At 42.2% G+C, this 72,089-nt stretch overlaps 2 protein-coding genes and 1 non-coding gene across 3 annotated transcripts in view; 1 reads left to right on the top strand and 2 right to left on the bottom strand.

Moving 5' to 3' along the window:
• The window catches only part of LOC133540819 (insulin-like growth factor-binding protein 3), an 80,477-nt gene extending 42,488 nt beyond the window's left edge, over positions 1–37,989 (top strand). Inside the window, exon 4 of the mRNA XM_061883770.1 lies at positions 32,405–37,989. Coding sequence (XP_061739754.1) covers positions 32,405–32,530 — 126 coding nt within the window. The 3' untranslated portion in view covers positions 32,531–37,989. The remainder of the gene's footprint in view (positions 1–32,404) is intronic.
• A 4,838-nt stretch (positions 37,990–42,827) lies between these two features.
• trnap-cgg (transfer RNA proline (anticodon CGG)) lies at positions 42,828–42,899 on the bottom strand. Its single transcript has one exon. It is a non-coding gene; the product is annotated as a tRNA-Pro (tRNA).
• Positions 42,900–51,393: 8,494 nt separating this feature from the next.
• LOC133540818 (insulin-like growth factor-binding protein 1) lies at positions 51,394–64,661 on the bottom strand. The gene is made up of 4 exons (XM_061883769.1): positions 64,141–64,661; positions 63,867–64,018; positions 54,356–54,484; positions 51,394–53,155 (listed from the first exon to the last, which is right to left on the bottom strand). The coding sequence occupies exons 1-4, from the start codon at positions 64,658–64,660 to the stop codon at positions 53,045–53,047; spliced, it is 912 nt and encodes a 303-aa protein (XP_061739753.1). The 5' UTR covers position 64,661; the 3' UTR covers positions 51,394–53,044.
• Positions 64,662–72,089: the final 7,428 nt, after the last annotated feature.

Below are 72,089 nucleotides of genomic sequence, written 5' to 3'. Positions count from 1 at the left end.
AATATTAACCAGACAATCATTATCATGTTTCACCCAAGTAAGGATGAGTACCTTTGAACTGATAGGGTACCAACTGCCGATACCTCGGAATCAATACTAATTAAAGATGTCCGATAATATCGGACTGCCGTTATCATCGGCCGATAAATTCTTTAAAATGTAATATCGGAAATTATCGGTTTCAAAATTATCGGCATCGGTTTCAAAAATTAAAATGTATGACTTTTTAAAACGCTGCTGTGTACACGGACGTAAGGAGGAGTACGGAGCGCCAATAAACCTTAAAGGCACTGCCTTTGCGTGCCGGCCCAATCCCATAATCTCTACAGCTTTTCACACACACAAGTGAATGCAAGCATACTTGGTCGACAGCCATACAGGTCACACTGAGGGTGGCCGTATAAACAACTTAAACACTGTTACAAATATGCGCCCCACTGTGAACCCGCACCAAACAAGAATGACATCTCGGGAGAACATCCGCACTGTAACACAACATAAACACAACAGAACAAACCTCTTCATGTTCTCTCAGAGAGAGCATGTCCCAAATTCCAATTGTCATAACATGGGGGTTTACGCAGCTTGCTGCAGAGTTTGTTCTCCCGGGATCCAAACGGACTACTCTGAACCAGGCGTGAATGTAGGAACATATTTAATTATTCACTATCAAAATAGAAACAAACATAAACCTCGGCGAGGAAAAAACAGAAAACACAAAACTGTGGCATGAAACAAACAACATAAACTATGGCTTGGAACGAACAAGACTTACTGTAGTGTGGCATGAAAACAAGCAGCATGAACTTGAAGGCGCAATGTCGCAAGGACGACTAACTGGCAAAACAGGCTTAAATAAAAAGTCTCTTGATTGGAAACAGGTGCACGTCCCCAACACCAGAGGCAGGTGAACATCATAAGTCGCCATGGTAACTAAAACAAACAAGGGTGCACAAAAACAGGAACTAATGGAGTCTAAAACTAACAGAACATAACAAAATCTCAATCCGGACCACGGATAATAACACCAAGCTGCTGTTTTGAGGCATGTTAAAAAAAAATTATGCACTTTATGACATGACAGTGCCATGTTGGCATTTTTTTCCATAACTAGAGTTGATTTATTTTGAAAAACCTTGTTACATTGTTTAATGCATCCAGCGGGGCATCACAACAAAATTAGGCATATTAATATGTTAATTCCACGACTGTATATATCGGTATCGGTTGATATCGGAATCGGTAATTAAGAATTGGACTATATCGTAATATCGGCAAAAAAGCCATTATCAGACATCGCAAATACTAATAGTCAACTTTATCACTTTTTGGTAATTTGGTGGTGTGTGTTCATGTGTTACTAAATGTTAATTTGTTTAGCAATGTGATCTAATTTCTCAATTGGTCTTTAACAGTGAGATGATGATGTTTAGTTGTTATTAGGAATCTATACCGAGTCCTGGGAATTTTCGTTACCGGCTCCTAATTGGGTCGGTACAGAAGGACCGTTAAAATTCTGTACAAATGATTTGGCTATCAGTATTTTTTTTTAAATCCAGCTGACGGTCCTGATTGTATCACGCTGTCAAATTAATTTTAGGTGCCGGTGCTGTGCATAAAACAAGACACGGGTACGATCTGATTATCGGTTTGGAATAATGAATCACAAATAAGGACGCAACACCACGCAAAAGTTTGTGTCGCAACAAATCCACATCCTAACGTGCTTCACCATTTGCCCTTCTAGCGATCCGGTAATCCCCAAACCCAAAATAATCCACTCAAAAAGTAAAAAAAATTAAGGAATATGTTCATTAATAAAGTTGCTCCGACGCAAGAGAGGCTCTCTTGGCTCGCTTGGCATTAGAACACAACTTGCTCACTCACTGAACATGCTTATGGATTGTATTGATAATATTATGTATTCTGTATACTCTAATATGTAAAATATCTGTCTCTGCACATCAATGCCATACAAAAATTTTAACTCCAGCTGAGTGTAATTGTAAAGATCCTACAGATCCGTCCCGATACATCTATTCATTATAAATACACTCAGTTGGAAATACTGTATATGGAATTCATGTGCAAAGCATAGGCTTTCTACATAAAAAAATATGATATAAATCAGTGGTGTGCCGTCAGGGCCAGCAAGGCCTTCTCTGCGGGCCTGACATAACCAGAAATCAATAATCATGATTAAAAATAAAATTATTTGTTTTAAATGTACTTTCCATAAATATCTTAAATTATTCATATTCTCTTCATGTCATATTATGCTCGTTCCAGTGCTGTTGTTGTCAATTTTAGTTTGTATCCAATCAGAATTCAGCTAGCTTATGTTGCCATGCTGTATGAAATCTGCCACTATGCCTTCGGAATCAACAATGTGGGCGTCCGTGCACTGTAAGTGAACGGGGACATACAGGTGATAAATCAGGGGTGTCAAACTCAAATACAGAGTGGGCCAAAATTTCAAATTGAACAAAGCCGCGGGCCAAGGTTGATCAAATTAACCTTTTAATAGGGACCCAAACAAGTTTTGCATTGAATATTAAACAAGCAAGGCTTATGTAGCTTTATAGTCACATACAAAATCGAGTTTCAAATTGTAATAATTAATTAAAAAAATATCAATGGCATATCAAATAAAATGTAAATTAAAATTGATGGAGCGGGGTGTGGTGGTAGTGGGGGTGTATATTGTAGCGTCCCGGAAGAGTTAGTGCTGCAAGGGTTTCTGGGAATTTCTTCTGTTGAGTTTATGTTGTGCTACGGTGCGGATGTTCTCCCCAAATGTGTTTGTCATTCTTGTTTGGTGTGGCGCATATTTGTAAAAGTGTTAAAGTTGTTTATACGGCCACCCTTATGGCTGTTGATCAAGTATGCCTTGCATGCACTTGTGTGTGTTAAAGCAGCATATATTATGTGACTGGACCGGCACATTGTTTGTATGGCGGAAAAGCGGACGTGGCGACAGGCTGTAGAGGACGCTAAAGGCAGTGCCTTCAAGGCACGCCCCCAATATTGTTGTCCGGGTGGAAATCGGGAGAAATTCGGAAGAATGGTTGCCCCAGGAGATTTTCGGGAGGGACACTGAACTTTGGGAGTCTCCCGGGAAAATCGTGAGAGTTGGCAAGTATGAGTAACAGCGGTGAATGCAGTGTTACAGAGGCATCGCCGCTGTATAATACCGACGGGCCAGCTCTAATCTTAATTTGATATTACCTCAAGGGCCAAATTTGGCCCGCGGGCCAGAGTTGGACACCCATGTAATAGACAATCGCGATAGCCAATCATATCACGGGTTGTAATCAGTAAGGCATTCTAGATGACCTCACGTTGAACGTGACTGTGACAGTAGCTCGCTGTCGTGCGAGTTCAATGGACCACCAAACAGGGACATCTTGAACAGGTTTGACTCTTTTTAGTTTTTTTTCAAAATAAACCTAAGTGTAGGTCGGGTCGCTTTTCAGCTCCTTCCTCCACTGCTCGCTCTTCGGTTGCTTTTCAGCCGCCGTCGTCTGCTCTCTGTCTCCTCCGCTCTCCATACACTGCTGCGGGCTCTCCTCCTCCTTCTGCCCCATTTTCTCCTCCTTCTCCCTTTTTATACAGCGTGAGGAGAAATGTTAATTGTGTACTGGTGTGCGATCCACGCAACTGCACTTGACTGCGGCGTCGCTCCCGGCACGCTTGTTCGCATTCTCCGCCTCCTTGCCGCCATCTTGGGCGTGCCCTGCCCCGCTGCTCGTTTGCTGGCTCTGCCTCTCCACAGTGACATTTACGCGTCCTGTGATTGGATGCTCACCAGGACCCTTAGCGGATGAATTTGAGAATACATAGATCATGAGTTGTTGACAGTATCCTATCTAAGTAGCCTGATGTTAACGAGACGTGGCAGAATTATATTTGCAAGGCCATTTTCAAGAAGGATATTTAAAGATAAACTATATCTTGTGAGACCAACTCCGAAAGCTAGCTCAGCTGTTCTGGCGATGAAACGGGAAATTGTTCGCCATTTCCACTCGAATACCTCGACGAAGAGGGGTACCACTGGCTAATACGGCCTCGAATAGGTGCTACAAATTGTGATTTCAAATATATAGTTTTTTCCAAAGTGCTCCAAGTCTGATCTTTTCGCATACCATTTGGGCCACATCAAGAGGTAGCCCGAATCTGATCTTTTAAAATTTAATCTCAGTGTAAACGGTAATGCGACCTGAATGTGGCTTTTACGTCATCTTTGGTCAAGCTACAGCATTTGTGTGCGCAGGACGATCACTTTCTTTCTTGCAGTTCTCTTCTTCCTTAGTTGTTTTACGTCATCTGACTACAAAACCCAAAACCAGATGCTTGCTTTTGAGCTTTGTACCTATAACAATCCGGATAGTTTGTTTCCTATTTGTTCTGGAGGACACGACATCCACAGTTTCCTGAAACGATTTGAAATTTGGACCCATCAGACCACAGAACACTTTTCCACTTTGCATCAGTCCATCTTTGATGAGCTCGGGCCCAGCAAAGCCAGGGGCGTTTCTGGGTGTTGTTGATAAATGACTTTCGCTTTGCATAATAGAGTTTTATCTTGCACTTACAGATGTAGTGACAAACTGAAGTTAATGACAGTGGTTTTCTGAAGTGTTCCCTTGCCCATGAGGTGACATCCTTTACACACTGATGTCCCTTTTTGATGATGAAACTTTTGATATTACGGACCGTTGATGGTGAAATCCCTAAATTCCTTGCAATAGCTGGTTGAGAAATGTTGGTCTTAAAACTGTTCGACGGTTTGCTCACGCATTTGTTCACAAAGTGGTGACCCTCGCCCCATACTTGTTTGTGAATGACTGAGAATTTCATGGAAGCTGCTTTTATACCCAATCATGGCACCCACCTGTTCCTAATTGCTCATCAAATAATTTGATGAGCATTCCTCAACTATCTAAGTCGATTTTGCCACTTTTTTGAAACATGTTGCAGGCATCAAATTCCAAATGAGCTAATATCTGGAAAAAACAACAAAGTTTACCAGTTTAAACTTTAAGTATCTTGTCTTTGCAGTCTATTCAATTGAATATAAGTTGAAAAGGATATGCAAATCATGTTATTCTGTTTTTATTTATTTTATTTATGTATTTACAACATGCCAACTTCACTAGTTTTGGGTTTTGTAAGTTGAGAGGTCAAGGGAACCTGTTTAAAGGTTTTTCAAGATGTAACTTACCAATTGGACTGTACTCGGCTATCTCCATTTATTATTCTTAAATGATAACAGGATAACACAACATGGTGTCAGTGTGGGATCAGGGAATTAAAAAAGCGGACCTAAACCTGAAAATAGAAAAGGAGAATGAGAGAAATATGGACGAAGCCTCCTCAGACAAATTTTACAGAATATAATGAATGGCCAGGTCGGATTAAATGTTTTGAACGCTATAGAATTGCACAAGGACTGGATAAACGGACGGATGAGTTTCAAATGAACACTTTTATGGATTCTGCTGGTGACGCCGCAGAGGATTTTTTTGAACGTTTTACCGTACCTTCGAACTTCTGGTCTGAAGTTCAGATGAGAAACCGACCACAAGCTCTTATTTCCGATATTCAGTACTGAGACACTAAATGATAGGGTGTGAGAAAAAAATCGATTCGAATACGTTGTGCGATTCAGAATCAATTTTCTTTTATTTTTAAATAGATTTTTTTTTAAATATTTTTTTCAGCAATCCAACAAACTACTACTCAGCAATACCATAACAATGCTATCAAATTCCAAAACCAAACCTGACCCAACAACACTCAGAACAGCAATAAACAGAGCAATTGAGACACGACACAGAACAAACCAAAAGTAGGGAACAAAAATTAATATTATCAACAACAGTATCAATATTAGTTATAATGTCAGCATAGCAGTGATTAAAAATCACTCATTAATATCATCATTACATTTATAAAAAAATAAAAACTAAAAACAACAGTGTCACAGTGGCTTACACTTGCATCGCATCTCATAAGCTTGACAACACACAGTGTCCAATGTTTTCCCAACGATAAAATAAGTCATGTTTTTGGTTCGTTTAATAGTTCAAACAAATTTACATTATTGCAATCAGTTGATAAAACATTGTCCTATGTATTGAATGAATACAGAATCGTTTTGAATCGGAAAAATATCGTTTTTGAATCGAAAATCGCATTGAATCGAAAAAATCGATATAATATCGAATCGCGACCCCAAGAATCGAATCGTGGGACACCCAAAGATTCGCAGCCCCACTAGATGAGCTCCCACTGAGGGTGATGAGGTTCCAACTAAGACTGCTTAGATTCATCTTTGACGTGGTACATGTGCCGGGGGAAAACTTGATAACATATCTGCTGTTATCAAGTATCTGTGAAAGGAAGAACAAGAGAATGAGGCAGAAGTTAAAGTGTTTGTGGATGCCGTCATTTACAGTTTTGCTGCTTAAGAAGCCTGACTGACAGAGATACAGCGAGAAAAAAAACCTGACCCAGTTTGTGTGAAGATCAACGGTTACTGCAAAACAGGCTGGCCAGAATAACGGTCCCTCCTGCCAGAACTGGAAACATATTGGCCAGAAGAAGAAAATCTCACCTTGGCGGGATTACTACTACTCAGAGGAAAGAGGATTGTGATTCCCCAGAGCATGAGACAGTGGACACCAATGTATTATAAATTGCGGAGCAAGAGCCCACCAATCAGTTTGATGGCCAGGGCTGTCTACACACATCAGTCAGATAGTAGAAAACTGCAGCACAGAACAGAGCACAGAGCAGAGTCCTTGCTGATGACACCAGTACAAGGGAGGCCCAAGCAAAAAAACGAAATAGACTAAAGCCAGCATCTGTGATGGTATGAGGGTGCATTTGTGCCTAAGGCATGGGTAACTTACACATCTGTGAAGGCACCATTAATGCTGAAAGGTACATACAGGTTTTGGAAGAACATATGCTGCCATCTAAGTGCCGTCTTTCTCATGGACGCCCCTGCTTATTTCAGCAAGACAATGCTAAGCCACCTTCAGCACGTGTGACAACAGCGTGGCTTCGTAAAAAAAGAGTGCGAGTACTTTGCTGGCCCGCCTGCAGTCCAGACCTGTCTCCCATTAAAAATGTGTGGCGCATTATGAAGCTTAAAATACGACAGCGGACTGTTGAACGACTGAAGCTCTACATAAAACAAGAATGGGAAAAAATTCCACTTTCAAAGCTTCAACAATTAGTTTCCTTAGTTCCCAAACATTTATTGAGTGTTGCTAAATAAAAAGGTGATGTAACACAGTGGTGAACATGCCCTTTCCCAACTACTTTGGCACGTGTTACAGCCATGAAATTCTGAGTTAATTATTATTTGCCCAAAAAAAAAAAAATACAGTTTATGAGTTTGAACATCAAATATATTGTCTTTGTAGCATATTCAATTGAATATGGGTTGAAAAGGATTGGCAAATCATTGTATTCCGTTTATATTTACATCTAACACAATTTCCCAACTCATATTGAAACAGGGTTTGTATTTGATGATTATTCTTCCACTTTCTCAGTCTTTTTGTACCACTTTAGACAGCTTTTTTGAAACATGTTGCATGCATGAAATTCCAAATTAGCTAATGTATGAAAAAAACAACTTTGTTTTCCAGGTCGAACGTTAATTATATGGTCTTTGCAGTCTATTCAATTGAATATAGTTTGAAAAGGATTTGCAAATCATTGTATTCTGTTTTTATTCACACAACCTGCCATTTCACTGGTTTTTGGTTTAGTATATTTTTATAAGTATGCACAGATGTTTGTGTAAATATGTGTGTTTTCAAGCATGTATGTATGATTAAGTATTTGTATGTGTGTGTGTCTGTGTATGTATTAGAGGTGGGAGTGATAATAGATTTTTAGATGCATCGCAATTCGGACAGGAACGATTATAAAATCGATTAGTAAACATCAATAATTAATAACCGATACATTTATTGTAAATAAAGTAATTCAGACAGTTCTAAATTTGGCGAGCCACCTCAGCGAGAGATCCGAGCAGCTCCATTATTTTAGAGCAGTGTTCCAGTTATGCACACATTTTTATTAATTCAATAATAATAATAATGTGAATTAATTTAAGTGTTTCTTATTGCAAATGCACTGCGTATAAAAGTTGCGGTTGATAAATGCTTATTTAGTCAAACGGAAATAAAAGTAAAAATTCATATATATCAGTTTTGGGACTAACATGTTACGAAGTAACTGTAACAGCGTTATTTTTGGCGGTAACTAGTACTCTCATGCGTTATTTTTTATATTCAGTAACTCAGTTACAGTTACTACACGATGCATTACTGCGTTATTTTACGAAATGTTTTATGTAGTATCAGCTAGAAACTGAGAAGATCTGAGTGTGTTTTATTGGAGAGCTGCAGAAGAGCCCCGCTTTTTTTGTGTGTATGTGTGGGGTGGGGGTGGGGGGGGGGGGTTGTTGGCATGTCTGTGTTTACTAACAAGACATCATAGCGGAGCCAAAGTCAAGTTTCTGAACATGGAGATATTCTCACTACTATTCTTTTGTCGAGCACAAAGAAAAGAACGTTTTAGTTCAATGTAAGTTGTCTTGGATCAACGATCCAAGATAGCAATTCAAATCTACTAAAAAAAGCTACAAAAGCAACATGCTTCACCTCCACCACTACCACCACCCAAGGATTTTAACGGAGGGACTGCTAGCCAGGACAACATTGATAGAGCCATTGCAGTGTATGTACTTGAAGACATGCAGGCTATTTCTACAGTGGAGTCACCCGCTTTCAGGCAGCTAATTAGCATGGCATCAAACAGCAAATGGCACGGAAAACAATTTCCACGTATCTGGACACAGTGGACAGTGAGCACATACAAATGGAAAGCGAGCTAAAGACACTCCAAACTCTGCCTCTGCTCATCATTCAGCACTGAAGGTACACACACTCTGTCAATTCTTTTTTATACTCTTTCATTCTAGACTTCACGAGTGTTGGATTATCACATCACTCTAAATGTATAGACAATATCTGGGGAAATGCGTTGAGCAGGGGTGCCCATTACGTCGATCGCAAGCTACCAGTCGACCGCGGGGGGTGTGTCAGTCGATCTCCAGCCAGGCTTTTAAAAAAATAGACCTAACAATTAGTGATCATCAATCTTCACCAAGACGTCACTTAAATGACATTCACGGTACCGGAGGGTCTTGTGAGATGACGCTGGCTGCTGCAAGATCATTATTATTAAAATATGACCGAGAGGAAGGCGAGAAACACTTTTTATTTCAACAGACTCTCACGCCGTACCTTCCGTCAAAACTCTAAAGGCCGACTGCACATTTCCTATCTTCACAATAAAAGCCCTGCTTCATGCTGCCTGCGCTAACTAAATACAGAGTCTCGGAAAACTGGCGTGCACAAGCGATCCCTCAGAAAGCTGGCGTGCACATCACTTGTGCACGCCAGCTTTCTGAGACTCTTATTTTGTTAGCGCAGGCAGCATGAAGCAGGGCTTTTATTGTGAAGATAGGAAATGTGCAGTCGGCCTTTAGAGTTTTGACGGAAGGGACGGCGCGAAAGTCTGTTGCAATAAAAAGTGTTTCTCGCCTTCCTCTCTGTCATTTTTTCATAATAATGAACTGGCAGCAGCCAGCGTCATCTCACAAGACCCTCGGGTGCCGTGAATGTCAATCAAGCAAGCTACGGAATTTGCCGCCAATGTTTTTCTTGTAAAGTGTATGGAAGCTGGATGAATTAGATGCCAAAAACCAACCACTTTCATGTGGTATTGTACAGAAAGGACAACTTTTTTTCTCCTCCATTTGAAAATGTGGGCGTTATCATCATTACTGTCTGATTCCAATCAATGCAAGTCATCAGAATCAGGTAATACACCAACTTATATTCTTGTCTTCGTGAAAGAAAGACATCTATATGTGTTACACATGCTTGTATTATCATTAAACACATTTAACTTGTTTACAAAAATGTATCTTTCATAAATAAATAAATATAAATGATATATATAAATGAGTTAGATCCCCTCGAGTTGGTCAATTGAAAAGTAGCTCGCCTGCAGAAAAAGTGTGGGCACCCCTGGCGTAGAGTGTTCTGGGTTTCAGACATGATTTTATTTCACAATTCCCTCAGAGAAAAAAAACGCCTGGTTAGGCTTTGTGTATGTAGTGTGTGCCTTCCTTGGTTTAAGGCTACGTTGTTATTATGCTGTCTGTTACTTTATGTTGCAGCTATTTAACATTTTTTTGTCAGTTTGTTCTGGTCTGAAACAAATTGGCCCCTTGAAACATACCTTTGTCTTTGTGTGTTGTATGTAGACCAAATTGCTTAGCAGAGTTCAGTGATGCAAATGCATGTCAAGTTGATCAACAGATTGTATTATTCTCCAGTGCAATAAAAGTACTGAAATGAAGGCTAAAAGAGCATTATAGGGGGGTTTAAAAAAATAAAAATTAAATAGAAGTAACTAAATACTTGGAGAAGGCATTCGACTGTGTCCCTCGGGAAGTCCTGTGGGGAGTGCTCAGAGAGTATGGGATACCGGACTGTCTTATTGTGGCGGTCCGCTCCCTGTATGATCAGTGCCAGAGCTTGGTCCGCATTGCCGGCAGTAAGTCGGACACGTTTCCAGTGAGGGTTGGACTCCGCCAAGGCTATCCTTTGTCACCGATTCTGTTCATAACTTTTATGGACAGAATTTCTAATCGCAGTCAAGGCGTTGAGGGGTTCCGGTTTGGTGGCCGCGGGATTAGGTCTCTGCTTTTTGCAGATGACGTGGTCCTGATGGCTTCATCTGGCCGGGATCTCCAGCTCTCACTGGATCGGTTCGCAGCTGAGTGTGAAGCGACCGGAATGAGAATCAGCACCTCCAAGTCCGAGTTCATGGTTCTCGCCCGGAAAAGGGTGGAGTGCCATCTCCGGGTTGGGGAGGAGACCCTGCCCCAAGTGGAGGAGTTCAAGTACCTAGGAGTCTTGTTCACGAGTGGGGGAAGAGTTGATCGTGAGATCGACAGGCGGATCGGTGCGGCGTCTTCAGTAATGCGGACGTTTATCGATCCGTTGTGGTGAAGAAGGAGCTGAGCCGGAAGGCAAAGCTCTCAATTTACCGGTCGATCTATGTTCCCATCCTCACCTATGGTCATGAGCTTTGGGTTGTGACAGAAAGGATAAGATCACGGGTACAAGCGGCCGAAATGAGTTTCCTCCGCCAGGTGGCGGGGCTCTCCCTTAAAGATAGGGTGAGAAGCTCGGCCATCCGGGAGGAACTCAAAGTAAAGCCGCTGCTCCTTCACATCGAGAGGAGCCAGATGAGGTGGCTCGGGCATCTGGTCAGGATGCCAGCCGAACGCCTCCCTAGGGAGGTGTTTAGGGCACGTCCAACCTGTAGGAGGCCACGGGGAAGACCCAGGACACGTTGGGAAGACTATGTCTCCCGGCTGGCCTGGGAACGCCTCGGGATCTCCCGGGAAGAGCTGGACGAAGTGGCTGGGGAGAGGGAAGTCTGGGCTTCCCTGCTTAGGCTGCTGCCCCCGCGACCCGACCTCGGATAAGCGGAAGATGATGGATGGATGGATGGATGGAAGTAACTAAATAGTTACTTTTCTCAGTAACACATTACTTTTTGGTGTAACTGAGTAAGTACCTGAGTTACTTTTTAAATAAAGTTACTAGTAACTGTAACTAGTTACTGGTTTTCAGTAACTAACCCAACACTGATTAATACACATATATTAAAAATTAATAAATAATAATCGATTTTTAATAGAACGGTAGCTCCTGAATCGTAATCGAATGGTGAGGAGCCCAAAGATTCCCACATTTAGTATGTATGTATGTAGGTATATATGTATATGATTATTATTCTCAACTAGTATGTGTGGAAGGCAAACCAGCCACCCAGAAAGTCCCACCCCAAACTGCAGGCGTTGCACATTTTTGAGGACAAGGCATGGGCGAGGCAGAAGACAACCAACCAATTTGTCCAGATCTTTGATGAGTTGGACAAGTACTCTTGCTTCTGGCCCTCCATTCAGCTTAATGTAGATCTGACAGTTGCTGTTGATTTTTCCCTTCTTCTTTAAATTGCGTGCTCTCATGGTGATGTCACCGTTGCATTTTGACCCGGCTGCAGAAAAACATATGAGGAGGTCATAAAAAATGTTGGGGTGGCTGCTGGGGCTTCGTCCGTCCACAAGTGATTACTAAATGTAGGACAAACACTTATATTTGTGGTTATTGTAAGGATTTGTGTTGGAATGATTTAAGCCTTGATTGTGTCCTCAAAATGACAGAGTTGGCCATTTTTGTGGTAATAATGAGATTGTACAGAACTGTTACTGATTTGATGTTGATGGGCTTTAACCTTTTTCTTGTTTAAAAGCTACATCCAATATTAATTGTTCTTTTAAGCACGTAAAATATATTAATAAAGTGTTTGGATGGCTTCATTAAATCAATGTATTCCTGATTGTCAAAAAAGGACTCAAAATAATATTTTGATATTGACGCATCTCATCTGTGCATAAATCAAATCAATCAAATCAATTAAAAATTTTACTTTGAATCACTTTGGCAGATTTGAGTTGTCGTTTGGGGTAGATTTCAGCTTTTTGAAGGGTACTTCATGATCATGTATGTAACTATTTTGTGGGTAATCTAACAATTCATGCAGAGGTGAGATGTTTTAAAAATCAAAGTATTACATGCAATCACTTTTAGCACCCAAGAATACAGTAATTTAATGTATACACACAAACACTATTAATATTTATTATGTGCATTAACAAAGAACAGTCATATTGTATGTAGTTTCTAAACAAGTAGGTTTCACAAACTCCAAAACCAGTGAAGTTAATGTAGTGTAAATCATAAATATTAACAGAATACAATGATTTGCTAATCCTTTTAAATCCATATTCAATAGAATTGACTGCAAAGACAAGATGCTAAATGCTCATTTTTAATTTGATGCCTGCAACATGTTTCAAAAAAGCTGGCACAAGTGACAATTCCTCAACTGAGAAAGTTGAGGAATTTTCATCAAACACTTATTTGGAACATCCCACAGGTGAACAGGCTGATTGGGAGCAGGTGGGTGCCATGATTGGGTATAAAAGCAGCTTCCATGAAATGCTCAGTCATTCACAAACAAGGATGGGGCGAGGGTCACCACTTTGTGAACAAATGTGTGAGCGAATTGTCGAACAGTTTAAGAACAACGTGTCTCAACAAGCTATCGCAAGGAATTTAGCGATGTCGCCATCTACGGTCTGTAATATCATAAAAAGGTTTGGAGAATCTGGAGACATCACTGCACGTAAGCGGTTAAGCCTGTGACCTTGGATCCCTCGGGCGGTACTGCATCAAAAACTGACATCAGTGTGTAAAGGATATCACCCCATAGGCTCAGGAACACTTCAGAAAACCACTGTCAGTAACTACAGTTTGTAAGTGACAGTTAAAACTCTACTATGCAAAGCGAAATCCATTTATCAACAGCACCCAGTAATGCTGCCGACTTCGCTGGGCCCGAGCTCATCCAAGATGGACTGATACAAACAGGAAAAGTGTTATTTAGTCAGACAATTCTACATTTCAAATGTTTTTTAGAAACTGTGGATGTCGTGTCCTCTGGACTAAAGAGGAAAAGAACCATCCAGATTGTTATAGGGGGAAAGATCCAAAGCCAGCATCTGTGATGGTATGGGGGTGTATTACTGCCCAAGGCATTGGTAACTTACACATCTGTGAAGGCACCATTAATGCTGAATGGTCCATACAGGTTTTGGAGCAACATATGTTGCCATCAAAGCAACGTTATCATGGACGCCCCTGATTATTTCAGCAAGACAATGCCAAGCCATGTGTTGCAACAGCGTCGCTTCGTAATAAAAGAGTGCGGGTACTAGACTGACCTGCCTGTACTTCAGACCTGTCTCCTATTGAAAATGTGTGGCACATTATAAAGTGTGAAATACGACAAGGGAGATCCCGGACTGTTGAACAACTTAAGCTGTACATCAAGCAAGATTGTGAAATAATTCCACCCGAAAAGCTTATAAATTTGGTCTCCTCTGTTCCCAAACGTTTACTGGTAGATAGGTAGGTAGGTAGGTCTTTAATGTCATTGCAAAGTACAACGGAACTTTCAAGATTAGACAAACCAACAGTGTACATGGTTACAGGGGGCCCAGTCTGGAGTGGGAAAAAAAACTCCATTACAAAGCACATATCCATAATACAACATACAATTTGAGACTTGCAACAGAGGGGAGGGAGTGGGGGTTGTGGTCGCAGGCTGCTGCTATTCAGACGCTGCGAAGCCATCCATCACCCCCAAGGGATTCGCTTCAAGTGTAATATTGTACTTGTGGAGGTCTTGCTCCTCAGGGTTCCTGGACCACCAATGACGGACATGACAGCCTCGGTCATATTTGCAAACAATGATTTATTTTGCGGCTTCACGGTGGCAGAGGGGTTAGTGCGTCTGCCTCCCAATACAAAGGTCCTGCAGTCCTGGGTTCAAATCCAGGCTCGGGATCTTTCTGTGTGGAGTTTGCATGTCCTCCCCGTGAATGCGTGGGTTCCCTCCGGGTACTCCGGCTTCCTCCCACCTCCAAAGACATGCACCTGGGGATAGGTTGATTGGCAACACTAAATTGGCCCTAGTGTGTGAATGTGAGTGCGAATGTTGTCTATCTGTGTTGGCCCTGCGATGAGATGGCGACTTGTCCAGGGTGTACCCCGCCTTCCGCCCGATTGTAGCTGAGATAGGCGCCAGCGCCCCCCGCGACCCCAAAAGGGAATAAGCGGTAGAAAATGGATGGATGGATTTATTTTGCAATTAATGTTCTTTCAAGCTTTTCAGCAAATGTCTGTCGTGTCAGTCAATCTCGCAAGTGAGCACACGAATGGTTTTTCTTCCCTCTCTGTTTTTACTCTCGCTCGTGTTCTCCACCCTCAATTACCATCAACTCCCTTCTCGTTCCCGACTGCTGCCTTTAACAGAGCGACAGGTGATCAGACAAACACTCTCAGCTGTGTCATCTACGCACCTGTCGCTAATCTCGAACCCGGTCCTGCCACACCTTGCTTTGCTGCAGGTCAGTTTGCTAATATGCCTAAGAGAGAAGTGGAGAACGTTACAGTGACTACATTGCACTTAACTAGTCTGATTTCTCAAATAATTTGCCTCAAAATAAACATTTTACAACCCATGGAAACACCTTAGTTCGATTGTGTTTGGCTTTTGAAATTTTGGACTAACACACTTAGATTATGATACGTATCTCTCGAGTGGGGTGAGTTGGGCGCCACATTTGGAGACATCGGAGGTGGTCTTGGTTACAGAACAACCTATTTTTAACTGCAGTTAAATTGATTGGTTCAGTACTGCATCTGAACCCATGTGTTGTCTATACCGACCCGTTTATTTTCCTAGCTCCAACTTTTTGTCCCCCCCCCCCCGAAGCTTCTGGTTTTTCAACAATTAAACATGCAAAAATTTGCCTAAAAAAACACCATTTAAAGATGTTAAAGTGTTTAAAGAATTGAACAATTATCAACGGAGTTTACATAAATACATACCACATTCATCCAAATGAACCACTATGTATGTTAATCCATCAATCAATCTTCAACCGCTAATCCGCAATCGGGTCGCGAGGACAACAGCTCCAGCAGAGACCCCCAGACTTCCATCTCCAAAGCAACATTAGCATCTTCCTCCTGGGGGATCCCAAAGCTTTCCCAGGTCAGAGAGGACATGTAATCCCCCTATCTGGTCCTTGGCCTGTCGCGGGGTCTCCTTCCAGTAGGACGTGCAACGAGGACCTTCCTCGGGAGAGGCTCGTGAGGCATCTGCACGAGATGCCCAAACCACCTAAGCTGGCTCCTTTCCGAGCGAAGGAGCAGCGGCTCTACTCAGAGTCTCTCTGGTGACTGAACTTCTCACCCTATCTCTAAGAGAAATGCCAGCCACCCTTCTGAGGAAACTCATTTCGGCCGCTTGTATCCGCAATCTTATTCTTTGGTCATGACCCACACTTCATGACCACAGGTGAGAGTAGGAATGTAGATAGCTCGGTAGACCGAGAGCTTTCCCTTCTGGCTCAGCTCTCGTTTCGTCACAACAGTACGGCAGAGAGACTACAATACTGTCCAAGCTGCGCCGATTCTCCGGCTGATTTCCTTCTCCATCTTTCCCTTACTCTTGAACAAGACCCCAAGATACTTAAACTCCTCCACCCGGGACAAAGTCTCGTTCTCAACCTGGACTGTACAAACTATCGGTTTCCTGCTGAGAACCATGGCCTCAGATTTGGAGATGCTGATCCTCATTCCAGCTGCTGCGAACCGATCCAGTGAGAGCTGGAGATCACGAACCGAAGGGGCCATCAGGACCACATCATCTCCAAAATCGATTAAGTACTATCTATCCATCTATCTATCTATCTATCTATCTATCTATCTATCTATCTATCTATCTATCTATCTATCTATCTATCTATCTATCTATCTATCTATCTATCTATCTATCTATCTATCTATCTATCCATCCATCTATCTAAAAAGCAATGACTTAACCTTTATCCCCCCGAGATGTATACCCTCTCCGCCATGGTCACGCCCGCCTAGAAATATAAAACTCTGTATGTGTTAGTCACTATGGTATTTAGTCACTACAGTAATTACAACTTGTGTTTGCAACCACAGGAACCACATGGGTTAGCCTACTCCATACAGTCACTTCACAGCCACGTATGGGTCATCTAGTGGTTTACGTTATTTAGCCATCACTGGCAATTTTCTGAGCAGCTTTCATTTTCCTTTTTGTTTCTGATTTAGTGGATTTTGCCTTGGATTTTATAGCCAGTTTCAGTCTCTTCGACTCCCTCTCCACTTCTAACTGCTCCAAATGCAAAAATCAAAAAGAATACAAACAATGTTAGCTAACTGTAATTACATTTTTGAATGCAAGCTTAGGTTTCAAAGATTTTACTGCAGTTCATGAAGTACAAGGGAGTAGGCAAAAACATAGTCAAAGGCAAAAATAGTTCAGCAACAAACAAAGACTACAGCTAAATGCTACAAACGAACAGAACCGTGTAGTCAGGCTAAAGTCTTTCAAAGTCAAACAATACTGCCTGAGGCAGCCTGGCTGAAAATGATATGTTTATAGATGTTTTGTAATGAGTCACAGGTGAGTGTGGAATGGCAGACTCTGATTGGCTGTGAGGCAATGAGCAGTTGAGTGTAGTTAATAGATTGGAGATGAGGAACTCTGGAGTGAGGGAGTGGACGTGGTCCTGACACTAACTTATTTTATCCGAATAGCCATTTGGGATTTATATAATGAAATAACAAATATCTTGCAGTCATGTTGTTTACGGCGCTCAATCTAAGCCATAGTTTTTTTAATACAAAACCCAAAACCAGTGAAGTGGGCACATTGTACAAATCGTAAATAAAAACAAAATACAATGATTTGCAGATCCTTTTCAACGTATATTTAATTGAATAGACTGCAAATAATAATTAACTTAGAATTTGATGGCAGCAACACATTGCAAAAAAGTTGGCAGGGAGGCATTTTTCTACCACTTTGTTACATGGCCTTTCCTTTTAACAACACTCAGTAAACGTTTGGGAACTGAGGAGACCAATTTTTGAAGCTTTTCAGGTGGAATTATTTCCCATTCTTGCATGATGTGCAGTTTAAGTTGTTCAACAGTCCAGGAACTCCTTTGTCGTGTTTTACGCTTTATAATGCGCCTCACATTTTCAAAGGGGGGCCAACAGGCAGGCCAGTCTAGTACCTGCACTCTTTCACTACAAAGCCACTCTGTTGTAATACGTGCAGAATGTGGCTTGGCATTGTCTTGCTGAAATAAGCAGGGGCGTCCATGAAAAAGACGTTGCTTGGATGGCAACAAACTTTGCGCCAAAACTTGTATGTACCTTTCAGCATTAATGGTGCTTTCACAGATGTGTAAGTTGCCCATCCCTTGGGCACTAATACAACCCCATACCATCACAGATGCTGGCTTTTGAACTTTGCGCCTAGAACAATCCAGATGGTTTTTTTCCTCTTTGGTTCGGACAAAACAACGTCCACAGTTTCCAAAAAAAATTAGAAATGTGCACTCGTCAAACTACAGAACACTTTTCCACTTTGCATCAGTCCATCTTAGAGGAGCTTGCGCCCAATGAAGCTGGCGGCGTTTCTGGATGTTGTTGATAAAGGGCTTTGGCTTTGCATATAAGAGTGTTAACTTGTACTTACAGATGTAGCAAAAAAACTGTAGTTGGTGACAGTGGTTTTCTGAAGTGTTCCTGAGCTCATGTGGTGATATCCTTTACACCAGGGGTAGGGAACCTATGGCTCTCGAGCCAGATGTGGTTCTTTGGATGACTGCATCTGGGTCTCAGATACATCTTAGCTGACATTGCTTAACACGGTAAGTAAAGTGAATAATTCCGCTGGTAATTACAGTATTAAAAATAAGGTTCAAAGTATAAAACATTCCAATGCCTTTTAATCCATTCATCCATTTTCTACCGCACCTGTTTAAGAATTGCATTAATGGTAAGAAGTACTTTATGTTTCATTGAAAATAATAAGATACTTATTATACTTGGTATTGCTTGAAAATGCACACTTTTAGTTGTATTCTGTGTTAAAAAATATAATATGGCTCTCACTGGCTCTCTCAGCCAAAACGGTTCCTGACCCCTGCTTTACACACTGATGTCCATTTTTGATGCAGTACTGCCTAAGGGATCGAAGCTCCTGAGCAGTACGTGCAGAGATTTCTCCAGATTCTCTGAACGTTTTGATGATATTACGGACCGTAGATGGTGAAATCCCTAAATTCCTTGCAATAGCTCATTGAGAAATGTTGTTCTTAAACTGTTCGACAATTTGCCCAAGCATTTGTTCACAAAGTTTGTGAATGACTGCGCATTTAATGGAAGCTGCTTTTATACCCAATCACAGCACCCACCTGTTCCCAATTAGCCTGTTTACCTGTGGGATGTTCCAAATAAGTGTTTGATGAGCATTCCTCAACTTCCTCAGTCTTTTTTGCCACTTGTGCCCGCTTTTTTGAAACATAATGCAGGCATTAAATTCCAAGTGAGCTAATATTTGCAAAAAATAACAGTTTACCAGTGCGGACGTTAAATATCTTGTCTCTGCGGTGTATTTAATTGAATATAAGTTGAAAAGGATTTGCAAATCATTGTATTCTGTTTTTATTTACGATTTACACAAGTGCCAACTTCACTGGTTTTGGGTTTTGTAAACCAACCAATCATGGATTTTCTTCACAATCATCATTGATGTTTCTCGTATATCTTGTTTCCTGCCCTTGGAGTTGCTTCGCTACGGAGCTTCGATTTTTAGGTTAATCTTTTTTTAATGGAAAACCGTAGTTTTTACCACTGGATTATCAAAAAAACCCACTCATTAAGGGAGAACAATAGTTGTTGGCAAAGAGACGGATCAAGATTTTAACACACATTGTAGGTTGGAAAAAACTAAGAAAAACGTAAAATATTTGTTTATGTTTTTACGGACATAAAAACAACCGATTTTTTTTTACCTATATACGGAAAAATGACATGCCTGCAGGGAGTAATCACTGAAGGCCTCCACTCATCTTTGATTTGGAAAGCCCTTTCCATTATCATGTTCATTCAACCTGTCAGCGAACCTTGCTTTTCCTTCCTTTTTTTGGCCAGGAATAACCGTTTCTGGCTCTTTTTGTCCCGATTTGTGTGTGTGTGTGTGTGTGTGTGTGTGTGTGTGTGTGTGTGTGTGTGTGTGTGTGTGTGTGTGTGTGTGTGTGTGTGTGTTACGAGAAGGATGAGTCTCCCCCTCAAAAGCCCTGTCTCTTTTTCTCTGTCCTTTCAAAGTCAGAGTGATGTGAGCAAACATATTCACCAACAAAATTTGCTTTATAGTAACGTTATAAAACATTTTTGGAGGCCCAGACAGCTACACAGCTGCCTACATGTTTTGTTCCCTGCCCAAAGTTGTAATTGGCTCTTTGTTCCATCTCACTAGGGCATGCTGGCTGTTTGTATGATGGGGTATAACATAATATTCAGTTGTTTGACAACCAATTCCGTGGCTAGAAATATAATTTCTACAACTATATAGGGGTGTAACGGTACACAAAAATTTCTGTTCGGTACGTACCTCGGGTTAGAGGTCACGGTTCGGTTCATTTTTGTTACAGTAAGAAAACAACAAAATATACATTTTTTGGTTCTTTATTTACCAAATTTGTAAACAATGGCTTTAGCCTTTTAAGATTGGGTACACTATAATAATTCTGCCCACGTTCATCAACATTAAACTGCCTCAAATTGTTGCTCAGATTAAATAAAATGACAATACTTTTCTTCTACATATAAAAAGTGCAACATTAAACAGTTTCAAGTCAACTCATCATGCTTGATTTATTACAGCATTCGGGAAGCCTGTAGTTGGCTTTTATTATGTAAATGTTATATTTTTATCATACATGATAGCAGGGACCCTGCCATTCAAAGCTTTTCTGTCCGTAAAACACACACATACAGCAAAATGAGCTACGTTACGCCAAAAGCTAATTAGCCTTCACCTCAAGCCAGATCTCCGAGCGAGCTGAGCTACAGTTTAACTTTCTAGAAGGTCAACGGGCTCATAGTTATGTTAGTAGTAGTTGACTGGGAGGTGTTTATTATCATTTGGGGAGATTACGCTGCCTTATGCTCACCTGCTAAATACCTATCTGCTCTACGCTGAAGCATTGACTACATGCGCTCTGAATACGCACTGCTGATTGGCTGTTACTGCTCAGAATACGCACTGCTGATTTGCTGTTACCGATATATATGTCACCAATCAGATGGTTGTGTGGGTGGGACAATGCTGGGTGCAGAGACAGAGGCCGAAGAAGCAAAGCAGCTTGTTAAGACTTTAGCTTAGAAACTCGTTTGGTAAACCCCCATACTGAACCGAAACCCCCGTACCGAAACGGTTCAATAAAAATACACGTACCGTTACACCCCTACAACTACAGTTTTATATGTTGTTATTTATATTTTGATGTTCTGTTTGCATATAGCTTTTATACAGCAGATTTCCCCTGGCTACAGAAGTCACTTCCAGATGTGCCGTTTAGTGGGCGGTCTTATTTACATGGCTCACCTTCGGCAGAGTCTCCTCTCTGTCATCTTTGTTGTAGCGGTGTAGCGTGCAAGGACGGGGGTGGAAGAAGTGTCAAAAGAGGGCTATATAAGTAAACATTGATTGATTGATGATTGTAAAGATGGAACTAAATGTTTTAATGATTTTAATTCAATCAATAACGGAGCAGCATCTCCTCATCCGGACCCGGGACTATTAGAAGTGTGGAAATTGATGATCTGTGTACCACACGCACACACACACACACACACACACACACACACACGCACGCACACGCACACACACACACGCACACACACACACACACACACACAGCAGGCCGAAACAGGAGGAGGACAGAGTGTAGCTACACAGAACATCTGAGGGTCAAATGTGCGAGAAAATGAGAGCAGACAGTGATGACAAACAATGTTGCAACCTTGTGTGGGAACCGCTGGAGCAGAACACAGTAGAAGAATCCCTGTGGGATGCGGAAACGGGCAGAGAAATTGTTCCTGCAACGTTCATATTGTTGTTACTCAGCCAATGTTTGTGGGTCTGATGGAGCCGTTGCATTTTGTGGCTTTTAATGCCTCAAAATCAAACGCTTGTATGTTAAAGTACTGAACAGATGTTCTTTGGGATAAGGTAAACATCTGTTCAGTATTTTAACCTAAAAGGGTTTGATTGTGAGGCATTAAAAGCCAGAAAATACTGAACAGCTGTTTACCTTAACTTAACTTAACTTATCCCAATAAAATGAAATACAAAAAAAAAACAGTTAATTGAACGGTTTAAAAGAAGAGAAAACAGGAAAAAAATTAAAATACAATTTTGAAACTTTTCCGACTCTTCAAAATTCAAAATTCTACTAAAAAAAAGAAGAGGAAAACTAGCTAATTTGAATCTTTTTGAAAAAATAAAAAAATTATTCATGGATCATCTTTAGTAATTTTTTCTGATTAAGGTTAATTTTAGAATTTTGATGACATGTTTTAATTTGCATCCAATTTGCATTTTGTTAGAATATATAACAAATCGGACCAAGCTGTATTTCTAACAAAGACAAATCTTTTTTTTTTTTAGATTTTCTAGAACAAAATTTTTTAAAGAAAATCTAAAGACTTTGAAATAAGATTTAAATTTGATCCAAAATTTTTTCGAGATTTGCCAGAATATTTTATTTTTATTTTTATCATAATAAGTTTGAAAAAAGATTTCACAAATATTCTTCGTCGAAGAAACTGAAGCTGAAATGAAGAATTAAATTAAAATGTATTTATTATTCTTTACAACAAAAAACATAAATTGTCAGGAAAGAAGAGGAAGGAATTTAAAAGGTAAAAAGGTATATGTGTTTAAAAAATCCTAAAATCATTTTTAAGGTTGTATTTTTCTCTAAAATTGTCTTTCTGAAAGTTATAAGAAGCAAAGTAAAAAAATAAATGAATTTATTTAAACAAGTGAAGACCAAGTCTTAAAAATGTTTCTTGTATTTTCAAATTCGATTTGAGTTATGTCTTTCTTAGAATTAAAAATGTCGAGCAAAGCGAGACCAGCTTGCTAGTAAATAAAAAAAAAAAAAAAAAATAGAGGCAGCTCACTGGTAAGTGCTGCTATTTGAGCTATTTTTAGAACAGGCCAGCGGGCGACTCATCTGGCACCGCGTTGGTGGCCCCAGTTTTAAAGTCATCTCCAACAATTGCGCCGACGACTTTTTACTGTCAACTGAGTCTCGTTTTTTTTTTAAGATTTCTTTTGGTGGTGTGCCTCCGCATTTTTTTTACTCAAAAAATGTGGCCTGGCTCAAAATAGGTTGAAAAAAAACCTGCTTTAATCACCGCTAAAACTTTGAATACAAAGTTTTAGACACGCCCCGACTGTGTTCAAGCAATCCCAGTCGACAGCACAGCCTGCCCCTCTTAAGATCCTGCGACTATTTTAGTTCCCTACCAGAAACTGAAATAAAACGGTATTTGTCCTGTTAGTTTTTGGTGGAAACGCATTTACCAGAGTAAATAGGAAAGTTCCTGCGGTGAAACAAGGCCTAATATTTTGACAAGGTAGACAACCACATGGAAAAGTAAGTAAGTTTACTATGCTTTCATTACATCCTTGTGTTTTAATAGTTTTATTTTATGTCCATCATGTTCTGTGTAGTGTGAGTAACTCACATCCATTTAGGTATCATTTAGCTAGGAATTCCTATTCACATTAAAACTCGACTTATGGCCCAGGAATGGAACTTGTTTGAAACCTAAGGACCACATGTGCCAGTAACCTCTCCTATGTCAACAAAAATTAGGCAACTAACATTATTTTATATTAATGGCCTCTGTCCATCAGTACGTGTCCTTACACTAAATTAGTTTGGCTATAAATAAGCATCCTACAACCCATGGAAACACCTTAAACCGATCGTGTTCGGTCTTTGAAAAATTGGACTAACACACCTGGATTAATTGATTGAAAACCATCCATCCATCCATCTTCTTCCGCTTACCCAAGGTCAGGTCCCGGGGGCAGCAGCCTAAGCAGGGAAGCCCAGACTTCCCTCTCCCCTGCCACTCTGTCCAGCTCTTCCCGGGGGATGCTGAGGCGTTCCCCGGTCAGCTGGGAAACATAGTCTTCCCAACGTGTCCTTGGTCTTCCCCGTGGCCTCCTACCGGTTGGACGTGCCCTAAACACCTCTCTAAGGAGGCGTTTGGGTGGCATCCTGACCAGATGCCCGAACCACCTCATCTGGCTCCTCTCCATGTGGAGGAGCAGCGGCTTTACGTTGAGCTCCTCCCGGATGGCAGAGCTTCTCACCCTATCTCTAAGGGAGAGCCCCACAACCCGGCGGAGGAAACTCATTTCGGTTGCTTGTACCCGTAATCTTGTCCTTTCTGTCACAACCCAAAGCTCATGACCATAGGTGAGGATGGGAACGTAGATCAACGGGTAAATTGAGAGCTTTGCCTTCCGGCTCAGCTCCTTCTTCACCACAACGGATCGAGACAGCGTCCGCATTACTGAAGACGCCGAACCAATCCGCCTGTCGATCTCGCGATCCACTCTTCCCTCACTCGTGAACAAGACTCCTAAGTACTTGAGCTCCTCCCCTTGGGGCAGGGTCTCCACCCCAACCCGGAGATGGCACTCCACCCTTTTCCGGGCAAGAACGATGGACTCGGACTTGGCCGATTGAAACCCAGATCTCGCAAATGGGTGTCCAGAAAAGACCCTTTAAATCACAGAATCTATAGAATCACTTCTCTGGTCAACAAAAGCACCATGAAAATTCTAGCGGGAACTCTCATTGAACCCTTTTTCAACTTCCCATGCACATCCTGGTACCCCAGCACCTCCAAAACCCTCAAATCTAGACTCCAAACATCCCAGAACAAGCTAGTCAGTTTACTTTTAGACCTCCACCCCAGATCACACCTCACTCCCACCCACTTCGCCAAAGTGGGCTGGCTCAGGGTGGAGGACAGAGTAAAACAACTTGCACTGAGCCTAGTCTATAAAATCTGCTACACCTCCCTGATACCGAAGTACATGTCAAACTACTTCCACAACGTAAATGACCACCATAACCACAACGCCAGGGGGAGCTCCACAAACCACATTAAACCCAGATTCCGATCTAACAAAGGTCTTAACTCATTCTCCTTCTATGCCACATCAATGTGGAATGCACTCCCAACAGGTATAAAAGTAAGTGCATCTCTATCCTCCTTCAAAACCTCACTAAAAGAACACCTCCAGGCAACTTCAACCCTAGACTAACACCCTCCTCCATTCACATCCCACCTCCCCGGATTCTAAATAATCAAATGTAAATAATCAAATGTATATACTTGTTCTTATGCTTTCTGATCTGTTTATGTCCACTACTTGCTGTACATATCCTACTAAGTAAGACCTACACTGTTTCAATGTCCATTTCTCTGTTGATGCAATTGTTGATGACTGAAGTACTGATATCAACCAAAGCTTCTCAACCCACCCCCCGGATTGTAAATAATCAAATGTACATACTTGTTCTTATGCTTTCTGATTTCTTTATGTCCACTACTTGCTGTACATATCCTACTAAGTAAGACCTACACTGTTTCAATGTCCACATTTCTCTGTTGATGCAATTGTTGATGACTGAAGTACTGATATCAACCAAAGCTTCTCAACCCACCCCCCGGATTGTAAATAATGTAAATAATTCAATGTACATACTTTGATGATTAACTTGTGTGATGACTGTATTATGCTGATAGTATATATTTGTACCATGAATTGATTAACGTGGACCCCGACTTAAACAAGTTGAAAAACGTATTCGGGTGTCACCATTTAGTGGTCAATTGTACGGAATATTTTCTGTACTGTGCAATCTACTAATAAAAGTTTCAATCAATCAATCAATCACACATGCGGCATTCTCAATGCCTTGATGTAACCTAGAAACTGATATCATTCAATAAAAAAATAGCAACAATTGTAATGAAGAGAAGATTGTTTACAAATTGAAAGAATCGAACATTTTGAAGTGCATTGATGGGAGAGAAAAAGAAGGTAGCTTTTTTTTCAACTCATTGCAGGCACCAAATTCCAAATGAGTTAATATTTGCCATAAAAAAAAAAGTTTTCTAGTTCGAACATAAAGTATCTTGTCTTTGCAGTCCATTTAATTGAATATAGGTTGAAAATGATTTGCAAACCATTGTATTCTGTTTTCATTAACGATTTACACAACGTGCCAAGATGTGATGAGGTGGTGACTTGTCCAGGGTGTAGCCCACCTTCCGCCCGAATGCAGCTGCGATAGGCTCCAGCGACCCCCCCCCCCCCCCCCCCAGATCAACTGGTCTAAAAGGGGGGTCTAATTAAAGGTTGGAGTATACAAATTAGTTTTAAGCTGGGACTTAAATTATCACTTCTTTAGTTTTACGAGTGGTGTTCTTTAAAGTTCCATTTCACATTTGCTCTTTTTCAAAATGTTGGGCCAATTCAATTGGTGGTCCGGGAGTTCAGGTAAAAAAAAGTAAATAAAAAAACTTGTGAGAGACTCACATTTTTGCAGAAAGTCCTTAAAAACAGCGTATGATTGCTGTAACGATGTGAAAATAAATAGACCAAAATAAAATGTTGAAGGTAGACTGCAAAAACTGAAATCCAAGTAAGACTAAATATGTCAAATAAGGGTGATATTTGCTTATTTTCTATTTGATAAAATATTTCTTCTCACTAAGCATATTTTATGTTAGAGTGTTTTACTTTTTTTAAGGGTGTTGGTCCTAAATTATCTCAGATGCTGAGATTTTATGACCTATATTGGGTAAAACATGCTTGAAACTAGAATATCAAGTGTTGCCAAGCGGTGTCATCAACACTCACTAATATAAAAGTACTTTTTTTTAAAGTAATATTTCTTATTTCAAGCATAAACAAAAAAAATCATGACTTTGACACCATTGTGTCTTATATTAAAACATTGCTGTTTTATTTTCAATGAAACAATAGAAAATACATACTCATAAAGTAGTACAGTTGTTATTAGTGAGAATATACAAACCCTGTTTCCATATGAGTTGGGAAATTGTGTTAGATATAACACAATGGACAACGTGCCAACTTCACTGGTTTTGGGGTTATTACGGTAGATCAATTTTCATTCCCCCTGTGTGTTCCCGCTTTTGTAAAGCCACTGGTAAATTATGTTTTCGGACTATAAGGCGCACTTAAAATTCTTTCATTTTCTCAAAAATCAGTGCGCCTTTTAACCCGGTGCGGATAATGTATGGCATACTCCTGGTTGTGCTTACCAACTTCGAAGCAATTTTATTTGGTACATTGTGTAATGATAAGTGGGACCAGTAGATGGTAGTCACACATAAGAGATACGTGTAGACCAGGGGTCACTAACCTTTTTAAAACCAAGGGCTACTTCTTGGGTACTGATTAATGCGAAGGGCTACCAGTTTGATACACACTTAAATAAATTGCCAAAAATAGCCAATTTGCTCATATATATATATATATATATATATATATATATATATATATATATATATATATATATATAATAAAATGGGTATTTTATTGGTTTCGAAAAGAATATTGTATGACTTTTTAAAATACTGCTGTGTACACGGACGTAGGGAGGAGTACAGAGCGCCAAATAACCTTAAAGGCACTGCCTTTGCGTGCCGGCCCAATCACATAATGTCTACAGCTTTTCACACACACAAGTGAATGCAAGGCACACTTGGTCAACAGCCATACAGGTCACACTGAGGGTGGCCGTATAAACAACTTTAACACTTGCAAATATGCGCCACGCAGTGAAACCACACCAAATAAAAAGGAAAAAAAATCACATTTGGGAGAACATCCGCACCGTAACACAACATAAACACAACACAAGAAATACCCAGAACTCTTCCGGGGCGCTACAATATACACGCCCTGCCACCCCCCCCCCCCAAACCCTGTCCACCTCAACCTCCTCATGCTCTCTCAGGGAGAGCATATCCCGAATTCCAAGCTGCTGCTTTGAGGCGTGTTAAAAAAAAATTATGCACTCTGTGACTTCAATAATAAAAATATGGCAGTGCCATGTTGGCATTTTTTTTCCATAACTTGAGTTGATTTATTTTGGAAAACCTTCTTACATTATTTAATGCATCCAGCGGGGCATCTCAACAAAATTAGGCATAATAATGTGTTAATTCCACCATGATATATATCTGTATCGGTTGATATCGGTATCGGTAATTAAGGGTTGGACAATATAAGGTATCGGCAAAAAATCTATTATTGGAGATCTCTAAAATGTATATCCAGTCCAATAGTGCAGCGTCCACCATTTACAATCATATTGGGAAGACCAATGAGAGCTTCATGGAATGGGTTTCCATGGCCGAGCAGCTGTGTCTAAGCCATACATCACCAAGTCCAATACAAAGCGTCGGATGCAGTGGTGTAAAGCACGTGACTTCTGGACTCTAGAGCAGTGGAGACTTGTTCTCTGATGAATCACGCATTTCCATCGGGCAATCTAATGGACAAGTCTGGGTTTGGAGGTTGCCAGGAGAACGGTACATTTCAGACTGCATTATGTGAAATTTGGTGGAGGAGGAATTATGGTGTGTGGTTGGTTTTTCATGAGTTGGGCTTGGCCACTTAGATCCAGTTAAAAGAATTTTGAATGCACCAGGATACCAAAACATTTTGGACAATGTTGTGGGGACAGCTTGGAGCGGGCCCCTTCCTCTTCCGACATGACTGTGCACCAGTGCACAACGCAAGGTCCATAAAGACCTGGATGACAGAGTATGGTGTGGATGAACTTGACTGGCCTGCACAGAGTCCTGACCTGAACCTAATAGAACACCTTTGGGATGAATTAAAATGGAGATCTTTTTGGAAGAATGGTCTAAAATTCCTATAAACACTCTCCGCAACCTTGTGGACAGCCTTCCCAGAAGAGTTGAAGCTGTAATAGCTGCAAAAGGTTGACCGACATTATATTTAACCCTTTGGGTTAGGAATGGGATGTCTCTTCAAGATCATCCAGTATGTGAGTCAAGGCAGCTGGCCAAATACTTTAGTGTATGTATAATACATGTTTTCGATGTGTTCATGTGCACACTTGCACAAACCCTTGTGCTTTTTCTGGTTTTAATCATATACAGAAGATTATGAGTGTCTGCCAGTGTCCCAGAATAGCATCACTGGTTTCCCTGCAACGCTTCAAATGGCCTCGACAAATATTTTAGTAACACCATGTTTACCTTTTCACTCGTCTTCCCTCAATGTGTCTCATTCCTTGCCCTCTATGTCAAAAAATAAACAAGACATTTGCATGCTGCCATTGTGATAGCACAACTCTTGGGTCTCACGAATCAAGCAATCGACATCAGTTCCCCATCACGATTATTTTATTTTCACTCATTCCCTTCTGGATTTAAGGAAACAATTTGGAGAATACACTTCCCTGTTCCAGCGGGATTCTTTCCCAGTTTACAAAGCAAGGTCAATAAAGGTATGGCCGGATGAAAAGCTGAGGGCCCGGGACCTTAGCAGTATCACACCACCGTTGGACTTAACGTATTAATTTAAAACCTCTTCTCACTCCTGCGCTTACTAAAGGCATGCGGTAAAAGTAAGCAGGCGCTAATTATTTTAAAACCTCTTCTCACTCCGGCACTTACCAAAGGTATGCAGTAAAAAATTGAGTGTGATGTAAGCTTGGACCTTAAATCCTACTGAATAGCTCTTAATCTTCTTCCCTTTATGCGATTTCAAATTACCGGTATTGAAATCAGCCTCATACATTTTGAAAATATCGACAGGGGAAGTGTCACTCGTGATGTCACGAGTTTGACCAGGCGGTAATACTAAGCATGCGCTAATTATTTTGGGAAGCGAGTTTGACCCGGCAGTAATTCAAGGCAGGCGCATACTATATGCCCTGCGGCAATTCAAGGAAATACGGTAATTAGAATTAGAGATGTCCGATAATTTCGGACTGCCGATATTATCAACCGATTAATGCTTTAAAATGTCCCACATTTCCAGGATGGACCGCTCGTCGGGACCCAGGATGGACCGCTCGCCTGTATCGGTTGGGGACATCTCTACGCTGCTGATCCGCTTGAGATGGTTTCCTGTGGACGGGACTCTCGCTGCTGTCTTGGATCCGCTTGAACTGAACTCTCGCGGCTGTGTTGGAGCCACTATGGATTGAACTTTCACAGTATCATGTTGGACCCGCTCGACATCCATTGCTTTCGGTTCCCTAGAGGGGGGGGGGGGTTGCCCACATCTGAGGTCCTCTCCAAGGTTTCTCATAGTCAGCATTGTCACTGGCGTCCCACTGGATGTGAATTCTCTCTGCCCACTGGGTGTGAGTTTTCCTTGCCCTTTTGTGGGTTCTTCCGAGGATGTTGTAGTCGTAATGATTTGTGCAGTCCTTTGAGACATTTGTGATTTGGGGCTATATAAATAAACATTGATTGATTGATTGATCAGGGCAAGGAAAAACTCAACCCAGTGGGATGACAATGAGAAACTTTGGAGAGGACCGCAGATGTCTCTAGCGAGACCGGCGCAATGGATGTTGAGTGGGTCTAGCATTATATTGTTAAAGTCCAGTCCTTGGTGGATCTAACATAATAGTGAGAGTCCAGTCCATAGTGGGGCCAGCAGGAGACCAGGTCAGCAGCGCAGAGATGTCCCCAACCGATGCACAGGCAAGCGGTTCACCCCGGGTCCGGACTCTGGACACTTCATCCCTGGCCACCGGACCTGTGCCCACCCCCTTCCACAAGGGAGAGAGGGGGGCAGAGCGGAAAATAAAAGAAACGGCAGATCAACTGGTCTAAAAGGGGGGTCTAATTAAAGGTTGGAGTATACAAATTAGTTTTAAGCTGGGACTTAAATTATCACTTCATTAGTTTTACGAGTGGTGTTCTTTAAAGTTCCATTTCACATTCGCTCTTTTTCAAATGCTGGGCCAATTCAATTGGTGGTCCAGGAGTTCAGGTAAAAAAAAGTAAATAAAAAAACTTGTGAGAGACTCACATTTTTGCAGAAAGTCCTTAAAAACAGCGTATGATTGCTGTAACGATGTGAAAATAAATAGACCAAAATAAAATGTTGAAGGTAGACTGCAAAAACTGAAATCTAAGTAAGATTAAATACGTCAAATAAGGGTGATATTTGCTTATTTTTTATCTGATAAAATACTTATTCTCACTAAGCAGATTTTATGTTAGAGTGTTTTACTTGTTTTAAAGGTTTTGGTCCTAATGGGATCTCAGTAAGATATTACAGCTTGTTGCTGAGATTTGATGACCTATATTGAGTAAAACATGCTTGAAACTAGAATATCAACTGTTGCAAAGCTGTGTCATCAACACTCACGAGTATAAAAGTACTTTTTTTTTAAGTAATATTTGTTATTTCAAGAATGAACAAAAAAAATAATGACTTTGACACAATTGTGTCTCATATTAAGTAAGAAAACAACCAAATAATAAATTTTTGGGTTATTTATTTACCAAATTTGAAAAATCTTCCACCAAAAATATTTTTCTTAGTGGAATATTTGATGTGAAGTAATGTGAACCTTGGATAAGTCAATAATTCATAATAACATGGGGGAGGAGTGGATCGTGAGATCGACAGGCGGATCGGTGCGGCGTCTTCAGTAATGCGGACGTTGTATCGATACGTTGTGGTGAAGAAGGAGCTGAGCCGGAAGGCAAAGCTCTAAATTTACCGGTCGATCTACGTTCCCATCCTCACCAATGGTCATAAGCTTTGGGTCATGACCGAAAGGATAAGATCAAGGGTACAAGCGGCCGAAATGAGTTTACTCCAACGGGTGGCGGGGGTCTCCCTTAGAGATAGGGTGAGAAACTCTGTCATCCGGGAGGAACTCAACGCAAAGCCGCTGCTCCTCCACATCGAGAGGAGCCAGATGAGGTGGTTCGGGCATCTGGTCAGGATGCCACCCGAACGCCTCCCTAGGGAGGTGTTTAGGGCACGTCCAGCTGGTAGGAGGCCACGGGGAAGACCCAGGACACGTTGGGAAGACTATGTCTCCCGGCTGGCCTGGAACCGCCTCGGGATCCCCCGGGAAGAGCTAGACGAAGTGGCTGGGGAGAGGGAAGTCTGGGCTTCCCTGCTTAGGCTGCTGCCCCTGCGACCCGACCTCGGATAAGCGGAAGATGATTGATGGATGGATGGAATAATGTTGGTCTTACTTAATAATGCAGACATTTCGTTGTATTCAGTGTTAAAAAATATTATACGGCTCTCACGGAAATACGTTTTAAAATATTTGGTTTAAATGGCTCTCTCAGCTAAAAAGGTTCCCGACCCCTGCACTAGGGCCAATTTAGTGTTGCCAATCAACCTATCCCCAGGTGCATTTCTTTGGAAGTGGGAGGAAGCCGGAGTACCCGGAACAATTTAAGTGAATATCACTGGTCCAGACTAAACATGGAAACCATGTCTTGCCTTTGAAGTTTGTGTGGTAGTAGTAGGTTAAATAGTTACACATTCTGCCTTTCCACCTTTACTTTGGATGAATCTTAGTTATTTGTATTGTTCATGTTAACTAAAAGCAAGCACTGACGTGTCAGTTAATGATATACTAAGATTGGGCTGTTTCCACATCTCTCCGCAGTGCCGTCCATCCAAAGGCAGAAGGCGGGGATACTGCTGGTGTGCGGACAAATACGGACAGCCCCTGCCTGGCTATGACGTCAGGGATCGCGATGACAAACATTGCCACCACCGTGAGAGCCAATGAGCGGACAGAATGGCCGAGAAAGGAACGGGAGAAAGAAAGGCAGGGAAGGGTTGAAGCACTGCCTTTCCAACTGGCTCGGCAGCTACCTGTTCTGTACTGATTCTCTCTAGTTCTAAAGGAATGAACAAGCTATAAGCTATGAACACTTGGACAAGTGAGAAGTATCTCATCTGCACTATTTTGTCAGGGGGGGGAAAGGGAGAGAAACAAGAGGGATATTTCCACTCACTTTAAAATGACATATTTATGACTGTGACCCCAAAATTGCAGCGCCATCATATCCATGTGTGTCTGGGAATGTGTCCACTTGAATCTGTCCGAGCTAGTCTTAAAGTGTGAGTGCTTGCATTACTTGTGACTGCACAGCAGCATGTCTGTGCTAGAGGGGTGTAGGGAGTGTGTTTTTCCAAAACACGCTAGAGTACAAACCCCAAAACCAGTGAAGTTGGCACGTGCAAAGCCAAAGCCGTTCATCAACAACACCCGGAAACACTGCCGGCTTCGCTGAGCCCGAGCTCGTCTAAGATGGACTGATGCGAAGTGGAAAAGTGTTCTGTGGGGCGGCATAGCTCGGCCGTGCCAGCAACTTGAGGGTTGCAGGTTCGATTCCCGCTTGTGCCATCCTAGTCATTGCCGTTGTGTCCTTGGGCAAGACACCTTACCCACCTGCTCCCAGTGCCACCCACACTGGTTTAAATGTAACTTAGATATTGGGTGTCACTATGTAAAGCGCTTTGAGTCACTTGAGAAAAGCGCTATATAAATATAATTCACAATTCACGTCACTTGACGAGTCCACATTTCAAAATGTGTTTGGAAACTATGGACGTCGTGTTCTCCGTACCAAAGAGGAAAAGAACCATCCGGACTGTTATAGGCGCAAAGTTCAGAAGCCAGCATCTGTGATGGGATGGGGGTGTATTAGTGCCCAAGGTATGGACATCATTAATGCTGAAAGGTACATACAGGTTTTGGAGAAACATATGTTGCCTTCCAAGCAACGTTATCATGGACGCCCCTGCTTATTTCAGCAAGACGATGCCAAGCCACGTATTAAAACAGCATAGTCAAAGAGTGCAGGTACTAGACTGGCCTGACCAGTCTCCCATTGAAAATGTGTGGCACATTATGAAGCCTAAAATACGACAAAGGAGACCCCGGACTGTTGAACAACTTAAGCTGCACATCAAGCAAGAATGGAAAAAAATTCCACCTGAAAAGCTTCAAAAATTGGTCTCCTCAGTTCCCAAACGTTTCCTGAGCGTTGTTAAAAGGACAGGCTATGTAACAGTGGTAACAATGCCCCTTGTGCCAACTTTTTTGCAATGTGTCCCTGCCATTAAATTCAACGTTAATGTTTGTTTGCACACAAAAAAACGTTTCTCAGTTCGAACATTAAATATATGGTTTTTGCAGTCTATTTAATTGATTGCAGGTTGAAAAGGATTTGCAAATCATTGTATTCTGTTTTACTTACGAATCAATCAAACAACGTGCCGACTTCACTTGTTTTGGGTTTTGTACATCGCCGAGCCAAAAGCTCCGTCCCCAGGCCTTGTACCATTCATCCGTCCATCCATCAGTCTTCTTCCGCTTAGCCGAGGTCGGGTCACGGGGGCAGTAACCTAAGCAGAGAAGCCCAGGCTTCCCTCTCCCCAGCCACTTCGTCCAGCTCCTCCCGGGGGCTCCCCAGGCGTTCCCGGGCCAGCCGGGAGACATAGTCTTTCCAAAGTGTCCTGGGTCTTCCCCGTGGCCTCCTACCGGTCGGACGTGCCCGAAACACCTCCCTAGGGAGGCGTTCAGATGGCATCCTGACCAGATGCCCGAACCACCTCATCTGGCTCCTCTTGATGTGGAGGAGCAGCGGCCTTATTTTGAGCTCCTCCCGAAAGACAGACCTTCTCACCCTGTTTTTAAGGGAAAGCCCTACCATCCGGCAGAGGAAACTCATTTCGGCCGCTTGTACCCCTGATCTTATCCTTTCGGTCATTACCCAAAGCTCATGACCATAGGTGAGGATGGGAACGTAGATCGACCGGTAAATTGAGAGCTTTGCCTTCCGGCTCAGCTCCTTCTTCACCACAACGGATCGGTACAACGTCCGCATTACTGAAGACGCCGCACCGATCCGCCTGTCGATCTGACGATCCACTCTTCCCTCACTCGTGAACAAGACTCCGAGGTACTTGGACTCTTCCACTTGGGGCAAGATCTCCTCCCCAACCCGGAAATGGCACTCCACCCTCTTACGGGCGATAACCATGGACTCGGTCTTGGAGGTGATGATTCTCATACCAGTCGCTTAACACTCGGCTGCGAACCGATCCAGTGAGAGCTGAAGATCCTGGCCAGATGAAGCCATCAGGACCACATCATCTGCAAAAAGCAGAGACCTAATCCTGCAGCCACCGAACCGGATCCCCTCAACACCTTGACTGCGCTTAGAAATTCTGTCCATAAAAGTTATGAACAGAATCGGTAACAAAGGGCAGCCTTGGTAGAGTCCAATCCTCACTGGAAACGGGTCCGACTTACTGCCGGCAATGCGGACCAATGCTGTACTATTCAACTGGCTCAGGTCCCATTTTGATATGGCAGGACCGGGATTTTGTCTTCGTACTAAATACATTGGCCAAGTAAAGGTTGCTGCAGTGACTTAAAGCAAATCCTTGACATACCCTCCCTTCTTACTCCCACCAGAGTACATTTTTTGGTATCCAATACATCACCCGCACGTTTACATGCACTTTCGAGGCACAGAGCAGGTGTAAAAACATCTATTGTGCTGCTTACCAGGAGCTTAAAGGCCTACAGAAATGAGATTTTCTTATTTAAACGGGGATAGCAGGTCCATTCTATGTGTCATACTTGATCATTTTGCGATATTGCCATATTTTTGCTGAAAGGATTTAGTAGAGAACATGCACGATAAAGTTCGCAACTTTTGGTCGCTAATAAAAAAGCCTTGCCTTTATCGGAAGTAGCAGACGATGTGCGCGTGACGTCACAGGTTGTAGGGCTCCTCACATCCTCACATTGTTTATAATGTGAGCCTTCAGCAGCAAGAGCTATTCGGACAGAGAAAGCGACAATTTCCCCATTAATTTGAGCTAGGATGAAAGATTCGTGGATAAGGAAAGTTGGAGTGAAGCACAAAAAAAAAAAGGCAATGGCTCCAGGCGGCGGCAGTGTGAGCGTTTCAGATGTAATTAGACAGATTTACTAGGATATTTCTGGAAGATCCCTTATCTGCTTATTGTTTTAATAGTGTTTTAATGAGATTGTAAAGAGATACCTGAAAGTCGGATGTCTGCGGTGAACGCCAGCGTCTCTCAGAGAAGCCAAGATAACAGCTGCCTTTTTGAGCTGCAGGAGGAAGTCCCATAATCCACTGAAGTCTCCGGTAAGAGCCGACTTAATATCACAATTTTCCCATCCAAGAACTTGCTGGTTGACGTAGAGAAACATGTTCTTTTGACCGCTCTGTGTTAAAGCTTCACAACAAACAAAGAAACACCGGCTGTGTTTCGGTGCTAAAGGCAGCTGCAATCCACCAACAGCATTATTCTTTATAGCCTCCATTATTAATTGAATAAATTGCAAAATATTCAGCAACACAGATGTCCAAATTCCTGTGTAATTATGCGATGAAATGAGACGACTTTTAACCGTGTATGGTGCTGGGCTAATATGTCCCCTCCAACCCGAGACGTCACACGACGTGTTCAATTAAGAAACGCCGCAGGAAATTTGAAATTGCAATTTAGTAAACTAAAAAGGCCGTATTGGCATGTGTTGCAATGTTAATATTTCATCATTGATATATAAACTATCAGACTGCGTGGTCGGTAGTAGTGGGTTTCAGTAGGCCTTTAAATATTTGTGTTTTACTATACTAATTCTAATTGACATATATAATGATTGGAAGAGAAACAAAACAATGAACATAGAGAAGGCACATGCAACTTGCACCTGTTTTGCTTTAGAAAAAGCTTGTTTATTTTTCTTCTCCAGTTTTGTAATGCACAGTTAACAATGAGCGTGTGGACGTGTTGTAGGTATCAGATAAAGTTCAAGGCGATACAGTTTTTCCCCTAGGTTGACAGCTTTGTGGTGTTGGGCACTGTGCAGAGTGACACAAGCACAAGCCGTCGAAGCCCATCACGACTTCACAAACCTTTGTACTGGAGATGTCCGATAAAATCGGACTTCCGATATTATCGGCCGATAAATGCTTTAAAATGTCGGAAATTATCGGTATCGGTTTCAAAAAGTAAAATGTATGCTTTTAAAAATGCCGCTGTGTACACGGACGTAGGGAGAAGTACAGAGCACCAATAAACCTTAAAGGGGAACATTATCACAATTTTAAAAGGGTTAAAACCAATAAAAATCAGTTCCCAGTGGCTTATTTAATTTTTGGAAGTTTTTTTCAAAATTTTACCCGTCCCGGAATATCCCTAAAAAAAGCTTTAAAGTGCCTTTTTTTCGCTATCTCGAAGCCACTGTTCATTTTCCAATACAAACAAACAATGGCGGATACCACAGCAAGATATAGCGACATTAGCTCGGATTCAGACCCGGATTTCAGCGGCTTAAGCGATTCAACAGATTACGCATGTATTGAAATGGATGGTTGGAGTATGGAGGCAGATAGCGAAAACGAAATTGAAGAAGAAACTGAAGCTATTGAGCGAATAGCTATTGACGCTATTCGGCCATGTCTGCGTTAGCATCGCCGGTAAAATGTGCAGACCAACGATCGGAAGTTTTGCATCTTGTGACACTGGATCAATTTATCCGTCGATTGGTAAGTGTTTGTTTGGCATGAAATGTGGGTGGAAGGAAAAGCTGGATGTAAATATAGTTTCAAATGTACATACAGCTAGCCTAAATAGCATGTTAGCATCGATTAGCTGGCAGTCATGGCGCGACCAAATATGTCTGATTAGCACAAAAGTTAATAACATCAACAAAATTCACCTTTGTGATTTAGTTGACTTTATCGTTGGAAATGCATCTGCAGGTCATCCATACATCTCTGTGCCATGTCTGTCTTAGCAACGCCGGTAAAATGTGCAGAAACTCCGGCACATTCAATGGGGGTCTGGCGGCAGATTTCTTTGACTTTATTGTTGGAAATGCATCTGCTTTGAGTGTCGCAGGATATCCACACAATCTTACCATCTCTGTAGTAGCGTAGCTTTCGTCGGTAAAGTGTGCGGAACAAACGACTGACCATTTCGTCGGCTTTCCCCACACCACCCCCCACAGTTTTATCTTTTGCCTTGTAATATACAGTACCTGCTTCATTCTCCTACACCTCATTCATAGTTCTCGTGGCAAGCCAACATTCTTCATTTCCCTAGCCAGCTTCCTAAATAAATTTCTCCAATCGATGCACTTCAAAATGTTCCGTTTTTTTATTTAGGACGCAAATAAACATTCTCCTATTGTTGTCATCCTTCCATGAGCCTTTTCCTGTATCTACAATCCCACTCGGCCCTCATGTATGCAACCACCATGCCTAAGCCCGTTCCGCTAACCACCTCTAAAGGTTTGTTTTTTTTCAACTCTAGCTCTACGCTGCCCCCTGGTTTTCCTCTCTTCACTACGTTTCTATGCACTAAACTGGTCTGATTTTCACAACTACATGTGTCCATGCACCCTCTCTAATACGACTACTGGTCATATATCTTTTAGCTCGGCTAAATTAATTGTTGTTTCAATTGACCGATGACATCACATCAAAATAAGGCATCTGAGGCTAGCGGACAGCCTAGCTCTGTTGTACCTGACCTCGGCTGTAATATTGTACCGTATGTCCCGGCAAGAAATCTGCGTTCAAAGGACTCCGGCTTATTAGTGATTCCCAAAGCCCAAAAAAAGTCTGCGGGCTATAGAGCGTTTTCTATTCGGGCTCCAGTACTCTGTTAGAGATGCTACCTCAGTAGAAGCATTTAAGTCCCATCTTAAAACTCATTAAATACACCCCCTTTTTAGACCAGTTGATCTGCCATTTCTTTTCTGCCCTGCCCTGCCCACCTCTCCCTTGTGGAGGGCGGGGCACAGGTCCGGTGGCCATGGATGAAGTGCTGGCTGTCCAGAGTCGGCACCCAGGGTGGACCGCTCGCCTGGGCATTGGTTGGGGACATCTCTGCGCTGCTGACCCGTCTCCACTCGGGACGGTCTCCTGCTGGCCCCACTATGGACTGGACTGTCACTATTGTGTTAGATCCACTATGGACTGGACTTTCAACGTCCATTGCATCCTGTCTCCCGTAGAGGGGGGTTGGTCACCCACATTTGCGGTCCTCTACAAGGTTTCTCATAGTCATTCACATTGACATCCCACCTGGTTGTGAGTTTTTCCTTGCCTTTATGTGGGATCTGAACCGAGGATGTCGTGGCTTTTCCCCTTTAAGACACTCGTGATTTAGGACTATATAAATAAGCATTGATTGATTGATTGATTGATTGGCACAGATTACAAATAACCTGTCTCTAATAGCAATGCTGATGTTAAATCGCAGACAGCATCGAGAAATTATCTTCGATTGAGCTACGAACACGACGCTACTACCAAGAATACCAAGTGAATGCAGGTCCGAAGCAAAGAAAAACTGTCAGGAGAAAGTTGTTTCGAAGACATTTTCGAACGGAGGCTCATGGAAAAACAACTTTCGAATTTCTCAGAGTTCATTCTGAAGGTTCTGTGGATTGATTGAAGGAGTTTTGAATCAGAAGGAAAAGACTGTTTGTGCCCTGACCAATACTGTTCCAGATGAAGGTTGCTATTGTTCTGGACAAGCTTGCCAGTTGTGTGCAATACAAAGTTATTGTTAATTAGTTTGAAGAGCACAAATTCTGCGTGTACGTATTTGTGTATTGTTTACGCTTTTGTGGAGGTCTCGCTCCTCCGGGTTGTTCAGACAACCAAGGACGGAAATGACAGTCTAGTTCATCGTTGTGAACATTGATTTAGTTTTCAATATAGGGTTCTTCATATGCTTTTCAGCCGTTAGGTTGAGTATCAGTCCTCACGCTCTCTAGAGCTCGTTCTCCCTCATCTCCCCTCTCCTTTCCGGCTGCTCCCTTTCACAGAGCGACGGGTAATTAGATAAACGTGCCCTGGTGGGCCATCTACGCACCTGTCGCTGATCTCAAAGCCAGCCCTGGCACACCCAGCTTCGCTGCAGGTCCGCAGGCCACGCCACCCCCCGCATTTCTATTTGTTGCCTTGTAAAATACAGTACCCGCTTCATTCTCCTACACCTCATTCATATTTCTCGTGGGAGTTCATTCGTCTAAAGCCAACAGTTTTAATTTCCCTAGCCACCTTCCCTAAATAAATTTCTCCAATCGATGCACTTCAAAATGTTCCGTTTTTTTTATTTTGTGAAGCAAAACGGAAAAGGGTGGAATGCCATCTCCGGGTTGGGGAGGAGACCCTGCCCCAAGTGGAGGAGTTCAAGTACCTAGGAGTCTTGTTCACGAGTGGGGGAAGAGTGGATCGTGAGATCGACAGGCAGATCGGTGCGGCGTCTTCAGTAATGCGGACGTTGTACCGATCCGTTGTGGTGAAGAAGGAGCTGAGCCGGAAGGCAAAGCTCTCAATTTACCGGTCGATCTACGTTCCCATCCTCACCTATGGTCATGAGCTTTGGGTCATGACCGAAAGGATAAGATCACGGGTACAAGCGGCCGAAATGAGTTTCCTCCGCCGTGTGGCGGGGCTCTCCCTTAGAGATAGGGTGAGAAGCTCTGCCATCCGGGAGGAACTCAAAGTAAAGCCGCTGCTCCTCCACATCGAGAGGAGCCAGATGAGGTGGTTCGGGCATCTGGTCAGGATGCCACCTGAACGCCTCCCTAGGGAGGTGTTTAGGGCACGTCCAACCGGTAGGAGGCCACGGGGAAGACCAAGGACACGTTGGGAAGACTATGTCTCCCGGCTGGCCTGGGAACGCCTCGGGATCCCCCAGGAAGAGCTAGACGAAGTGGCTGGGGAGAGGGAAGTCTGGGTTTCCCTGCTTAGGCTGTTGCCCCCGCGACCCGACCTCGGATAAGCGGAAGAAGATGGATGGATGGAATAAACATTCTCCTTTACATTCCAGTTGTTGCCAATGTTTTATTGAATGGTAGCTGTTTCCATGTTGTATCTCGCGCGATACAAAGGATCCCGTCCGGCAGCACACACCCAGATGTGGTTTTCAATCGCATAATCTGGGTGTTAGTCAGGGGCGTCACTAGCTTTTAAGGACAGGGGGGGGCTTAGCCCCCAGGAAATGCACAGGATGCGAGCGAACGTAGCGCACGAGCCCAAAACTTCAGAAATGGCTTACATATATATATATATATATATATATATATATATATATATATATATATATATATATATATATAAATATATAAATCAGAGCAAAGAATTTTTGGTTGAAAACAAGAGATGAAGAAGTAAAATACAGCACTATGTCATCAGTTTCCGATTTATTAAATTGTATAACAGTGCAAAATATTGCTCATTTGTAGTGGTCTTTCTTGAACTATTTGGAAAAAAAGATATAAAAATAACAAAAAACTTGTTGAAGTGATTGATTTATAAATAAACATTTCTACACATAGAAGTAATCATCAACTTAAAGTGCCCTCTTTGGGGATTGTAATAGAGATCCATCTGGATTCATGAACTTAATTCTAAACATTTCTTCACAAAAAAAGAAATCTTTAACATCAATATTTATGGAACATGTCCACAAAAAATCTATCTGCCAACACTGATTATTGCATTGTTGCATTTCTTTTCACAGTTTATGAACTTAAATTCATATTTTGTTGAAGTATTATTCAATAATTATATTTATAAAGGATTTTAGAATTCTTGCTATTTTTAGAACATTTTTAAAGAATCTCACGTACCCCTTGATATACCTTCAAGTACGCCCAGGGGTACGCGTACCCCCTTTTGAGAACCGCTGTACTAGAGGATGTGTATCAGGGATTTGTATCAATAATGTAGGAATAATGAATATACCAACTTGGCAATAATGGTAAGGTAAACATTGAGCACATGATAACACTTTGAGTCAACAGCAAGTCAAGTTAAATCAAAGACCCTCATCTCTATATTTGAACCAGACCCAATGTTTGTACAATCGGTTTAAAGCAGTGTAAAATGTTTATTTGTTTATTTTTGCACCCGCAAATGTATTTGTCAACAATGTCCCAATACAGTGGAACCTCGATTTGTTCTTGAACAAGGTTCGTGAATAGAACATTTTGTCATTTGATGTAAATGTTTTAATAACAAACAATCTATCCATCCATCCTCCACCTCACCACACTATCGAGTAGTTGTGGACAAAGGGGTGTACCTCGCCACATCCTTTCTTGTGAAAGACTGAGCATTTTTTGGCAAACTGTTTTCATACCCAATCATGGCACCCACCTGTTCCCAATTAGCCTGCACACCTGTGGGATGTTCCAAATAATTGTTTGATGAGCATTCCTCTACTTTATCAGTATTTATTGCCACCTTTCCAAACGTCATTGTCACGTGTTGTTGGCATCAAATTCTAAAGTTAATGATTATTTGCACACAAAAAAAAATGTTTTTTCAGTTTGAACATCAATTAGGTAGTGCATTCAACTGAATATGGCCAATCGAGGTTCCTTTGTAGATGTTTACAGCAATGCAAAAGTATCAACAAAATAACATAATTATTTCCTTATTTTTTAGTTTGAATCTGTTGACTGATTGATTGAAACTTTTATTAGTAGATTGCACAGTACAGTACATTCCGTACAATTGACCACTAAATGGTAACACCCCAATAAGTTTTTCAACATGTTTACATGTCGGGGTCCATCCATTTCCATCCATTTTCTACCGCTTGTTCCCTTTCGGGGTCGCGGGGGGCGCTGGCGCCTAGCTCAGCTACAATCGGGCGGAAGGCAGGGTACACCCTGGACAAGTCGCCACCTCATCGCAGGGCCAACACAGATAGACAGACAACATTCACACTCACATTCACACACTAGGGCCAATTTAGTGTTGCCAATCAACCTATCCCCAGGTGCATGTCTTTGGAAGTGGGAGGAAGCCGGAGTACCCGGAGGGAACCCACGCATTCACGGGGAGAACATGCAAACTCCACACAGAAAGATCCCGAGCCTGGATTTGAACCCAGGACTGCAGGAACTTTGTATTGTGAGGCAGACGCACTAACCCCTCTGCCACCGTGAAGCCCCATGTCGGGGTCCACGTTAATCAATTTATGGTAAGGACTTATCAAAATGAGGGCTTGTCCGGGAATTGAACCCGGGACCTCTCGCACCCGAAGCGAGAATCATACCTCTAGACCAACAAGCCCTGTTCGTCAAGACAACAATGCAAAATAGGTGAATAAAGCAAAAAAATATATATATTGGCTCTCATTCTAAGCATTTTGGCTTTTTGGCCCCAAAGCCCTTGTGTGTCTACGGAGGTGCCATCCATCCATTTTCTACCGCTTATTACCTTTTGGGGTCGCGGGGTCTACGGAGGTGATTTTTTGATATTATATTATGCTGTTAAACAATATGAACAACACAACCAAATATTAAAGCCACTAGTTAGTTTTTTTTCCATGTTCATAGAGACCTGAAAAATATCTAGCTGATCAATGTACATACTGATACCAACATTGTTATCGATAATATTCCTATTTGGATCGATCCGCCCATCCCCCTACTACAGTGTTTTTCAACCACTGTGCGCCCGGCACTCTAGTGCCGTGGGAAATTATGCAACTTCACCTAATTGGTCCAAGAAATATTATTTGCAAATCAATAAATATAATTTATAAATAATGTGCCTATGTCTAGTGTCTGTGCTGTATAGAAGTTAACCACGCGACTGAAAAGGTGGAGCGGCAGAGGAAGCAGGACACGGCAAGGCTGAAAAGCAACCCATAAAGACTTTTTATTATTGAAAAATAAAAGAAAGTCTAACCTGCGCAACAATGTCCTTCCTTGGTGGTCCTGAGAACCCGCACGACAGCAAGAGACTGTCACACTTGCCAACCCTCCCGATTTTCAGTGCCCCTCCCAATAATCTCCCAGGGCAACCATTCTCCTAAATTTCTCCCGATTTCCACCTGGATAACAATATTGTGGGCGTGCCTTAAAGGCAATGCCTTTAGCGTCCTCTCTCACCTGAAACCTTCACCTCCTAACAGCCGCAGGCTGTTCAGGCGTCCGCTTTTCCTCCATATAAACAGCGTACCGGCCCAATTAAATAATAATGTAGCGTTGCACTGGTTTAACAATGGTCTTTACTCGAAGATGTCAAGAAATGCTGACACGTTGTATGATATTTTACTAGTTTAAAGATAACGCTATTTTCAAGCACACACACAAGTGACAGATTGTAGCTGAGATAGGCACCAGCGCCCCCCGTGACCCCAAAGGGAATAAGCGGTAGGAAATGGATGGATGGATGGCACACAAGTGAATGCATATCATACTTGGTCAACAGCCATACAGGTCACACTGAGGGTGGCCGTATAAACATTTTTAACACTGTTACAAATATGCGCCACACTGTGAACCCAAACCAAACAAGAATGACAAAGACATTTCAGGAGAACATCCGCATTGTAACACAACATAAACACAACAGAACAAATACCCGGAACCCCTTACAGCGCTAACTTTTCCGGGACTCTACAATATCATCTACGGCTTTAATGGTAAATAGGTTATACTTGCAAAGTGCTTTTCTACCTTTAAGGTACTCAAAGCGCTTTGACACTATTTCCACATTCACCCATTCACATTCACATATTGATGGCAGGAGCTGCCATGCAAGGCCCTAACCATGACCCATCAGGAGCAAGGGTGAAGTTTCTTGCTCAAGGACACAACGGACGTGACGAGGTTGGTGGAAGGTGGGGATTTAACCAGGAACCCTCAGGTTCGTCCCGCAACAAGAAGGAGACGAAGCAGAAGAATGAAGAAGAGACACGGGTACGAAGACTAAGAAGAAGAAATACGCTTGCAAGTTCCAAAATGATTGGAAAAAAAATTATTAAAATTTCATCCAGGACAGCCTGAAGGGGAGAGGGTATGCTGCCTGCACCTCAACCCCCTCCATTTCCCAAATTCGAAGGTATCAAGGTTGACAAGTATGGTTACGATTAAACCAAAAATGAACAAAAGGCAAGTCCCGCTAGGAAAAGGCGATGACGCATAGGGTATGCAAAACAAGAGTGAAACTGAACTTGCTACAAAGTAAAGAAAAACAGAATGCTGGACGACAGCAAAGACTTACAGTGTGTGTCCGTACATGACGTGACAATCAATAATGTTCCCACAAAGAAAGATAGCGTCCATCCATCCATCCATCCATCCATTTTCTACCGCTTATTCCCTTTTGGGGTCGCGGGGGGCGCTGGCGCCTATCTCAGCTACAATCGGGCGGAAGGCGGGGTACACCCTGGACAAGTCGCCACCTCATCGCAGGGCCAACACAGATAGACAGACAACATTCACACTCACATTCACGCACTAGGTGTTGCCAATCAACCTCTCCCCAGGTGCATGTCTTTGGAAGTGGGAGGGAACCCACGTATTCACGGGGAGAACATGCAAACTCCACACAGAAAGATCCCGAGCCTGGATTTGAACCCAGGACTGCAGGAACTTCGTATTGTGAGGCAGACGCACTAACCCCTCTTCCACCGTGAAGCGTCCGCACAACTGAAATAGTCTTGTTTGCCAATACAAAGCAGGTCGGGCAATAGTGCTCAAAGGAAGGCGTGAAGCTCCTGCAGGAAAACACCAACAAAACAGGAAAAGCCACCAAAATAAGAGCGCAAGACAGGAACTAAAGCAGCACACACAGGAAAACAGTAAGGAACTTTAAAAAAAAAAAAAGAAAATCTGGTGTAGTTTTATTTTTAACGTTTCTGCTGGTGGTGTGCCTCCGTATTTTTTCTATGAAAAAAATGTGCCTTGGCTCCTAAAAAGGTTGAAAAACAAAGCACTACTAACCTCCCCTCGTTTTTCATTTGCACCTTTTTTGTTACGAATCTCTGTGCATAGATGTTTCTACGCATGTGTTGTTGTTCTTTTTTCATCCAGCTTTTGTTGATTTCTTGAACTTACCACCATCATTTGTACCTGAGAAAATGTGTTTTGTTTTCAAATAAATAAAAGTCAACATATAACATGTGATGTGTGTCCAATTGTATCGCGACACTCAAAGGAGATGTATTTCCAACGATAAAGTCAACAAAATCACAAAGGTGAGTTTTGTTGATGTTATTGACTTATGTGCTAATCAGACATATTTGCTCACGGCATGACTGGAAGCTAATCGGTGCTAACATGCTATTTAGGCTAGCTGTATGTACATATTGCATCATTATGCTTCATTTGCAGCTACAGCCTTTCCCTCCACCCACATTTAATGCCAAACAAACACATACCAATCGTTGGTTAGAAGGTGATCGCCGAATTGTCCTTGCTTCCTGTCTGTCGTGATATGGCTCAATAGCTTCAGTTTCTTCTTCAATTTCGTTTTCGCTATCCACCTAATTGTCCGGCACCTTTTCACTCCACAGCTCCCACCGACTGCAGCTCGAGTCCGCACACCTTCACTACCGTATCTTTGTATTTCTTGACACATCACATCAGGGGCTAATCCATTAAGACAGTGATCACGGACCAGTTGTATCGCTGCATTAACCATTGAGCAATGTACATATTGTTGTTACTCAGCCAGCGTTTGTGGGTCTGATGGACCCGTTGCCACAAAAGGCAACAGAACACACTACATCAGAGGGTGAAGTGTGCGAGAAAATGAGAGCAGACAGTGTTGACAAACAAAGTTGCAACCCTGATAGAGAAATTTTCCATGCAACATTCATATTGTTGTTACTCAGACAGCGTTTGTGGGTCTGATGGACACGTTGCATTTTCAGTCTTTTAATGCCTCACAATCCAACACTTTTGTGTTAAACTACTGAACAGATGTTTACCTTATCCCAATAAACATATGTTCAGTAGTTTAACATAAAAGTGTTGGATTGTGAGGCATTAAAAGCCACACAATATAACGGAACACACAACATCAGTGGGTCAAATGTGCGAGAAAATGAGAGCAGACAGTGTTGACAAACAATGTTGCAACCTTGTGTGGGAACCGCAGGTGCAGAAACACAAAAGAAGAATCCCTGTGGGATGCAGAAACTGGCAGAGAAATTTTCCATGCAACATTCATATTGTTGTTACTCAGCCAGTGTTTGTGGGTCTGATGGACCCGTTGCATTTTCTAGCTTTTAATGCCTCACAATCCAACACTTTTATGTTAAAATACTGAACAGATGTTTACCTTATCCCAATAAACATCTGTTCAGTATTTTAACATAAAAGTGTTGGATTGTGAGGCATTAAAAGCTACAAAAGGCAACGGAACACACAACATCAGCGGGTCAAATGTGCGAGAAAATGAGAGCAGACAGTGTTGACAAACAATGTTGCAACCTTGTTTGGGAACCGCAGGTGCAGAAACACAAAAGAAGAATCCCTGTGGGATGCAGAAACTGGCAGAGAAAATTTCCATGCAACATTCATCTTGTGGTTACTCAGCCAGTGTTTGTGGGTCTGATGGACACGTTGCATTTTGTAGCTTTTAATGCCTCACAATCAAACACTTTTAGGTTAAAATACTGAACAGTTGTTTATTGGGGTAAGGTAAACATCTGCTTCTCTGCCAGTTTCTGCATCCCACAGGGATTCAGCTTTTGTGTTTCTGCACCTGCGGTTCCCACAAAAGGTTGCAACATTGTTTGTCAACACTGTCTGCTCTCATTTTCTTGCACAATTGACCCTCTGATGTTCTGTGTACCTACACTGTGTCCTCTTCCTGCCTAGGCCTGGTTTGTGTGTGTGTTTGTGTGTGTGGTCATTAAATATGTATTCTGATATACAAACCCCGTTTCCATTTGAGTTTGGAAATTGTGTTAGATGTAAATATAAACGGAATACAATGATTTGCAAATCATTTTCAACTCATATTCAGTTGAATATGCTACAAAGACAACATATTTGATGTTCAAACTGATAAACATTTTTTGTGTGCAAATAATCATTAACTTTAGAATTTGATGCGTGACAAAGAAGTTGGGAAAGGTGGCAATAAATAATGATAAAGTTGAAGAATGCTCATCAAACACTTATTTGGAACACCCCACAGGTGTGCAGGCTAATTTGGAACAAGTGGGTGCCATAATTGGGTATAAAAAACAGCTTCCCAAAAAAAGCTCAGTCTTTCACAGCAGGAGCTGGAGGCCACAAGAAAGGATGGGGCGAGGTACACCCCTTTGTCCACAACTGTTGTGAGGAAATAGTCAAACAGTTTAAGAACAACGTTTCTCAAAGTGCAATTGCAGGGAATTTAGGGATTTCAGCATCTACGGTCCATAATATCATCAAAAGGTTAAGAGAATCTGGAGAAATCACTGCACGTAAGCGGCATGGCCGGAAACCAACATTGAATGACGGCACTGTATCAAAAACCGACATCAATCTCTAAAGGATATCACCACATGGGCTCAAGAACACTTCAGAAAACCACTGTCACTAAATGCAGTTTGTCGCTACATCTTTAAGTGCAAGTTAAAGCTTTACTATGCAAAGCAAAAGCCATTTATCAACAACATCCAGAAACGCCGCCGGCTTCTCTGGGCCCGAGATCATCTAAGATGGACTGATGCAAAGTGGAAAAGTGCTCTGTGGTCTGACGAGTCCACATTTCAAATTGTTTTTGGAAATATTCGACATCGTGTCATCTGGACCAAAGGGGAAGCGAACCAATCAGACTATTATCGACGCAAAGTTCAAAAACCAGCATCTGTGATGGTATGGGGGTGCATTAGTGCCCAAGGCATGGGTAACTCACACATCTGTGAAGACACCATTAATGCTGAAAGGTACATACAGGTTTTGGAACAACAAATGCTGCCATCCAAGCGCTGTGTTTTTCATGGACGCCCCTGCTTATTTCAGCAAGACAATGCCAGGCCACGTTCAACACGTGTTACAACAGCGTGGCTTCGTAAAAAAAGAGTGGAGGTACTTTCCTGGCCCGCCTGCAGTCCAGACCTGTCTCCCATCGAAAATGTGTGGCGCATTATGAAGCGTGAAATACAACAGCGCAGACTGTTGAACGACTGAAGCTCTACATAAAACAAAAATGGGAAAGAATTACACTTTCAAAGCTTCAACAATTAGTTTCCTCAGTTCCCAAACGTTTACTGAGTGTTGTTAAAAGAAAAGGTGATGTGACACAGTGGTGAACATGCCCTTTCCCAACTACTTTGGCACGTGTTGCAGCCATGAAATTACATGTTAATTATTATTTGCAAAATCAAATATCTTGTCTCTGTAGTGCATTCAATTGAATATGGGTGGAAAAAGATTTGCAAATCATTGTATTCCGTTTATATTTACATCTAACACAAATTCCCAACTCATATGGAAACGGGGTTTGCATGTTCCTCACAGAAAATGAGCCAAAGTCAGTGAGTCTCAGTTTGAAAATGTAATTAATTGTATCATTTTTCTGTTAATAAAAAAATGAAAACGGGTCCCAGGGACCCAAACACCACACAAGAAGCCCAGGCAGGTTTTCAAATCTTAAAATTCCGCAGGCTGACAAATATGCCGCCGTGTTCTCTGAATGCAATCAGGCACCCCTCAGTCTCGGAATGTGTCAACAAGGATAAAGCAGAGGTTCAATTTGTAAAGAACAAAAATACATCAGGTGGTGCCAGGCAGGCTGGCAGCGGGCACAAGAGGTGGAAGCAAATTCCTGCGCCCGACCGAGGCAAACAGAGCACGGGTCAAAAGGTAGAGTGCAGCTGCACATCCTTGGCAAACTGTCTAAAGTTAGACGAGGACCTCCACTTGAGATTCCCCTCATGACACACACACACTTAATATAGAACTTGTGGTTGATTATGGAACTGCTGCATGTTTTTAGGTGTTTACCCAAACGAAAAGCAACTTAGAGGCAAGCTTGGGTTAAAACGGGTCAGAATGCAGCCTAGTTTGTCACGTTTTAATTGTTTTTTTTTAAATTTATGTATTTATTTGACAGGGAATTGGCGGTCACTCGAAACAAGTATGACGATCCTCCTGGTAGGGGGGTTTACCTTTATGGAGGATGCCTGTGCGTGACTTTGTTTAACGTGGGGAGACTGGTGCACGGACAGTCACCACACGATCCTGGAGAGATCCGGGTCAGGGTCCAGTGGCATGGGGTCTAAGACGACTGGGGACCCTTTTCTGCTGCAGCCTTCTTCAGCCATTCAGCCGTTGTGCAGACATGTGATTTGACCACAATGAAAAAGGACTGAAAAAATTTGCGGGCGGGGGTCCAGCAATTTCCTGGTTTTTCACCTATTTAACATGCTAAAATGAACAAAGACAGCACCATTTGAAGAAAATATTTTAGTGTTTAAACACATGAAAACATCATTTTTGAACATATTTGAAATCATTCTATCATTACTATTAGTCAGATATTGTATATATGGGGTAAAAAAAATTAGCAGTGGTGTAACAGATTTGCCAAGATTTATTATTATTATACAAAATATATTTTAAAGTTAAAACTATTATTTGATATATCCTTCACGGTGGCAGAGGGGTTAGTGCATCTGCCTCACAATACGAAGTTCCTGCAGTCCTGGGTTCAAATCCAGGCTCGGGATCTTTCTGTGTGGAGTTTGCATGTTCTCCCCGTGACTGCGTGGGTTCCCTCCGGGTACTCCGGCTTCCTCCCACTTCCAAAGACATGCACCTGGGGATAGGTTGATTGGCAACACTAAATTGGCCCTAGTGTGTGAATGTGAGTGTGAATGTTGTCTGTCTATCTGTGTTGGCCCTGCGATGAGGTGGCGACTTGTCCAGGGTGTACCCCGCCTTCCGCCCGATTATAGCTGAGATAGGCGCTAGTGCCCCCCGCGACCCCAAAAGGGAATAAGCGGTAGAAAATGGATGGATGGATGGATGATATATGCTATCAGAAAGTAGTATTAATTTTAAAATACATAACCACTGATAACAATTCACAGTTTTAATGTATATGCCTGGTTGCCTACAAGTTTAGGTATAAATATAACAAAATACCAAATGTAAACATTTCATTCTTTTCGCCAAAATAGGATATGAATTTATGAAAATAATTAAACATGTTTAGTATTGTTAACTCATATTTGAAAATAGGAAATAATAATAATATGAGGACACTGACATAGGGCTTCACGGTGGCAGAGGGGTTAGTGCGTCTGCCTCACAATACGAAGGTCCTGCAGTCCTGGGTTCAAATCCAGGCTCGGGATCTTCCTGTGTGGAGTTTGCATGTTCTCCCCGTGAATGCGTGGGTTCCCTCCGGGTACTCCGGCTTCCTCCCACTTCCAAAGACATGCACCTGGGGATAGGTTGATTGGCAACACTAAATTGGCCCTAGTGTGTGAATGTGAGTGTGAATGTTGTCTGTCTATCTGTGTTGGCCCTGCGATGAGGTGGCGACTTGTCCAGGGTGTACCCCGCCTTCCGCCCGATTGTAGCTGAGATAGGCGCCAGGGCCCCCCGCGAATAAGGGAATAAGCGGTAGAAAAATGGATGGAGTTTGAACATCAAATATGTTGTCTTTGTAGTGCATTCAATTGAATATGGGTTGAAAAGGATTTGCAAATCATTATATTCCGTTTATATTTACATCTAACACAATTTCCCAACTCATATGGAAACGGGGTTTTGTAAACGTGTGCAGCTTGAACAGACAAACAAGGTCCAATAAGCCGGAAACAGTATAAATATATCACCTTTATTTTTTACATTAGATCTCCATTACAAAAGTGAGTGAGCAGTTTTTTTGTCACTTTGGAATAGACATAATCAATACTCTTCAACAGCAGCATGTAGATCAGAAAAGAGGCACCGCTTCTGAACGCCACGGTTCAACTGCGGGACTCCTTCTTGGTGGTCTTAATCAGAGAGAACAGCGACGTAAAAAAAAAAAAAAAAAAAGTCAAATAGCACGTATTGTATACAGACACATAAATATTGGAGGTAGGTAAATGTAGAAAAACCTGTTTGACTTGTCATACGATCTGCGGTTTTCTGAGAGCGTGTAAGGCAGGGGTGTCCAAACTTCCGCCAGGGGGCCGCGAAGCATACATATTTTACATTAAAGATGCTCAGTAGAAGCATTTAAGTCTCACCTTAAAACTCATCTGTATACTCTAGCCTTTAAATAGACCTCCTTTTTAGACCAGTTGATCTGCCGCTTCTTTTCTTTCTCATATGTCCCCCCCTCCCTTGTGGAGGGGGTCCGGTCCGATGACCATGGATGAAGTACTGGCTGTCCAGAGTCGAGACCCAGGATGGACCGCTCGCCTGTATCGATTGGGGACATCTCTACACCGCTGATCCGCCTCCGCTTGAGATGGTCTCCTGTGGACGGGACTCTCGCTGCTGTCTTGGATCCGCTTTGGACTGAACTCTCGCGGCTGTGTTGGAGCCACTATGGATTGAACTTTCGCAGCATCATGTTGGACCCGCTCGACATCCATTGCTTTCGGTCCCCTAGAGGGGGGGGGTTGCCCACATCTGAGGTCCTCTCCAAGGTTTCTCATAGTCAGCATTGTCACTGGCGTCCCACTGGATGTGAATTCTCCCTGCCCACTGGGTGTGAGTTTTCCTTGCCCTTTTGTGGGTTCTTCCGAGGATGTTGTAGTCGTAATGGTTTGTGCAGTCCTTTGAGACATTTGTGATTTGGGGCTATATAAATAAACATTGATTGATTGATTGATGCTAAAACCAATCCAGTGCTGGTCATCTGTAGGACATCTTTGCAAATTAGTGGAACGTCTAACAACATTGAGAAGGAATTTTTCACTAAAAGCAAGTTTGGACACCCCTGGTTTGAGAGGAAAGAACTGACGATGCTTCACCTCAGAACGTAAAAGACATTCAAATGGCAACAATGTAAAAAAAAAAAATTAAAAAAAAAATACAAAAATGGACACTCAGTGCTTTTGTTCTTGCTTGGTTTGTCACAAACCAAACCTCCAGACCACTTAAATGGTACAGCGAGCTCAACTCAACAACGGGAGTTGGTCAGGGCCAAGACACATATATACACTTTATACACCCATACAAAAATAATAACAAGGCAAAAACATGTTATAAATATGAAATAATTACTAATAACAAATAAAATCCGACCCAGTTGAAATAAATAGACTGAAATGTAAATGCATTAATATTAAAAAAAAAATATATCCATTTAGAAAAAGAAATATAGATGTCCTCTCCTCTTTTCTTTGGGACGGGTGTTTTGAGAGGAAAAAGGGGGGGGGGCCACAGTCCCATAATGACAGTGTACCTCATTAAAAACACCCCCGAGGAAGAGGTCAATAAATAATACAGCTATCAAAATGGAAAATCAGTAGCTCTCTTTTAAGAACACTCCGCGTCCACGGCCAGATCGGTGGAACCTAAAACCTTCTTGCCGTTCCAAGAGTTCACGCACCAGCATCGACCGCTTTGGCTGTCCAGAGAAGATTCACACTGCAAGAGACACAAAACTGTTGTTTAGTTTTGAATTGTTTGCGCCCCCCTGTGCGTGTGTACCGTCGCACCACACCATTGTCATTTCATATAAAAATAGCTCTACACCATTATTGTTATTGCTAACCACAAAAAATGTTCAGGTTCACACAAACATCTTGCGAGATTATTTCTTGCTGAGTGGAGCTAGTAAAAAGTAGAAATGTCCGATAATGGCTTCTTGGCCGATATACCGAGTCCGATATCAACCGATATATACAGTCGTGGAATTAACACATTATTATGCATAATTTTGTTGTGATGCATTAAACAATGTAAGACAGTTTTTCCAAAATAAATCAACTCAAGTTATAGAAAAAATGCCAACTTGGCACTGCCATATTTATTATTGAAGTCAGAAAAAGTGCATTTTTCTTAACATGCCTCAAAACAGCAGCTTGTAATTTGGGACATGCTCTCCCTAGAGAGCAAGAGGAGGTTGAGGGGGGCGGGTTTGGGGGATTCGGGGGGTGTATATTGTAGCGTCCCAGAAGAGTTAGTGCTGCAAGGGGTTCCGGGTATTAGTTCTGTTGTGTTTATGTTGTGTTACGGTGCAGATGTTCTCCCGAAATGTGTTTATCATTCTTGCTTGGTGTGGGTCCACAGTGTGGCGCATATTTGCAACAGTATTAACGTTATTTATGCTGTTTATATTGTTGTCTGTGTGGAAATCGGGAGAAATTCGGGAGAATGGTTGCCCTGGGAGATTTTTTGGGAGGGGCATTGAAATTCGGGAGTCTCCCGGGACAAGTGTGACTGGGAGACGCAACTGCTCTGTACTTCTCCCTACGTCCGTGCTGCGTTTTAAAAAGTCATACATTTTACTCTTTCAAACTAATACCGATAATTTCCAATATGACATTTTAAAGCATTTTTTCGGACGATAATATAGGCAGTTCGATATTATCGGACATCTCTAGTAAAAAGTTTATCCATCCATCTATCTATCTATCTATCTATCTATCTATCTATCTATCTATCTATCTATCTATCTATCTATCTATCTATCTATCTATCTATCTATCTATCTATCTATCTATCTATCTATCTATCTATCTATCTATCTATCTATCTATCTATCTATCCATCTATCTATCTATCTATCTATCTATCTATCTATCTCACTCACTCACACTGTGTGTATTTACTGGAGGTACTGACCTGCTTGGGTTTGTAAAGGCCGTGTTTGTCACAGTTGGGGAGGTAGAATCTGGTCAGTTTGTCTCCCAGTTTCTGTTGGGATTTGGCAATCTTCTCCAAGGCTCTTTGTAGCTCGATATGACAAGGCCCCTAGGAGAAGGAAAAAAACGTGTTAAATGAGCTCCGAATTGCAGAAGTGGACGGATCGATCCAAATAACCAATACCCATTGGATTTTTCATACATTTTTTAAATTCATATTGTTACACTGTTGATGCTTATTTTGATTTTCTATCATATTTTTTACAGACAAAAAGACACATTAACCCTTCTGTGGTGTTCGGACCCGTTTTCATTTTTTATTAAGAGAAAAATGATACACTTGATGAACTTTTCAAACTGAGACTCGCTGGCTTTGGCTCATTTTCTGTGAATAACATATTAGATTAGATTAGATTAGATAGATTAGATAGTACTTTATTTATTCCGTCAGGAGAGTTCCTTCAGGAAAATTACAATTTTCAGCACAATCCCATTCAAGATCAGACAAACATTACAGGTTACAGGGAGACAGAACAGGATCGGTGACGGGTCTGCCGGCTTCCAGCGCCCCTTACAAAAAAGATACCCATATATCAGAATACATATTTAATGACTACACACCATACACCCATCTTACATATTTCTTATACATATAAGATGTCCGAGTCCACTTCTAACAGAAGTGTGGAAAATTATGTTCTGTGTACCACATGCACCCACCCACCCACCCACACAGCAGGCCTAGACAGGAAAAGGACAGAGTGTAGGTACACAGAACATCAGAGGGTCAATTGTGCGAGAAAAAGAGAGCAGAGAGTGTTGACAAACAATGTTGCAACATTGTGTTGGAACCGCAGGTGCAGAAAAACTAAAGAAAAATCGCTGTGGGATGCGGAAACTGGCAGAGAAATTTTCTGTGCGACGTTCATATTGTTGTTACTCGGCCAGCCCACAAAGGCTGGCCGAGTAACAACAATATGAACATTACACAAGGGTTAAGGCAGTGGTGTCAAACTCATTTTAGCTCAGGGGCCACGTTGAGGGAAAATTTGTGCACACGCGGGCCGGACTGTTAAAATCATGGCATTAAAACTAAAAAACAAGGACAACTTCAGATTGTTTTCTTTGTCTTACTTTAGCCAAAAATCTAACCAAAACTCTGGAAATATGACAATAACAAGATAAAAAAAATCCATGAAGGAGAGACAAAAATGAATGAATGTTGAAAACTGAATACTTTTACATAATTATTTTTTAAAATAAATCAAATAATGTTTATGACAACCTTTTTCCCAAAACAAAATATGGAATGTGAGGCATAACAGGATAATGCATACATTTACTATTTGTTTTCAAAACAGTTACAAAAAAGTGGGACCCCAAAAATGTACCATGGGAACCCATTTTTATGACTTGGTTGGGGTCCCTGGGACCCCATTTTGAAAATACCTAGCGCCCGGTGCGGGCAAAACAGCAGCAGGTGGCTGTGGCCTGCGGGCCGGTTCCAATACTAATCAACTTTGACACCACTGCATTAAGGATATTGGGTAAAAAAACAACAACAAGAACTAGATTGAATTAAAGGTAGTACTGTTTGCCTTTGATAATTCATTTTGTACTATTGACTTTATTTAGCTAAATTGTATGTAACGTAAAAAAATACTCCTACTTCATAGAAAAAAAATATATAATAGAGTTATTGGTTAAATGTTATAAAAGTAGACACTATTAGGCATTATTAAAGCATTAGTAAATACTGAAATTTTCATTTGCAAACCATATTTCAGACATTATTACTCAATACTATGCAAAAAAAAAAATCGAAATCAAATTACAGGATGTTATTTATGTAGTTTGCTCATTTTCCTCAACTGGGGCAATAAAATGGTGTGTTTTTTTTTACATTTGGAGTAGCTGAGATAGGCGCCAGCGCCCCCCGCGACCCCGAAAGGGAATAAGCGGTAGAAAATGGATGGATGGATGGAGCATAATCTACAAAGATACAAAGAATTGATATTGCGACATCTAGTGGACACATTTAGAACAGCGGTTTCTTTCAATTCAAAAATGTTTGCTCATTTTTATACTGAGCAAACTCATCCCGCGGGCCGGATAAAACCTGTTATCGGGCCTGTCCTGGAACGCAGGCCGCACGTTTATCACCCCAATCTAGAGGGATTATAAAACTACTATTTACATGCACTTTTAAATAAACCATTGACAATACCTAAAAATATCGTACAGCCTCAAACATTACATTAAGTGCGAAAATGCAACCATTCAGCATCATATAGATTAGCTAATCAATACAGTAATGAGTAACACATTAATAACTGTTATATACTGCATACTAATGATAATTAATATCAGAAATGTGCTTTATAAATTACGAATTCATTATGTACCTTTGTTTTATAAAGCGTCGCCAAGTTATTTTATTATTGTTACTTTATTTCACATCGTGTTTACACATAACACTTTACGATTGTTTAGAAAAAACTATATGTGCTAGCACTTTTTTGTGTTTATATTTCGGTGGTCATGCTAAATTAATTATTTCTTTAGAATTTTTTTTGGTGAATTATATTTATAAAGTGACTCAAAGTGCTTTAGATAGTGAAACCCATTTTTTAAAGTAACATTTAAACCAGTTTTGGGTGGCACTTGGAGCAGGCGGGTTAAAGCGCCTTGCCCAAGGACACAACGGCAGTGACAAGGATGGCGGAAGCGGGGATCGAACCTGGAATCCTCAAGTTACTCTGCCAACCGAGCTATACTGCCTGGTTGCTACCTGATGAATACTTGGGCCTACTGCGCTGTTGCACTTAGATGGCGGTCATTGCTGTGGTGATTGATGAATACTTGGGACTACTGTGCTACTTCACTTTGGTGTTGGTCATAATGTTATGGCGTTGGTTATAATTCTATTTCTCTGATTCTGCATATATTAAGTTAAGTTGTTTATTTTTTTGAATTTAAAGTAATTTACAGCAGTGGTCCCCAACCTTTTTGTATCCGCGGACCGGTCAACGCTTAATAATTTCTCCCGCGGCCCAGGGGGGTTGGGGGGGTGGCGGTGGGGATGCTTTTTTTTACATTAATTTTTTTGTCATGAAAAAGAGACGTTTTTGTCATGAAAAAGGGAGGTTTTTGCGGTTGGTGCACTAATTGTAAGTGTATATTGTGTTTTTTATGTTGATTTAATACATTTTTTTAATTAATTTTTTATTTTTTTTAATAAAAATTAATAAAACATTATTCTGCGGCCCGGTGGTTGGGGACCACTGATTTACAGCACCTGAGAGGAATGCATATAGGTGACAATGATTGGACAAATGTCGGGTGGAGAGACTGGCGGTCATAGGCGCCGATCCCGTGGGTGTTTCGGGGCACGGGCACTTTTAATCTTTGGAATAATTTTTTAAAAATCAGTCTTGTTGTAGTTAATTTTGTGGCGAGTTTGGTCCATTTTACAAAATAGTAAAGCCACAAATCATATGGGAGGGGTAGGAGAACCTGTGGCTCTAGAGCCAGATGTGGCTCTTTTGATGACTGCATCTGGCTCTCAGATTAATCTTAGCTGACATTGCTTAACACGATAAGTAACGAATAATTCCACTGGTAATCAGTGTTAAAAATAACGTTCAAAATATAAAAAAACTCTCATGCATTTTTATCCATCCATCCGTTTGCTACCGCACCTGTTCAAGAAGTCAAGAATGGTAAGAAGTATTTTATTCGTTATTACCGTATTTTTCGGACTATAAGTCACAGTTTTTTTTCATAGTTTGGGGGTGCAATTTATACTCAGGAGGGATTTATGTGTGAAATTATTAACACAAAGAGTGGAGTGCCATCTCCGGGTTGGGGAGGAGACCCTGCCCCAAGTGGAGGAGTTCAAGTACCTCTGAGTCTTGTTCACGAGTGGGGGAAGAGTGGATCGTGAGATCGACAGGCGGATCGGTGCGGCGTCTTCAGTAATGCGGACGTTGTATCGATCCGTTGTGGTGAAGAAGGAGCTGAGCCGGAAGGCAAAGCTCTCAATTTACCGGTCGATCTACGTTCCCATCCTCACCTATGGTCATGAGCTTTGGGTCATGACCGAAAGGATAAGATCACGGGTACAAGCGGCCGAAATGAGTTTCCTCCGCCGGGTGGCGGGGCTCTCCCTTAGAGAACGCCCCTAAACGCCTCCCTAGGGAGGTGTTTAGGGCACGTCCAGCTGGTAGGAGGCCACGGGGAAGACCCAGGACACGTTGGGAAGACTATGTCTCCCGGCTGGCCTGGGAATGCCTCGGGATCCCCCGGGAAGAGCAAGACGAAGTGGCTGGAGAGAGGGAAGTCTGGGCTTCCCTGCTTAGGCTGCTGCCCCCGCGACCCGACCTCGGATAAGCGGAAGATGATGGATGGATGGATGGATGGATTATTAACACATAACCGTAAAATATCAAATAATATTATTTAGCTCATTCACGTAAGAGACTAAATGTACAAGATTTCATCGGATTTAGCAATTAGGAGTGACAGATTGTTTGGTATCTATCTATGTTCTATATCCATCCATCCATTTTTCTACCGCTTATTCCCTTTTGGGGTCGCGGGGGGCGCTGGCGCCTATCTCAGCTACAATCGGGCGGAAGGCGGGGTTATATGTTATAGTTATTTGAATGACTCTTACCATAATATGTTAGGTTAACATAGCAGGCACCTTCTCAGTTGGTTATTTATGCCTCATATAACGTACACTTATTCAGCCTGTTGTTCACTATTCTTTATTTATTTTAAATTGCCTTTCAAATGTCTATTCTTGGTGTTGGGTTTTATCAAAGAATTTCCCCCCAAAATGCGACTTATACTCCAGTGCGACTTATATATGTTTTTTCCCTTCTTTATTATGCGTTTTCGGCCGGTGCGACTTATACTCCGAAAAATACGGTAGTTAGCTTCAGAATAAAAATGTTGTTAAAAAGAATAACAGACGTATTATACCCTAATGTTGGTTTTACATAAAAATGCACACATTTAGTTGTATTCAGTGTAAAAAAAATATTATATGGCTCCCACGGAAATTCGTTTTAAAATATTTGGCATTCCATGGCTCTCTCAACCAAAAGGGTTCCCGACCCCTGTCATATGGGATATTAACTTTGTTGAACGTCTATTTTTTTTTTTTTTAGTTTTAATACACACAAACTGGCAGATCGGAGCCTATGCTGGTGGTGACAACATTTTTTGACCAGATTTTTTTTTTTTTTTTAGCAAATAAAGCTATTTTTGGAAAAGACTAAAGTTGTAGTTTGAAGTGTAGTGAATTATATTTGTATAGCGCTTTTCTCTAGTGACTCAAAGCGCTTTACATAGTGAAACCCACATTTAAACCAGTGTGGGTGGCACTGGGAGCAGGTGGGTAAAGCGTCTTGCCCAAGGACACAACGGCAGTGACTAGGATGGCGGAAGCGGGAATCGAACCTGCAACCCTCAAGTTGCTGGCATGGCCGCTCTACCAACCCGAGCTATGCCGCGTATGAAAGTACACCCTCAGGTTTGGAAAGGCCGATACACTATATGTCAGTGGTTCTCAAATGGGGGTACGCGTACCCCTGGGGTTACTTAAAAGAATGCCAAAGGGTACGTGAGATTTTTCAAAAATATTCTAAAAATAGCAACAATTCAAAAATCCTTTATAAATATATTTATTGAATAATACTTCAACAAAATATGAATCTAAGTTCATAAACTGTGAAAAGAAATGCAACAATGCAATATTCAGTGTTGACAGCTGGATTTTTTGGGGTGGTATAGCTCGGTTGGTAGAGCGGCCGTGCCAGCAACTTGAGGGTTGCAGGTTCGAATCCCGCTTCCACCATCCTAGTCACTGCCATTGTGTGCTTGGGCAAGACACTTTACCCACCTGCTCCCAGTGCCACCCACACTGGTTTAAATGTAAAAATTAGATATTGGGTTTCACTATGTAAAGCGCTTTGAGTCACTAGAGAAAAAGCGCTATATAAATATAATTCACTTTTTTGTGGACATGTTCCATAAATATTGATGTTAAAGATGTATTTTTTTGTGAAGAAATGTTTTGAATCCAGATGGATCTCTATTGCAATCCCCAAAGAGGGCAATTTACGTTGATGTTTACTTTTATGTATAGAAATCTTAATTTAGAATTGAATAACTTGTTTATTTGTCAACAAGTACTTAGTTATTTGTATATCTTTTTTTCCAAATAGTTCAAGAAAGACCACTACAAATGAGCAATATGTTGCACTGTTATACAATTTAATAAATCAGAAACTGATGACATAGTGCTGTATTTTACTTCTTTATCTCTTTTTTTCCACCAAAAATGCTTTGCTCTGATTAGGGGGTACTTGAATAAAAAAAAATCAACAGAAAAAAGGTTGAGAACCACTGCTATATATGACAAAAATGTAGGCACAATGCACAGTATTGCTTCTTGGATTTGGTTGAATACCAGAATGTAAAGTATCGGCCAAGTCTAATGCACAGTACTGTTTTACAAGAAAAAACTTAAAAAAAAAAACTGGTTCAGATAAAATTGCAAACAATTTTAAAGGCCTACTGAAAGCCACTACTACCGACCACGCAGTCTGATAGTTTATATATCAATGATGAAATATTAACATTGCAACACATGCCAATACGGCCTTTTTAGTTTACTAAATTACAATTTTAAATTTCCCGGGAGTTTTGTCTTCGAAACGTCGTGTTATGATGAAGTGTACGCAAGACGTCACATGTTTTTAGGAAGTACGAGCGATGCACACACACACAGCTAAAAGTCGTCTGCTTTAACGGCATAATTACACAGTATTTTGGACGTCTGTGTTGCTGAATCTTTTGCAATGTGTTCAATTAATATCGAAGAAGTCACAGTAGAAAGATGGAGTTGGGAAGCTTTAGCCTTTAGCCACACAAACACACGGTGATTCCTTGTTAAAAATTCCTGGAGGCGAAACTTTCCTATGGATCAGAGCGCGGTCAAGCCAACATGGATCCCTACCAAATGTCAACCAGCAGGTTTCGGTGAGAAAATTGTGGTTAAAAAGTCAGTTCTTACCAGAGAAAAGCTGAGCTTGCGCCGTCTATAAAGCTGCCGTCGACTCCCCTGAGACACTGCGCGTCAAGACGCACACTTCCGACCCATCCATTTTCTACCGCTTATTCCCTTTCGGGGTCGCGGGGGGCGCTGGCGACTATCTCAGCTACAATCGGGCGGAAGGCGGGGTACACCCTGGACAAGTCGCCACCTCACCGCAGGGCCAACACAGATAGACAGACAACATTCACACTCACATTCACACACTAGGGCCAATTTAGTGTTGCCAATCAACCTATCCCCAGGTGCATGTCTTTGGAGGTGGGAGGAAGCCGGAGTACCCGGAGGGAACCCACGCATTCACGGGGAGAACATGCTAACTCCACACAGAAAGATCCCGAGCCTGGATTTGAACCCAGGACTGCAGGACCTTCGTATTGTGAGGCAGACGCACTAACCCCCACACTTCCGACTATCAGGTACTATTTAACTCACTAAAACACTAGCAACACTATAGAAAGATAAGGGATTTCCCAGAATTATCCTAGTAAATGTCTCTAAAAACATCGGAATCCGTCCCAATCTAATCGCATTTTTTTATCTATCAATATCCTCAAACACGAATCTTTCATCCTCGCTCAAATTAATGGGGAAATTGTCGTTTTCTCGGTCCGGATAGCTGTTTTTGTTGGAGGCTCCCATTAAAAACAATGTGAATATGTGAGGAGCCATCAACATGTGACGTCATCGTCTGCGACTTCCGGTAGAGGCAGGGCTTTTCTGTTAGCACTGAAAGTTGCAAACTTTATCGTGAAATGAATTAAATGAATTATATTTATATAGCGCTTTTCTCAAGTGACTCAAAGCGCTTTACATAGTGACACCCAATATCTAAGTTACATTTAAACCAGTGTGGGTGGCACTGGGAGCAGGTGGGTAAAGTGTCTTGCCCAAGGACACTACAGTAGTAACTAGGATAGCGGAAGCGGGTATCGAACCTGCAACCCTCAAGTTGCTGGCAGGGCCACTCTACCAACCGAGCTATGCCGCCCCACAAGTGGATGTTCTCTACTAAATCCTTTCAGCAAAAATATGGCAATATTGCGAAATGATCAAGTATGACACATATAATGGACCTCCGTTTAAATAAGAAAAACTAATTTCAGTAGGAACCCACGCATTCACGGGGAGAACATGCAAACTCCACACAGAAAGATCCCGAGCCTGGATTTGAACCCAGGACTGCAGGACCTTCGTATTGTGAAGCAGACGCACTAACCCCCACACTTCCGACTATCAGGTACTATTTAACTCACAAAAACACTAGCAACAAAATAGAAAGATAAGGTATTTCCCAGAATTATCCAAGTAAATGTCTCTAAAAACATCGGAATCCGTCCCAATGCAATCGCATTTTTTTTTCTATCAATATCCTCAAACACGAATCTTTCATCCTCGCTCAAATTAATGGGGAAATTGTCGTTTTCTCGGTCCGAATAGCTGTTTTTGTTGGAGGCTCCCATTAAAAACAATGTGAGGATGTGAGGAGCCATCAACATGTGACGTCATCGTCTGCCACTTCCGGTAGAGGCAGGGCTTTTCTGTTAGCACTGAAAGTTGCAAACTTTATCGTGAAATGAATGAAATGAATTATATTTATATAGCGCTTTTCTCAAGTGACTCAAAGCGCTTTACATAGTGACACCCAATATCTAAGTTACATTTAAACCAGTGTGGGTGGCACTGGGAGCAGGTGGGTAAAGTGTCTTGCCCAAGGACACAACGGCAGTAACTAGAATGGCGGAAGCGGGTATCGAACCTGCAACCCTCAAGTTGCTGGCACGGCCACTCTACCAACCGAGCTATGCCGCCCCACAAGTGGATGTTCTCTACTAAATCCTTTCAGCAAAAATATGGCAATATCGCGAAATGATCAAGTATGACACATAGAATGGACCTCCGTTTAAATAAGAAAAACTAATTTCAGTAGGAACCCACGCATTCACGGGGAGAACATGCAAACTCCACACAGAAAGATCCCGAGCCTGGATTTGAACCCAGGTGGGGATAGGTTGATTGGCAACACTAAATTGGCCCTAGTGTGTGAATGTGAGTGTGAATGTTGTCTGTCTATCTGTGTTGGCCCTGCGATGAGGTGGCGACTTGTCCAGGGTGTACCCCGCCTTCCGCCCGATTGTAGCTACAATAGGCGCCAGCGCCCCCCGCGACCCCGAAAGGGAATAAGCGGTAAAAAATGGATGGATGGAATTTCAGTAGGCCTTTAACAAGAATTGTTGAGCCTTTTCAAACAGCCCGCGTGCCCCCCCTAGTGGAGACTTGCTCACTGTGCCGTTTTCTCTCAAACTTTTCCTAACATAATTCCCTTCACGCGAAATGTGCGTTTTTATGCTGTTTTATCGCTCACCTGTTCGACCAATTTCTTGCGGATGGCGACCAGTTTGGCTTTCATGCTCTCCTGGGCGTCGTAAGGTTTACTGTGGCCGGGCACGTAGAAGCTGAAGCCGGGGTCCGAAACCACGGCCATGTTCTCCATATCCACCTCATCTTCTCCCTGATCTGGAGTTTAAACAAACAAAACAGTTAATAAATGATCGACAAGATGTCGGTTTTTAAAGTCTGGAAGTGGGTTTCACCGCGGGGGTTAAGTTAAAGTCATATTTGGGCTGAAAAGGGCCTACCTTGTGTCTGGAGCTCCGGGGTCGGCTTCGGCTCCGCGCTCCCCGCGCACACGGCTTGTCCCCGGGTGAGGGAGTGCAGCGGCCGGGGGTCGCCCGCTCTCGGCGTGCACCTCAGCCCGGAGCCGCACGGCGCCGTGTAAATCCCGCACAGTTCCTCCGCTTTCAAGGCGCAGGCGAGGCAGCATCCGCAGCCCGGCTCTCGCAACACCTCCGCGCACCCGGGATCGACCGGCGGACACTGGCTCAGCCTCTCCGGCGTACACGGGGCGCATCGGATGGGCTCCGCCGGCACCACCACCGGGGACCCCAGCGTCCCCGCGGCCAGCACGGAGCACACCGTGGCCACCACGACGTGTGTCACGCATAATCCACCGAAACGCATCATTAAACAGTATAAAAGCCTATAAATCAACGCAAAAAAATCAATAATCAAAAGTACGCCCGCGTCCTGTTGCGCGTCAGGTTGGATTTTGTCTGTCCGTAGGTTGTGCGCGGTCGTATTTATAGCCGGCGCGTGCATGTGTTTGACGCATCCGCGTTATGAATGATTTGAGGAGGGGGGGTTGGGGGTGGGGGTGGGGGAGGGAGGGGAAAAAAGGTGTACTGGTAGCAAGAGCTCTGATTGGTCCGCCTACGTCAGCTCATTTGAATACAACAACCACGTCATTATTTCTTTTGGAACTGCCAGTAAACCCGCACGTAATGTAAACCCGGGATGACGACACCACTGTTTGATGTTGCACACATCCCCCTTTACTACCGCTTGTCCATCTAGGGGTTGCAGGGAGGTGCTGGAGCCTATACCGTGGACAAGTTTTTTTTTTTTTGTATTTTTTTTTTTGGTGCCTGCTTACCGCCCGAATGCAGCGGAGATGGGCTCCAGCGACCCCAAAAGGGACAAACGGTAGAAAATGGATGGTTGGAAATATTATTAAATAAACATAAAAAAAAAAACGAGATACACTATTGTCTTACAGTTAATGCACCAACCGAAAAACCATTTCGACCGCTTGTCCCTCTCGGGGTTGCGGAGGTGCTGGAGCCTATCCCAGGTGTGGGGTACGCCCTGGACAATTTTTTTATTATTTTTTTTACTAGCAAATCAACATAAACACAAAGTGGACCAACCCAAAATCTTTCTCCCTCCCCCATGTCTACCTCTTGACCGTCTTGGGGTTGCGGAGGTGCTGGAGCCTATCCCAGCTGCGGGGAACACCCTGGACAATTTTTTTTTTTTCTTTTAAATCAAATTAACATAAAAAACACAAAGTGCACCAACCCAAAATCTTTCTCCCTCCCCTATTTCTACCGCTTGACCATCTTGGGGTTGCGGAGGTGCTGGAGCCTATCCCAGCTGCGGGGAACACCCTGGACAAGTTTTTTTTTCTCTTTTAAATCAAATTAACATAAAAAACACAAAGTGCACCAACCCAAAATCTTTCTCCCTCCCCTATTTCTACCGCTTGACCATCTTGGGGTTGTGGAGGTGCTGGAGCCTATCCCAGCTGCGGGGTACACCCTGGAAAATATTTTTTTCTTCTTTTAAATCAAATTAACATAAAAAACACAAAGTGCACTAACCCCAAATCTTTCTCCCTCCCCCATTTCTACCGCTTGACCGTCTCGGGGTTGCGGAGGTGCTGGAGCCTATCCCAGCTGCGGGATACACCCTGGACAAGTTTTTATTGTTTTTAATTTTTTTTTTTTTTTTTTTATCAAAACAACATATAAAAACACAAGATACACTTACAGTTAGTGCACCAACTAAAAAACTCTCCCTGCCCAATTTCTACCATTTGTCCCTCTCTGTGTCGCGGAGGTGCTGGAGCCTATCCCAGCCCTGGACAAGTTTTTTAATCAATTTTTAATTTTCATTATTATCAAATCAACATAAAAAAAACACAAAATACACTTACAGTTAGTGCACCAACCCGAAAACCCTCCCTCCCCCATTTATTCTGCTTGTCCCTCTAGGGGTTGCGGAGGTGCTGGAGCCTATCCCAGCTGCGGTGTGCACCCTGGACATTTTTTTATTATTATCAAATCAACATAAAAAAACACAAGATACATTTACAGTTAGTGCGTCAACCCCAAAACCCTCCCTCCCCCATTGTCTAATGCTTTTCCCTATCAGGGTTGCGGAGGTGCTGGAACCTATCCCAGTTGCGGGGTACACCCTGGACAAGTTTTTTTTTTTTTTTTTTAATTATCAAATCAACATAAAAACACACAAGATAGACTTACAGTGAGTGCAGCAACCCAAAAACCTTCGCTCCCCCATTTCTACCGCTTGTCCCTCTCTGGGTTGCGGAGGTGCTGGAGCCTTCCCCGCTGCGGGGTGCACCCTAGACATTTTTTTTTATTATTATCAAATCAAAATAAAAACACACAAGATACACTTGCAGTTAGTGCACCAACCCCAAAACCCTCCCTCCCCCATTTTCTAACGCGTATCCCTATCAGGCTTGCGGAGGTGCTAGAGCCTATCCCAGCTGCAGGGTGCACCCTGGACATTAAAAAAAAAAAAAAAAATCAACAGAAAAAACACAAGATACACTTACAGTTAGTGCACCAACCCCAAAACCCTCCCTCCCCCATTTCTACCACTTGTCCCTCTCTGGGTTGCGGAGGTGCTGGAGCCTATCCCCGCTGCGGGGTGCACCCTGGACATTTTTTTTATTATTATCAAATCAAAATAAAAACACACAAGATACACTTGCAGTTAGTGCACCAATCCCAAAAACCCCCTCCCCCATTTTCTAACGCTTATCCCTATCAGGCTTGCGGAGGTGCTAGAGCCTATCCCAGCTGCAGGGTGCACCCTGGACATTAAAAAAAAATAAAAAAAAATCAACAGAACAAACACAAGATACACTTACAGTTAGCGCACCAACCCCAAAACCCTCCCTCCCCCATTTCTACCGCTTGTCCCTCTCTATGTTGCGGAGGTGCTGGAGCCTATCCCAGCTGCGGGATACACCCTGGACAAGTTTTTATTGTTTTTTTTTTTTTTTATCAAAACAACATATAAAAACACAAGATACACTTACAGTTAGTGCACCAACTAAAAAACTCTCCCTGCCCAATTTCTACCATTTGTCCCTCTCTGTGTCGTGGAGGTGCTGGGGCCTATCCCAGCCCTGGACAAGTTTTTTAATAAATTTTTAATTTTTATTATTATCCAATCAACATTAAAAAAAACACAAAATACACTTACAGTTAGTGCACCAACCCAAAAACCCTATATCCCCCATTTATTCTGCTTGTACCTCTAGGGGTTGCGGAGGTGCTGGAGCCTATCCCAGCTGCGGCGTGCACCCTGGACATTTTTTTTGATTATCAAATCAACATAAAAAAACACAAGATACACTTACAGTTAGTGCATCAACCCCAAAACCCTCCCTCCCCCATTGTCTAATGCTTTTCCCTATCAGGGTTGCGGAGGTGCTGGAACATATCCCAGTTGCGGGGTACACCCTGGACAATTGTTTTTGTTTTTGTTTTTTAATGATCAAATCAACATAAAAACACACAAGATAGACTTACAGTGAGTGTACCAACCCAAAAACCTTCGCTCCCCCATTTCTACCGCTTGTCCCTCTCTGGGTTGCGGAGGTGCTGGAGCCTATCCCCGCTGCGGGGTGCACCCTAGACATTTTTTTTATTATTATCAAATCAAAATAAAAACCCACAAGATACACTTGCAGTTAGTGCACCAACCCCAAAACCCTCACCCATTTTCTAACGCTTATCCCTATCAGGCTTGCGGAGGTGCTGGAGCCTATCCCAGCTGCAGGGTGCACCGTGGACATTTAAAAAAAAAAAATCAACAGAAAAAACACAAGATACACTTACAGTTAGTGCACCAACCCCAAAACCCTCCCTCCCCCATTTCTACCGCTTGTCCCTCTCTATGTTGCGGAGGTGCTGGAGCCTATCCCAGCTGCGGGGTGCTCCCTGGACATTATAAAAAAATAATAAATCAACGTAAAATATACAAGATACACTTACAGTTAGTGAACCAACTCAAAAACCCTACCTCCCCCATTTCTACCGCTTGTCCCTCTTGGGATTGCAGGGGGTGCTGGAGCCTATCCCAGCTGCGGGGTACACCTCGGAGAAGTTTTTCAAATATTTTTTATTATGAAATCAACATAAAAAACACAAGATACACTTACAGTTAATGCACCAACCCAAAATCCCTCCCTCCTCCATTTCTACCGCTTGTCCCTTTCTGGGTTGCGGAGGTGCTGGAGTCTATCCCAGCTGCGGGATAAACCCTGGACAAGTTTTTATTTTATTTTATTTATTATTATTACTAAATCAACATTAAAACACATGATACACTTACAGTTAGTGCACCAACCCCAAAACCCTCCCTCCCCCTATTTCTACCGCTTGTCCCGCTAGGGGTTGCGGAGGTGCTGGAGTCTATCCCAGCTGCGGGGTACACCCTGGAAAAGTTTTTATTATATTTTATTTTAGTTTTTATTACTATCAAATCAACATAAAAACATAAGATACACTTACAGTTAGTGCACCAACCCAAAATCCCTCCCTCCCCAATTTCTACTGCTTGTCCCTCTCTGGGTTGCATAGATGGGCTCGAGTGTACCAACTAGCTGGAGCCTATTCCAGCTGCGTGGTACACCTTCAACAAAGTTTTTCTTTATTTTTATTAAATCAACATAACATACACAAGATAGACTTACAGTTCGTGCACCGACCCAAAATCCCTCCCTCCCCCATTTCTACCGCTTGTCCCTCTCGGGATTGCAGGGGGTGCTGGAGCCTATCCCGGCTGCGGGGTGCACCCTGGACATGTATTTTTTTTAATTTAATTATCAAATCAACAAAAAAAACACAAGCTATACTTACAGTTAGTGCACTAACCCCAAAACCCTCCCTCCCCCCTCCCCCATTTCTACCACTTGTCCCTCTCTTGATTGCGGAGGTGCTGGAGCCTATCCCAGCTGCGGGGTGCACCCTGAACATTTAAAAAAAAAATCAACGTAAAAAAACACAAGATACACTTACATTTAGTGCACCAACCCCAAAACCTTCCCTCCCCTATTTCTACCCGTTGTCCCTCTAGGGGTTGCGGAGGTGCTGGAGTCTATCCCAGCTGCGGCGTACACCCTGGCCAAGTTTTTATTTTATTTTTTTATCATTATCAAATCAACATAAAAACACAAGATACACTTACAGTTAGTGCACCATCCCAAAAATCCCTCCCTCCCCCATTTCTACCACTTGTAGGTGATGGAGCCTATCCCAGCTGTGGGGTACACCTTGGACAAGTTTTTGGTTGTTGTTTTTTTTTTTTTTGTCTCTATGCAACTGTTTTTATTATTTTTAGAATTTTTTCTTTTTTTTAAGAAATAAATGGTATCCGGTTTTACAAGTGATGGGATGTGAGTTTGCGCAACTTTAACGAGGAGTTGGGATGGGTGCATTGTTGTGTTCATAGGTTTCGCGCAAATGAATGAAAGCCCCACGTTGTGTACATTTTGTGCACCCGCAGACGTGTCAGCACACGCACATGTCTCGTCAGGGCATTTGGGATTAGCCTGCATCCGTGCAGGGAGACTCCAATGTGCAAAGCAGCTGTGTCATTACGAGATGTTCACAATAGACGCAAACATGACTGGGGAAGTGCGGACATGAGCACGGGCACGTACTTACATCTCCGTGGGGAACTGTGTCTCCCACGCTGGACCCCAAATGGCCTTTTCTTTGTCATTGTTACTGCTGACGCAACACGCTTTAGTGGATCGGCCCATGCAACTGCTTCATGGGATTGCGTCATCTGTCAATACTTTAAGTCATGCTCGCGTGGGCTAAAAGACACTTCCTGTGTGGATGATACTGGGTGGTATCGACAGTAACAGTAATGCCATTTTTTTTTTTTTTACTTTTCTTTTTTACTTTAAATTTGTCAAAACCATTGGGTGATTTTGCACTTCTATCATGATTAAAACAGAAAATAGTCAAGACAAAGAATTGAGTCGAACAATAATTGATACTAAGTCGTAAACAATTTAAAATAGAGTATAGATATATATCCATCCATTTTCTACCGCTTATTCCCTTTTAGGGGTCGCGGGGGGCGCTGGCGCCTATCTCAGCTACAATCGGGCGGAAGGCGGGGTACACCCTGGACAAGTTGCCACCTCATCACAGATATATATATATATATATATAATCAATCCAACAAAACAATACACAGCACCATAACAATGCAATCCAATTCCAAAACCAAACCTGACCCAGCAACACTCAGAACTGCAATAAACAGAGCAATTGAGAAGAGACACAAACACATATATATATATATATATATATATATATATATATATATATATATATATATATATATATATATATATACACACACACATACATATATATACATATATATTAATTTATATATATATACATATATATACATACTGTACATATATGTATATACACACACACACACACATATATATATATATATGGGCCTCACGGTGGCAGAGGGGTTAGTGCGTCTGCCTCACAATACGAAGGTCCTGCAGTCCTGGGTTCAGATCCAGGCTCGGGATCCTTCTGTGTGGAGTTTGCATGTTCTCCCCGTGAATGCGTGGGTTCCCTCCGGGTACTCCGGCTTCCTCCCACTTCCAAAGACATGCACCTGGGGATCGGTTGATTGGCAACACTAAATTGGCCCTAGTGTGTGAATGTGAGTGTGAATGTTGTCTGTCTATCTGTGTTGGCCCTGCGATGAGGTGGCGACTTGTCCAGGGTGTACCCCGCCTTCCGCCCGATTGTAGCTGAGATAGGCGCCAGCGCCCCCCGCGACCCCGAAAGGAAATAAGCAGTAGAAAATGGATGGATGGATATATATATATGTAGGTGTGTAGAGATGAAGTAGCGGTATAGCTCGGTTGGTAGAGTGGCCGTGCCAGCAACTTGAGGGTTGCAGGTTCGATTCCCGCTTCCGCCATCCTAGTCACTGCCGTTGTGTCCTTGGGCAAGACACTTTACCCACCTGCTCCCAGTGCCACCCACACTGGTTTAAATGTAACTTAGATACTGGGTTTCACTATGTAAAAGCGCTTTGAGTCACTAGAGAAAAGCGCTATATAAATATAATTCACTTCACTTCACTTCACTAGTCTTGTGATTTTTCCCACACCTACATATTACGCTCTACAACGGTATCGAGCACTATTCTCTGGATAATCCAATCAAGACATATATATATATATATATATATATATATTTACAGTAGAGGCCAAAAGTTTGGACACACCTACCTCATTATATGTGTTTTTTTTGAAGATTGTCACTGTGACCCCGGGCACAGCCACCTAGAACTGCTACCCTCGGGCAGACACTATAGGGTGTTAAAAGCGGGCACAAATACACTAAAAAAACGTTTTTTACCCAAGAGCCATAGTAGCATTAAACAGGCACTAAGTGAGCACAATGTGTCCATCATGTCCTCTTGTGTCATGTCTTTTAATTTTTTATTTTTTTCGGACTATAATGTGCAATAGTGTTATATGTGTATATTTATATATATATATACGCATAGGTATGGATATATGCACGTGTGTGGATATATAGATATACATATAAATAGATACATATCTTATTTTCTTTCTTTGTGTACTTTTTATATTACCAAATTATTGTGTATGCACCAATTTCGTTGTTGTTTGAACCTGTTCACTGCAATAATGACAATAAAACTATTCTGAAGGCCTAAAAACTATGAATGAACACGTGGAGTTATGTACTTAACAAAAAAAGGTGGAATAACTTAAAACATGTTTTATATACTAGTTCCTTCAAAATAGTTACCCTTTGTTCTGATTAGTGCTTTGCACAGTCTGGGCATTCTCTGGATGAGCTTCAAGATGTAGTCACCTGAAGCGGTTTTCACTTCACAGGTGTGCTTC

This window comes from Nerophis ophidion, linkage group LG22, assembly GCF_033978795.1.
Source record: "Nerophis ophidion isolate RoL-2023_Sa linkage group LG22, RoL_Noph_v1.0, whole genome shotgun sequence".
In the NCBI taxonomy this organism is placed as follows: domain Eukaryota; kingdom Metazoa; phylum Chordata; class Actinopteri; order Syngnathiformes; family Syngnathidae; genus Nerophis; species Nerophis ophidion.
The sequence above is the reverse complement of the archived record's forward strand: the minus strand, read 5'-3'. Positions and strand labels throughout refer to the sequence as shown.

Excerpts from the sequence above, each read along its gene's own strand:
- LOC133540818 (XM_061883769.1), bottom strand. The coding sequence starts at position 64,660 with ATGCACGCGCCGGCTATAAATACGACCGCGCACAACCTACGGACAGAC. Across the intron at positions 64,019-64,140 it reads CCCGGAGCTCCAGACACAAG|ATCAGGGAGAAGATGAGGTG; the intron begins GTAGGCCCTTTT and ends TTTAAACTCCAG. Across the intron at positions 53,156-54,355 it reads GCCTTTACAAACCCAAGCAG|TGTGAATCTTCTCTGGACAG; the intron begins GTCAGTACCTCC and ends TGTCTCTTGCAG.